This window comes from Adiantum capillus-veneris, chromosome 21, assembly GCF_014529385.1.
Source record: "Adiantum capillus-veneris isolate H3 chromosome 21, ASM1452938v2, whole genome shotgun sequence".
NCBI lineage: Eukaryota > Viridiplantae > Streptophyta > Polypodiopsida > Polypodiales > Pteridaceae > Adiantum > Adiantum capillus-veneris.
In genome coordinates, this window is record NC_140951.1 from 92056484 (window position 1) to 92128572 (window position 72089).

General features: G+C 42.9%; 1 protein-coding gene across 9 annotated transcripts; it reads right to left on the reverse strand.

Annotated features, from left to right (window-relative positions):
• Window positions 1-17494: 17494 nt before the first annotated feature.
• On the reverse strand, window positions 17495-47553 carry LOC147431351 (phosphatidylinositol 4-phosphate 5-kinase 9-like). 9 transcript variants are annotated; one of them, XM_086493951.1, is made up of 10 exons: window positions 45376-47551; window positions 45130-45297; window positions 44633-44798; window positions 44430-44540; window positions 44068-44255; window positions 18634-18773; window positions 18396-18555; window positions 18002-18229; window positions 17864-17917; window positions 17495-17754 (listed from the first exon to the last, which is right to left on the reverse strand). In XM_086493951.1, exons 1-10 carry the CDS (start codon window positions 46620-46622, stop codon window positions 17724-17726), a joined length of 2493 nt encoding a protein of 830 aa, XP_086350077.1. In that variant the 5' UTR covers window positions 46623-47551; the 3' UTR covers window positions 17495-17723. The 9 variants fall into 9 exon arrangements, 6 of the variants coding, with proteins under 6 accessions (XP_086350077.1, XP_086350073.1, XP_086350074.1 ...); XR_015185682.1 differs by having other exon boundaries at window positions 17864-18229; window positions 18396-18773; XM_086493947.1 differs by having other exon boundaries at window positions 17495-18229; window positions 18396-18773; window positions 45376-46832; window positions 47177-47551.
• Window positions 47554-72089: the final 24536 nt, after the last annotated feature.

Here is a 72089-nt window from a genome sequence, read left to right on the forward strand (position 1 = left end):
GGCCCCCCTTTCAGATCCCTATTGTGGCCAGTCTGCTAGCTTAACCAATATTCTAGCTTTTTCTCCCCTAGCACTTTCCCATATTAAATGATCAGTTTAACATGAGAAAATTATTTAAGAGAATTAGATATTGACTATTATGACACAGTGGATAGAGTGAGCCTTTTGTCCAAATAGCTAAGTGTTTTGCTCCCTCTGCTCTGAGTCTCTCTATCATGATCGGTTTCACTTTGATGTAAGTTTTGCCTCACTTACACAGTGTCGTATAATGGGGATCCATGTCAATGTGTAGATGATAGAGGGGTCTTTAAGGAGGATATTTTGTGGGGGTGGAAGAAGAAGCCATGTATGCAACAATGCAAGAAAGGGAGGATTTCTTTGAGTTCAGTGCACAAACAGTGAGAGAGTAGGAGAGACCACCTTTGGAAGAATACGTCTTCTTTCCTTTAATCGTACATTCCACGTACAGGAAACTCCCTCCAATTCTACGACATTCATTAAATGCAACTGAATATGATTTATTCTTCAATCATCACGACCATTATGACGATGTGGAAAGAATCTATTTGTAAGTACACATTTTGAATGGTTATTCCAAGTTTACAACTGCTTTTACCACACCTATTTCTAGAGAGAGAGTCAAAATTCTATTTTTCTTAGAAGGCCCTCCAAATGACCTCCAAAATTTCCTAATGGGTGGTAGAAAGAAAGAAATTTTTATAGGGTATGTCTTGCAATAACTGCATTCCAAGAGACATATTGTCGTGTTGCCCTTTTAATGAAGAAATATTAGCAAACCTACCAGTCAATTTTTATAACTTGGTAACATGTTTGATGAAGAATATAAGAATGAAGCGTTAATGCCGAACAAGTTTTTTTTTTTTTGGAAATGCTCACACTGTGGCAGTCTGTATTGATACGAATCAAAAAATTACATTACAAGATCATGCACGGCAAGTGCCATGACACCCATACAAAATGTTCACATAGTTCTAGAGGCTTTACAAGGGGCCCATACCTAGATACAAAGATCCACAAAGTGACAAAGCATCAAAAAGAACCAAAATGTTCACATAGTTCTAGGGGATTTATAAGGAGCCCATACATGGATACAAAGATCCCACACAATGACAAAGCATCAAAAAGAAGCAATTACAACAAGGTAAGCAGAGAATTTACCATCCCATCACCTATCGAAGAGACTCCAACGATTGTGGACCGCCGCACAGAGAGGGAGTCGGATCCAAACCGCCATTAGGAAATCATCTGATCGAAGTACTCCATCACCTATCGGAGGGACTCCGTTCATTGCGAATCACCACCACACACCCAGAGGGAGTCAAATCCAAGCGGCCAACACCCGATCCAAGAGCCAAGCTTTTATGGAGAGCCATGCACCATCATGTGAACCTCAAGACGCCGCAACAAAGACAAGGCATAGTGTTGCAGCAGCGCCCATCCAAACATCATAGCACAATAGGAATCTTTACAAAGGCATTGTTGGTGGAAAATGAGGGTTTTAGGTGAGGCGAGCTTGGGGCCTCTAGTTGTGGTTTTTCCATTCCTACAAGGGGTGCAGAGCAGGGAAACTCAAGGCACTGCCTATGGCAAGGGGCAAGGCTAGGCAAATCGGGGCATCTAGAGGCAGTGGTGAGGTTTTCTCTTCTCAAAACCATCCTTCTTTCCTCTTTTTTGGACCCCTCCTCCCTTTTCACCACCCTTTTTACATACCTTTCCCGCTTCTTCCCCTTTTGGTGTTGCAAAAAGAAGATTCAAATATTGGCTTCCTCTTACTAACCCCTCTGTTTTTTAGGTGTTAGTTTTAGAAAAAAAAACTATTTATGCTTTAGAAAATAAGGTCACTAACCTTGCATGTCACAATTTCTTTAATCTTCCTCTCTCTCACTATGAAAAGAAACTTCTAGGTTTATGCCTTAAATAGATTCCTCCCCCGTCCCCTCTCCTTCCTCTTACACTCTTTTTCTTGCTTAGAAAGAAGTTACCAACTAAAACTTTTTTTAAAGATAACTGTTACTTCATCTCCCTTCTCCAACGCCTCTTGGTACCTCCTCCTCCCTCCTTAAATCTTAAGAATGCTTTCTTCCCTCTCTTTTCTCACCTAACCACCTTTAAGAAGCTTCTTCTTCTACACCTTTTGCATTGCCTTCCTCTTTTAAGAGGGCCCTCCTTTCTATTAAAAATGATCCCTCCATAGTCATCCAGCCAGCCGACAAAAAATTAGGTCTCGTTATCTTATCTAAGTCATGATATTTAGAGGAAACTTCTAGACATCTCTTATATTCCTCTACATTACACTTTCGTCTCCTCGGCTCCTCTCCTTTGCTTCCTCTCTTCCATTCTCACCAAATGCTCTCTTCTTCCTTCTAAGGAGAGGATTTTCTCCTTTCTCCTTTGTTTCCTCACTTCCATTCTTACCAAATGCTCTCTTCTTCCTTCCAAGGAGAGGGATTTCATCCTAACTCCACTTACATTGGAACCCAAACTCCACTCTTCCATTCTCACCAAATGCTCTCTTCTTCCTTCCAAGGAGAGGGATTTCATCCTAACTCCACTTACCCAAACCGCGTCCCTTTTTTCTTCTCCCTAAAATCCACAAACCCTCTTTGATTGGGTGCCCCATTTTCTCTTACAAAGAGTATGTTTTGGAGTGTGCCTCTCAATGCCTACATATCCAACTTCTCTCTATCCTTCTCACAAAGAGACAACACCTTGAAGACTCTTTTTCTCTCATGAAATATATATTCTTTCTTGTCCTTCCTTCTAATATTCTTCTCTTCACCTTTGATGTTGATTTCGTATACCCTAGCATTCCTATTCAACAAGGTTCGCTCACCCTCTCTATTTCTATCCGACACCTTTTTTCCTCCCCCCTCTCTGGCACCTTCGGTCCTTAACCATCACTACATCACCTTCCAAGGTAAATGTTGGTGCCAAATCAAGGGTATTATCACTCCCATCCCTCACTTCTCTACTTCAAAAGGTTCATTGACAATGCCTTCGGCATTTGGCATGGCTCCTTGCCAAGCCTTGAAAAAATCCTTGAGCTTTATGGTTCTCCACTTCAAGACCATATCAAATTTCTTCTCCCATCTCCACCAGGAAGCTTCCATCCTTAACATTCATTTCTTCAAAGGACCCTCTTTTTGTCATTCACGGATTCTTGATTCTCGTTGTTTTCAAAAATGCTTCAACTAGTACAACTAGATTCTCTGGCAATCCTGGCACCCCACCCACCAAAAAGTCTCTTTTCTCATTTCAGAACTTAAAAGATATGTAATTAGAGAGAGCTCTCTCGAAGGCTTCCTTACCATTCACTCCCTTTTTTTCCATAGACTTAGAGTGAGGGTCTAGCCCCAAGCTCTCCTTCGCACTTGTTTTGCCCATGTCTCTTACAATGACAGAGAATCTCTCTTAAAAAAGAAACCCCGTTCTAAAACCTCCCCCATGGTGGTCAAAATCTATTTTTCACCCTTTATGCATAATCCTAATCTCTCTCACACCATGATTAAACCCCTCACTCTTCACGTTATAACCACACCCGATTTAAACCACCTCCCCAAACCCCTTGTTTCTTGGCTCAATGCGCCCAATGTTGGAAATATTTTAACCCCCAAATTTCACATCCCACCTTAAACTTTGACTTTAGCTTCCCCCCGTGCCCCTCTTTTGCACCCCCCCACCCCCCCCCCCCCCCTCTTTTGGGACCATCTCTAATTGCCCACTTCGTTACTATTTCTAGCTTTTATTCCCAGGTTTTGTTACACCCTCCTTGGTGCTAATTTTAGCTCTTAGTACCAATTTATGAGTCTTTACCACTTTTTTTACCTTGTCCCTTCCTCTTCTTTAAACCTCTCTTAACCTAGGTGTTACTCTTCCACTTCCACACTTGGTACCAAAAAAAAAACCCAGTGTTTATTTCCTATTAGATCCCCGTGGTAATAAAGTCCTCTTAACCTTCCCATTGTACCCCTCTTGAGTTGTTTTACTTCAAAACTCTTAAATTCCCTAGGTGCTCGGGGGGTTCACCATTCAGTACTCCCCTATATAACATGCGTTCACGGGTATTTAAAAAATCCCTCTTTTAATATGTTTGAATGAATAAAATAACCCCTTATTTTAGGAATTTTTTTCAAAATTGAATATAAAAAGGAATTATTTTAATGTCTCTCTGTTAAATTGTCTAAAATCTTTGAATTTTAAAACCCCTCCTTTCGAACTCACGTTATACATTAACATGATTACATAGTGCACCCCCCGAGCCTAGGTGTACCAAAAAATCCTCTTAATCTTCCCATTGTACCCCTCTTGAATGTATTGCCTACTAAGCTCCTATTTATAACCCTCCATCTTTCTGCAAAGATGAATACTACTGATGAACTTAATATAGAAAAATGTGTTTAGTGTTGCATCTTTCTTCTCCCCCCCCCTCCGTTCTTCCTTTACTCTTTGCTTCCTTCTCTAGGTAAGTATTGCTCGCTTTATTTCTTGCAAAGTGCATGTTTTTGACACCACTGATAACTCCAAAGTGGTTGAGAAAACTCGAACAACTCTCATTCACCTTCTTCTCTTGGTGTATCATACCAAAGTAAGCGACCCCTAAATTAAATGGTTTTGGGGTAGTTTAGATAGTGGTGATGTCAAGGGTATGCCATACACAAATATTTGAAGGTAGCATATGATGACATCAATAGTTTCTAGAGACAAAGAATAGCAAGCAAAATATGAGTACACTTCTAGTTTTTGTTAGGAAATATGACATAGCTAAGTAGATAATTGAGTAGATTAATGGAGAGAGATAATTTTTACACACACGAGAGATTATAGAGTAGAGAGAGAGAGAGTACATACGATATACGTGGTTCACCCAATGTGCGCTACATCCATGGAAAATCAGTCACTTAATGGCTTTATTACTTCAAACAAGAAGTAAGTTACAAAGGGATTATACCCTTAATTGAGCTCATGCCTTGCTTCACTCTCACCACCTCACACCCACCTTGTTGCATCAACTTCACACTGTGAAATTTGTGTAGAAATGGCCTCCTTTTATAGGCCAAAAGGGTTGCCCTCTTTCATGAGAGGATCCCATGTGTAGCCACCCTTGTGTAGATAAGTTCAAATCGGACCCTCCAGTCCACCCATGTGTGGCCACCCTTGAGAAGACTAATCCGCTTTTGAATTTGACCACTAGCCATTGAATTCGACCACCGGCCATTGACTTCCGACCACCGGCCACCGGCCATTGACTACCGACCACCAGCCAATCGACCGATCGTTTTTCGACCACTTTTCGGTCGCCGTCCGGCCATAATATTCCGACGAAAAGGAGTATTTTGGTTGGGCTCGAGATTGGCCATGAAAATTTTGGTTTCCAGCAAGTGATTTTTCTTCACGCACGATGGATTCTCCTCATAATGGGGCCTTACAAATATGCGTTTTTACTAGAAAATTACAAGGATTAAATCAGGCTCCATACTTAACAATCTCCCACTTGGAGACTGATCTCCAAACCAAACATGTGACTGCTCTCCTTCCTGGCTTCTTATCTTTGAATGTCGATTGAAGATGAGCAAAAGCTCAACTTCTCCTTGTTGACCACCTTTGTAAACATGTCTGTAAGATTTTCACTTGTATGCACCTTTCCTACCTTTAGTTGTCCCTCTTCCAAAAGAGTGCGTATGAAGTGATATCTCATCTAAATGTGCTTTTTCCTTGAATGAAAGTTTGAGTTCTTCGCAAGATGGATAGCGCTTCGGCTATCATTGTACAAGACACAATTGTTTTGTTTGAATCCAAGCTCTTCTAAGAATCTGTGAAGCCACAGAATTTCTTTGCTTGCCTCCGTCATTGCTACATACTCTGCTTCCATGGTAGAAAGTGAGACCACTTTTGCAGCTTTGAAGCCTAGCTTATTGTTGTGCCTCCAACCGTGAAGACATAGCCAGTAGTGCTCCTTCGAGTATCTTTGTCACCCGCCATATCTGCATCAGCATACCCTTCTAGAAAAATATCAGTTCCTCCAAAATACAAAGCATTTGTTGTTGTCCCTTTTAGATACCTAAGTATCCACTTCACAGCTTGCCAATGCTCTTTACCTGGGTTGTCCATGAACCTACTTACAACTCCTACTGCATGTGCAATGTTTGGCCTTGTCCAGACCATAGCATACATAAAAGAACCTACCGCTACAGCATATGAAACTTTAGACATATAGGCTATCTCCTCTTGTGTCTTTGGACACATATCCTTGGTTAGTTTAAAGTGACCAGCCAAAGGTGTAGAAACCGTTTTTGCATTTTTCATTGCAAACCTTTCTAGTACCTTCTTGACGTAATCCTCTTGAGATAGCTTTATTGTCTTCTTCGTCCTTTCCCTTGATATCTTCATACAAGTATCCTTTTTGCAGCACCTAAATCTTTCATTGAAAAAGATTTAGACAATTGTTCTTTTAGCTCTTTGATGTCCTGCATGTTAGCACTTGCAATCAGTATGTCAACAACATACAACATTAGGATGATGAACTTCCCATCTTTCAAATTCTTCGTTTATACGCAATGATCTGAGTTACATCTTCTGAATCCATGATCTAACATCAATCGATCAAACTTCAAGTACCATTGTCTTGATGTTTGCTTTAAACCATACAAGGTCTTCTTTAATCTGCAAACCATTTTCTCCTTATCTTTTACTTCATACCTCTTTGGTTGAAGCATGTAAATTTTCTCTTCTAAGTCACCGTGAGGGAATACCGTATTTACATCCATTTGCTCAAGATTTGGATCATGAGCACCAAAAAGGCTTAAGACAAGCATAATTGAGTTCATTTTTACAACAGGAGAAAATATTTCATTGAAGTCGATACCTTTCTTTTGAGGAAACCCTTTTACCACAAGCTTAGATTTGTACCTTTTCTTCCCACCTTCTTCTTCCTTCAGCTTGTACACACATTTGTTTTGAAAAGTGTCCGCTTACCTTTAAGCAGCTTAACCAACTCTCATGTTTGGTTGCGATGTAGTGAGTCCATCTCCACTTGCATGCTCTTCATCCATTCTTCTTTGGATTCGTGATGCATAGCTTCTTCGTATGATTCTGGCTCTCCAGAATCTGAGATCAAGAGATGCTTGAAGGAAGGAACGAACCTTTATGGAGGTCTACTTGCTCTTGTAGATCTTCGAGGAATAGGTTGAGGCTCCTCGTTTGGTTGACGTTGTTGCACATTGTCAACGTTTGCAGTCCTTGAGTCTTCACCGTCCTCAAGCTCCATGTACTTATCACCTGTTTCTTTTGTTTTTTTTCTTTCCAAGTAATTTTTGTACATATTTTTTCGTTAAAATTAGATCCCTACTCCTTAAGATTTTACCATCTTCAAGATTCCATAGCGATATCCAAAGTAACCTTCTCCATAGCCAATTAAGAAACACTTTTTGGATGTTGCATCTAACTTTGATCTTAAGCTTCTATCTATGTGCATGAAAGCCTCACACCCAAACACTTTGAGAAATGCATAATTCACCGATTTACCTGTCCATGCCTCTTCTGGAACTCCCCCATCCAATGCCGTTGAGGGTGACCGATTGATTAAGTACACAGACCTACTTACAGCTTCCGTCCAAAGCTAAAGCGGTAGGCCTGCATGTAGCCGCATGCTTCGTGCTCGCTCCATGATTGTTCTGTTCATCCTTTAGAAAATGCCATTTTATTGAGGTGTCCTTAGGGTTGTTCTTTGCCTCCGAATGTCATTGCTAGCCCAAAAGCTTTCAAAAGCTTGGCTACAATATTCGCCTCCATTGTCAGATCTGAGGTATTTAACCTTAGTACCTGTTTCATTCTCCACAAAGGCTTTCCACCTTTCAAATATAGAAAACACATCGGATTTATTCTTCATTACATAAACCCATGTTTTCCTAGTCGCATCGTCTATAAATGTTACATAGTACAATGAGCCACCAAGTGATGGTGTACTTGCAGGACCCCAAACGTCAAAATGAACCAACTCAAGTTTTTTTTTTTTCTTTCAATTCCAGATTTTTGAAATTTTACTCTCTTTTGTTTACCATAAACACAATCTTCACAAAACTCTAAGTCCACTACTTTCAAACCTAGTAGAAGCTTCTTTGTTTGAAGGATTTGCATTCCTTTGGCACTCATATGCCCAAGTCGATAGTGCCACACTGCACTGTTGACTTCTGCAGCTATTGCACAAGTTGAAAATTGCGTGCTAACAGTACACAAGTAAAGTGTACCGACTTTTTCTCCCTTGGCAACCACCAAAGATCCCTTTGATATCTTCCACCAGTTTGCTTCCGAATGCAGCGTTGTGACCTTCATCATCCAATTGTCCTCTAGAGATCAATTTTTTGCGAAGAGAAGAAACATGCCTAACATCTTTAGATTCCATTCATTTCCGTTAGCAGTTTTGACACAAATTGTACCTTTGCCGACAATTTCACAAGTTTCATCATCTCCCAAGTATACATACCCATAATTACCTTTGGTGTAATTTTGGAAATGTTGCTTGTGTGGTGTCGCATGGAATGAAGCTCCGGAATCTACTATCCAAGAATTAAACACATTGTCTAATGAGAGAATTAAAGCATCTTGCTCTACTTTACCTGCCACATTGGCCTCTGATGTTGGCTTGTTGTCTTGAGATTCCGACTCCTTCTTCTTTTGGGGCCAACAATCCTTCTTGACATGGCCCTTCTTGCCGGCAGTTCCAACATTCAAGAACTGACTTTGTGCACTTGCTCTGTTTTGAGCGATCATGACCCTTTTGGTTTTTGAACCTCTCCTTAGGCCTTACTCTTGTTTCCACTGACAGTGCAGCACTTGATGATTCTCTTGTGCTTCTCCTTTGCATTTCTTCGCTTAGGAGAACACCCACAACATCATCAAACTTAAGAGTATTTGTACCATAGATAGAATTACTTACAGCCATCACAAGGCTGTCGCAACTATCCAATAGAAATGATAGTATAAGGAGAGCTCACACTTCGTCATCGAAATTGATTTTCACCGATCAAAGCTGACTTATGTTTGTGTTAAAGTCATTTAGGTGTTCTGCAACTGAACCATTCTCTGTTATCTTTAGATTGAATAAGCGCTTCATGAGAAATACCTTATTGGATGCCGATGGTTTCTCGTAGAAGTCATCAAGTGACTTCATCAAAGTCCTCTGTGGTCTTCATCTCCGAAACATTGAAAGCCACCGTTCACGTCAAGCTTAACAGGATTTTTCCTAGTGTCTTTCAGTCAAGGACAATCCATACTTCATATGCCATCGTTGCAGGCTTCTTTGCAAGACCGCTTAGTGGCAAATAAAGGTCCTTCTGGTAGAGATAGTCTTCAGTCTGCATCTTCTAATGTTGGTAGTTTTTACCATTGAACTTCTCGATCTTGAGCTTCCCTTCCTTCGTCATTACTCCCACTCAATTCAAGGAATCCTTTCCTTGAGATAATTTAGCTACGAGCAAACCTTGCTCTGATACCAATTGTTAGGAAATATGACGTAGATAATTGAGTAGATTACTTAATGGAAAGAGATAATTTTTACACACAAGAGATTATACAGTAGAGAGAGAGAGAGAGAGAGAGAGAGTACACACAATATACATGGCTCACCCAATGTGGGCTACATCCATGGAAAAGCAGCCACTTAATGGCTTTAGTACTTCAAACAAGAAGTAGGTTACAACAGGATTATACCCTTAATTGAGCTCCCGCCTTGCTTCACTCTCACCACCTCACACCCACCTTGTTGCATCAACTTCACATTGTGAAATGTGTGTAGAAATGACCTCCTTTTATAGGCCAAAAGAGTTGCCCTCTCTCATGAGAGGCAGCCATGTGTAACCGCCCTTGTGTAGATAAGTCCAAATCGGACCTTCCAATCCGCCCATGTGTGGCCGCCCTTGAGAAGACAAATCCGCTTTTGAATTCAACCACCAGCCACCATTGAATTCGGCCACCGATCATTGACTTTTGACCACCGGCCACCAACCATTGACTACCGGTCGACTGATCGGTCGTTTTTCGACTACTTTCCAGCCGCTGGCCGACCATAATATTCCGACGAAAAAGAATATTCCAGTGGCCATGAAAATTTTGGTTTTCGGGGAGTGTTTTTGGTTTCCAGCGAGTGATTTTTCTTCATGCACGATGGCTTCTCCTCATAATGGGGACCTTACAAATGTGCGCTTTTACCACAAAAATTTACAAGGGTTAAATCAGGCTCCATACTTAATAGTTTTTGGCTTTCTAAAAGCAGCCTTGGAGGAGAAGAGAGTTAGATGGACATTTGAAATTTTATTATTTCCAATACTGATTGGACATGCCTTTTCATGCGAACAATTGAATTCTTCTTTTGTTTAATTTTTCAATGTGTCTTTTTATTTCTCAGTCTTAGATGCCTTTGTTTCTTTCTGCACAAGCCCGTTAGAGTAGTCGTGGTGGCCCAAGGGCTATAATCGATTCTTTTCTTTCTTGTATGATCTCGCAGTTACAAGAACATTCTCAAACACCTGACAATTTCGAACCTTCCATAATTGCTTGAAGAAGCAAAATCTAAGTATTTGAGTGTAGAAAGAAGAGCTTGGCTTTTCCCCTTCCTCCCTCCTAGGAAAATATCGTTCTTGAAGAAGAACTCTATTCCCCAGGTCCTTTGAACCCATTTGCATATTTTCCATGCAAGGCCGCTAATAGCTGAGCACCCTTTGAACAGGTGAGGGGGGTCTTCGCACGCCATTCTGCAGCCCGGACATCTATCAGAACCTATCCCTCTTGCATCAATCTTTACTCTTGTAGATAGAGCCCCCCATAAAACCTGATATTCATCGTCGCAAACGGCCATTGAGGTGTCCATATGTTGTTCGCTATCGCCTTCCATCTTATCTCCGGCCAATGTTTTTCCCAATGCTTGTTAATCTCATTTTTTTATTTCTAAATGCCAATATGAACCTTCACCTTGTTTTAGTAAAACTAGTGGATGATGCATATGTTATTATTAGTGTTGTTGTATCCATGTGATTTTTTTCCTAAAGGGATCACAATGTGATGTTTGTTTTGAATTATAACACCTATGTAGGTTTTCATATTGGCTTTCCAACTCATGTGACTACATTGTCAACAGATTCAAGTGTCTTTTGAGCAATTTTTGTTCGAGCATATCCTAGGAATGACATTAAAAAATTTGTAAGCCTAATCTTGCCCTTTTAGATGCTAGATATAACATTGATGGAATTAACATGAGGCGAATGGCTAAGGAAACCTTTTGTTGTGTTAATGAATTCAATATTTTTTGTAATCTAACTACTTGTTTAGAATGAAGATGTTGTCTGCTTTTAAAACAATGATAACTTTTAGCAATCAAAATCTCTATGAGACTCCATATCAAGGGGGTGGATAGATAGATTGTATATTGTCCTTGAAGGTCAAATGTGACCTAGCTAAAAATCCTCTTGGAACTACTTTGAATGTCGTGTTTTTTTGTACACCTAATTCTGATCCAAAAAAGCAAAAAAAAAAAATCAAGACATTTTTATAGGAACTAATTTTGATCAAAGTTCCTTGATCTAAAGAATAAGTATTCAGCATAATTTTTGACATTTCAAAACTTATATTTGCAAAGTTCGTGAAAGAGGCTAGTATGCTTTGCCAAAAGCAAGCGAGACTTCCGCTACCTCCAATAGTGGTGCCACAAGTAGGGGTAGAAAGAAAGAATCTTATTAGGCTATACCTGGCAATAAGTGCATTCCAAGAGACAAAATTTCAAAGTACAACAAGATCAATCGCGAAACTCGCCATTGTTTTTCAGGACAATGGCACCTCCCTCATGTTAACAAAGAAAGGGAGAAATGTTTACAAAATAATTGCATTCCAAGAGACATATTGTCATGTTGCCCTTCTAATGAAGAAATATTTAGCAAAACTAGAAGTCAATTTTTGTAACTTGGCAACATATTCAATGAAGAATATAAGAATGCAGCATCTATGGCGAACAAGGTTAAATTTTTTTTTGTTGGAAATGCTCACACTGTGGTGATCTGTATTGATATTGATCAAAAAATTACATTACAAACTCATGGGCGGCTCAGGCCATGAAACCCATATAGATCAGAGAAACAAAATCCTCCAACAAAGCATCAAAAAAGAAGCAGTTACAACAAGGTAAGCAGAGAATCTACCATCCCATCAAGGGGGGAGTCAAGTATTCCATCACCTATCAAAGGGACTTCGTCGATTGTAGACCCCATCAGGAGATCATCCGATTGAAGCACTCCATCACCTATCAAAGGGACTCCATCGATTGTCGAGCGTCGCGCATCCAGAGAAGGGAGTCCGATCCAAGGGCCAGGCTTTTACGGAGAGCCATGCACCATCATGCAAACCTCAAGACGCCGCAGTAAAGACAAGGCACAGTGTTGCAGCAGCGCCCATCCAAACATCACACCACAATAGGAATCTTCGCATGTATTCCCAAAACTCTAGTGAAGAATGTTTCCCTTTACAAAGGCATTGTTGGGTTTCAGGTGGAGAGCGAGGGTTTCAAGTGAGGCGGGCCTGCGTCTGGCTGTGGTTTTGCCCAGCCTGTAAGGGGCGCAGAGCAGGGAGGCTCGAAAGCACCGCCTGCGGCAGGTGGCAAGGCCAAGCAGATCGTGGCATCTAGAGGTGGTGGTGAGCTGCGAGCGCGAGTGGCGAGGGTACAGCAGCTATTGCCCCGCCATGCCCTCCCACACTCCCCATAATAGAGAGGCCGTCCTTCCCTCCTCTTCCCCAAGGCAGTTGGTGATTTATGGCCCTTCATGTTGGCACCGGAGGACAACTCTTGATGGGGTGGGTTAGAAGAGATCCTTATTTTACTTACTACTTTCCCATTATGTGTGCACCACAGTAAATAACGGGAAAATCAATATGCCTGCGGAGATTCTCTCTCTCTTTCAATTGGAATTTTCAACGCTACATGTGTCCCTGCTTTCTAAATGAAATTCACACTATTTTATTTCCCATTCCTATGGATTGGTGATTTTGAAACAAGCTCTTCGTGAGTGTCATCTCGCAAGCTCGAGTTATGCCCTCCTATCGCTTTCAGTGAAAATAGTCCAAAGCTTCCTTCGCGAGACATTTGTGAACATATCTACATATAAATGCATTTCACTAACCTCCATTAGGGAGAGCCCCCACTTTTGACTATGTAAATAGGGTAAAGAAGACTCTTGAAGGACACCCAAAATTGTATGGGCTAATTTAAGGAAATTCAAATCTTCTCAATTCAATTGAATCAAGATTATATCAAAAGATAGCTTTTATGAAACTCTTTTAAGTACAAAATGTGTAGTATGCAAACAATGAAAAAGATATGATGGTTTTATTCTAATCTATTCCTCGTTTTGGGACCCGTCCTTTTATCGGCTCCTCAATCCTATAGCTAAGTGCTTCTTCATCATGTGTGTGTTGAGCATATCCTACAAACAAAATATTCCAATAGACATCATTTTGAATAGGGAGCTCCTCAAGCACTATATTTTCTTCCAAGAGTCCCTTCTTAACCACATGATCATGCATTTGCTTGGTCATGTAAACTTCTCATACTGTTACATGCTTTATAGATGCAAGATAGGTGATTGTATCTAGCGAGAAACTATCACTTTGCCTCCTCTTTAAAGATCCCACATGCTTTCTCAGCTATAGGGTACATCCACCAATAATAAGCACATTACAATATATGGTATCTAGAATTATAAGATCATCAAGAACTTGGCATGCTTTTCCTAAAGGTGACCTCGGCCAAGGGTGGTGAGAAACCTTAGGATACCTTCAATTTGAAAGGTGGCCAACCCCTTTATTTGAAAAATTACCCCATTACTAACTTAGGGGTCATTCAAATTCTGGTAAGGCGAATGCAAAAAGAAATTGTTGTTTTTATTACTAACTTGGTGTATCACAAGCTCATTATGCTAACAAAGTCAAGCCTTTTTCAAATCAACAAAAAAGTTTTTTTCAAGGCCCAAAGAAGATTTAGGAAAGACCCTTATTGAGGACAAATCACAGACCTCATTTCTTGTTTTCTTTGTGGATGTCGTTAGGTGATGTGACTTTGGTCTATGTTGCATGCTTCTTGGTGTGTATCACTTCCAATCTACTTGGAGCTCAGTTGTCATGGAGTCATGTGCTAGTCACCTGCCTAGTCTTAAATGTACTAGAGGACGAGTGGAGTATATTTGGAGCCTATTTAAATCCCCATAGTCCTAGGGTCGATCACAAATTCTAAGAGCTAATTTGGGGGATCTTGGACTCATAAAGACTTATACTTCTCATTTGTACTATATTCTCTAGCCCTATTTAAAGGTGTTATCATATAGAGTTTCGTTTAGTTTAATAATCAATTTTTACTTTGTGGTTACTGTCTTTTGGTGCATGTGTTGATCAAGAGCGTATATAATCTCTATTATCTATTATGCATAAGTCATGAATGCCACTTTGGTCTTTTCACCTGGTATTTCTATAAACGAACTAAACCAAAGAGCTAAATCTTGTTTGTTTCCAAGTGGCCTTTTCTAAAACAAGCCTTAATGAAGGAGAAGCTAGGCTACATTTGGCATTATTTTTTAAAATCAATATAACATGGGGGAAATAAGTAGGAAGAAGTCTATAAATTCCTATATTTATTATTGTACATCGTTGTACATTATACCCGTAAGGGGCCATACTGTGGGAACAACTCGCCCAATTGGGAGCTAGGTAACACACATCGAACGTAGCTTGTGAGCACAAAAGAATATATATCTCACTCTCTCTCTTCTTCGTGAAAACATGCTGCCAAAAACAGACTCCATAAATGTCTCCTAGGCCGAAGTCAACCTATGAGACAGAACGGTGTACATGGTGTGTCCTCTAGGTATCCAAAACTAGTGTGGCATGATTACTTTGTAGGAACCGGTTCAATTTAGGTCACATTCATAAAATTGATCACCATCGAATATGCTCCAATGGAAAGGTAGTAATATACCTATATTTTGTATCGAAAACTAATCCCAAAGCATGTGTATACATATCAATCGTACAAACGTCACAAGAATAGAAGTTTTTAAGTTAGCAAATGTCAATAGTCATAATCATTTTACAAACATTAGTTCAAAATATCATGATCAATGCATTATGTGCTCACATGTTATACCCCCAAAGAAAATAAAACCATAAACACATATGGTGGGGAGGTGGCACCATCCTCACCCATTTATTATAAACCACAAGGAACGTGCCTTTCCCTCATATACTTTTATCCTCCTCTAGCTCTGAAGGGGTACAATATGCTTCTTTTCCAGTGTTGAAGGGTCAGTTTGCTTCTCCTCTAGTTTAAGAGGGTCACCTTTTTTTAAAGATTTGAAATGCATCAAGGAACTCATTACCTTCAAGTTTTCCAAAATCCATCAGCTCCTGCTCACTTCTTGACATGTGACAGAGGTCTAAACATTCGCATCAAAGAGAACATCTTCCTTTGCAAGGTCATGGAAAATGAGAACATCCTCACCAAATGCAAAAAGCAAAAGGCAATTTCCATTCTGGATTGAGATACCTTGTTTCAAATGCAAAAAGCAAGTTACATTCTGGATTGAAACACTTTGAAACAATGGGTGTCTAAATCCTTTTGCTTTCCATGGTGATAACATAAGGATCAGAATTTCTGGTCACGTCCTTCACTGATAGTTCCCTTGCCTTTACCACTCTCACAGACGAGTACTAGACTTTTCCACTAGATTGTAGGTGAATATATGCATGTATGTTAGGGCAGGATTTCTATCCTTAAAAGGGTAGTCTGTTGGAGCAACCCAAGCAATTGTACTCTTCTACTTGGGGTGGAGACTCGTCTCCCAATATATTTCAAACTGAAGAAATTTGATGCATTTACCACTACAACCTTGGATGCTGATTGGGTGCTAATATGCTTGCCCTACCTTATGCAAACATTCTCAAGGGCATTCAGTATATAGTGACTTACACACGGGCAGATGTATGCTTTGTAGCTTTTCTTTCATCCTGCCCATGTCTGTGGACACGGCATCCCAAAATGCAATTCAATAGATGACATCTGATTGGAAGCTCATTATCAAAACCTTGTGCTACTTGCAAGTGCATCACATATATTGACGAGTGTCCTTCGCAAGTAACGTGCTATTACAAGAATCAAAACGTATCCTATTGCGCTACCCAAAAAAAAATAGTTGAGCTTTCAAAAGCACACCACAATTGGCATACATGCAGACCACAATATAATGTTGTTTCGAACAACCCTTAGGTAATCATCTATTTGGATACAAGTCCTTGCTTTGTATTCACTAAAAATGCCAAAGTTTCCCCACCCTTCCTCTTTCAAGTAAATACTGCAATCAATGCAATTTAACTGCCATCTTGTCATAGATTTGCTTTTTCTACTGTTGGTCACTCCAGTACAGTAGAGGTATGCCGCCACAAACTGTCATCATGGATATGCATCAAGAGTATGTAAAGCATGATTAGTGAATACACCAGATTTGGTATACATGCCAACTAAACCATTGCCAAGTACATTCCAAGACATGCATTTTGTCACACATTCTCTCATAGTATCACAACAGCAAAAGCGAATCCATAGGGAGAGATGGGAGATGTGCTCCTGTTGCATCCATCCAAACAGTTCAAAACTTCCTTGGCCAGCCCTATTTGTGCACATCCGTTCCTAAAATTGGAAGGAAAACCTCTCTGCATTTGAAAAAAAATAGCTTGGAGCTTTTGGACCCTACCCATGTTGTGCAGGATAATGCTGTGCATATCCTGCAATCAACGCACTCCAAGTGACGATGACTCGGAGAGGAACCTCGTCAAAAACAGTACAACACATTCAGCATACATATTGACCCCCTTTGGAGAAAGTATGCACTGTCCATGCCTTTACTTCAATGGTCAGCCTTTACTTCCAATAATAAGCTTACCGTAAAGATCAGAGCTTCCTGTGACATCCTCAGATACCAAGTAGCATCTCTTCCGTCAGATTGTAGGTTCTCCTGTTAGTTGCTTCAAACACTGTCGCACTCCTCTGTACAGGTTGCCTCATTTTTCCTCCTACGTTCAGTAGCAAGGGAAACTGCGAGAAAGGAAGCGTCTCTCCTTGTCCCCTGTTTTAACCTCAGCCCTCATCCCAACTCCTACTAGCTATCGCTCCATATCCACAGCTTCTTTTCTTCCTTTCCCGCATGGACACCGGATGCCTTGCTTCCTGGTGTGCACCTTTTTTGTCGAATTGACTGCAGCACTGCTATGTATAACAGCTCTATGTATCTTTATTCTGCTATGCTTTCTCTTCTCTCCAAACTCTCGACGCTAATAAACGCTTCTCTCTCTACTGGGACGTAGACAACTCACAAGTCAGCATTGTAAAAATCACCCTTAGAATGCTGAAAATAAATCTGCTACAAAATAAAATAGACCGACATAGAGAGCGAGATTCCAAACTCATAAGGAGATCAATTTAATCCTCACAGAGAAAATTATGAGAAAAATAATTTACAGAGGAATTGATTCTGTCAACCCATTGCTCATTTTACAACATATTCTTCCGCTGTTCCTCGTTTGAAGTTGTGGCATTCATCCTTGAAGGGAGGATCGACGTTTTGGCTAGCTTTTATGCCAAACTCCATACTCTCAGGTCATAGACAGCAGAGCCGCCAAGTTCAGGAGTTGAGCCCACGCACCGATGACTGACTGCATATTTTCAAAGCTTCAAGCTGAAGAGCTCCTCATGAGGGCCAAACCATTCCTTGAGGAAAAAATGGGTGATTTCATTTACATAGGAGTAAATTATTGTACAAACCTGCTCAGAAACTGCACCAAGGTAAGTGCTTTGTTGCAACTGTTATGTTGTGCTCTGCCGAATTCGCAACCAGGAACTCCTCAGTCACAACTCTCTGGAAAAACTTGGCTTATGAAATCCTGAAACCGCCGTGCATACATGCTCGGATCTACTGCAGAAATTGCAAGGGCATCAAAATGGAGCGACTTGTAAGCATGCTCCAGCTTTTTCCCCATGTCATACTCCTGCAAGATGTCAATTATCCCCATGTAGAGCACCACATCATAGGATTCTTCAAGCTGATTCTCCTTCACATAAGACTCTCTGCCCACATGCGGCCTACGATCTGCCCTTGCCGGCATGTTGACGCCCAGCTGAATCCGCAACCTGCACATTATCATATATGGCACTGAATCCGCACTCAAATTCACCTTCAAGGGAAAGTGCAAGTCATATACTCATGGTCATCATCAGCTTCAGGATGCATAATAGCCTTATCATGCTTTAAGATGAAAAATCTTAAAAGCTTTGCAAGAAGCAACCAGTGAAAAACCTCGCGGTTCCGGGTAGTAACAAATCAACTTCCTCGTTGCCAGATGCAGCTGTCTTCAGTGGACTTCCTCTTATATGTGGACCCGATGAAGAAGAGTTCTTGTTTGGCTCATGAGCAACAACAAACAAACCTTTTGAAGCAGCTCCAGAAACTTGCTCTCCTGCAAGGTTTATCGACTCAAACCCAAAAACAAGAGCAAGAAAGATACAAGAGTAATCCAAAAGTGGTTTGTCCTTACTACTCGCAAGAACAGGTAGCTGACAAGGGCTTGAAGAGAAAACGGCTGGAAACTGAGGGGCTCTGAAATGGATGCCCAATAAAAGACTATAATCCATAATCCTTTCATTCTCCAAGAACTTACAGTCATTGTCAATCTGCCTGCAATACTTACTCTCTCTCTCTCTCTCTCTCTCTCTCTCTCTCTCTCTCTCTCTCTCTCTCTCTCTCTCTCTCTCTCTCTCTCTCTCTCTGACTCTGACTTTGTATCAGATCCACCACATTGTAACTTTCTGGTCTCATAGGTCACTTTGGCCTTTTGAAGAAGTTAATATAACATTTCATTTCATTTCTCTCTCTCTCTCTCTCTCTCTCTCTCTCTCTCTCTCTCTCTCTCTCTCTCTCTCTCATACACCGAATGTGGGAACTTCCCACAGACAGATATTCCTGCCTTGCACTTGAGTCCTCTCGACAGTTAGCCATGCAGGGAGATACAGCATGCTGGCATGGGGAGATGACATCATGGTTTCAGGCGCATGGGTTCAGCATGGACAGATTGCCTCCCTTCTAGTACTCACTGGATGCACCCTCTCTGACTCTTACTGAAGGAGTATGAGCGGAAGTGAGACGCGAGAGAGGGTGCGAGAAGAAGAGCACGACGATATGGTGAACTTGCTCTACTGTAATGTGTAGAGCATAGTGAGTTCTTATTAGGTTTTTACAAAAGAACATGTGTACATACCTGGCGGCCCGCCCACTTACCTGGGCGACCACATTGGGCTTTATACCCCAACAACCTCCCACTTAAAGTCCAATGTGGTACTTTAAGTGTGAGAGAAGCTACTATACAAGCTAATATACAAGAGATGTAGAGAAGTAATGTACTACCCTACACCTAACTGCTTGCGAAAATGCGCAAAGCTCTCTGAGGGAAGTCCTTTTGTAAGTAGATCAGCAGGATTTTCTGTGGTGTGAACTTTGACAAGCTAAAGTTGCTTATCCTCGAGCATTTCCCTGATGAAATGATACTTCACATCCACATGCTTTGTCTTTGAGTGATAAACTGGATTGCGAGCCAATTGTATAGCACTTTGACTATCACAATATAACACAGGCATCTCTTCTTTGATTCCCAAATCTGTTACTAGTCGATTAAGCCAAATTGATTCTTTGCATGCCTCTGATGCTGCAACATATTCAGCCTCTGTAGTAGACTGAGTAACACAATCTTGTAATCTAGAACGCCATGATACTGCTCCACCAGCCAATGTAAAGACATACCATGACGTAGACCTTCGGTTGTCTAAGTCACCTGCATAATCTGAGTCTGTAAAACCCTTTACACTTAGCTCCTGACTCCCACAGCATATACGCATACTCTTTGTAGCTTTCAGGTATCTCAATATTCCTTTCACTGCCTCCCAATGTTTCTTTCCTAGAATTGACATGTATCGACTTACTACTCCCACTGCAAATGCAATGTCTGGGCGAGTAGCAATCATTGCATACATCAAACTACCCACTACAGACGCATATGGAATCTTATCCATTTCAGCCTATTCTTCCTCAGACACAGGACAATCTTGTTTGCTAAGTTTCACATATGGTGGCAATGGAACACTCAGTGCCTTTCCCTTCTCCATATTGAAACGTTGCAAAACCTTGTCAATATACTCTGTTTGAGATAACCAAATCAACTTCTTTGATCTGTCTCTCTTAATGCGCATACCAAGTATATGACTTGCCTCACCCATGTCTTTCATGTCAAACGATTTTGCCATCTTTGACTTCAAAGCTGAAATTTCTTCCAAGTGCTTGCCAGCAATCAACATGTCATCCACATACAAAATAAGGATCAGCCAACTACCATCCTTAGCTTTCTTTGTATATAGACAGTGATCGAACTCACTACGTTTGTAGCCTTGAGAAAGCATAAACTTGTGGAATTTATGGTACCATGCCCTCGGTGATTGTTTTAAGCCATAAAGCCTCTTTAACAACTGACATACCCAATCTTCCTTGCCATTCTCAACAAACCCTTCTGGCTGCTGCATGTAAATTTCCACATCTAAATCACCATGCAAGAACGCTGTCTTGACATCCATTTGGTGCAACACCAAATCTAATATGGCAACCAATGCAAGAAAGCATCTCAATGTAGTCCTCTTGACCACCGGAGAGAAGACTTCATCAAAGTCAATGCCTTGTTCTTGCTTAAAGCCCTTGGCAACAAGCCTTGCTTTGTACTTTGGCTGACTATCATGAGCGGTGATCTTATACCTGTAAACCCATTTACAGGGTAGAGCCTTTTTGCCCCGTGGTAATTTAACTAGCTTCCATGTCTGGTTTTTATGCAGAGCTGTAATCTCTGACTGCATGGCCAATTGCCAATTCCCGGAGTCCTTCATTTGCACTGCTTCCTTGTAACATGAAGGCTCATTGCAATCAGTCAACATGACATAGTTCATAGATGGAACAAACCTATCAGGAGGTCGCGTAACACGTCCAGATCTACGCACAATAGGTGGCTCAGGCTCAGCCACAACCTGTGGTTCCACTCTATCCTGTCCTTGCTCCTCTTGAGCCCTGACATTTTGTCTTGCACGTGCAGGTCCATCTTCTTGGAAGACAACTCTTCTAATCTCCTCAACCCTCTCTGGTTTAGAATAATATTTGGATTCATTAAAGTGAACATCATTGCTGCGGACAACCTTTCTGGATTCAGGATCCCAAAGTCTGTACCCCATCTCACCAGAATTACCATAGCCTAAAAAGATGCACTTTCTACTTTTTGGCTCAAGTTTGTTCCTAAATTCCTTTGGAACGTGAGTATACGCCTCAAAGCCAAAGACTCTGAGATGCTTGTATGAGGGCATTTTGCCTGACCATACCATCTCAGGCACTGAATCCTTCTGCAAAACCTTGCTAGGAGATCTATTTACAAGATGAACAGCTATTGATACAGCTTCAGCCCAAAACCCATTTGGCAGCTGTGCATTAGACAACATACTTCTGACCTTCTCTTGTATGGTCCTATTCATCCTCTCAGCAACACCATTTTGAGGAGGATTGTAAGGAGCAGTAAGTTCACGTTTTATACCTTTTGACTCACAAAAGTCCTGAAAGGCCTTTGAAACATACTCTCCACCATTGTCAATGCGTAAGCATTTAAGCTTCTTGCCACTCTGATTCCCCACAAGTGTCACAAATGTTTTGAAAACACTAAACGCTTCATCCTTGTGCTTGAGAAAGTAAACCCATACTTTCCTCGAGTAATCATCTATAAATGTCATAAAGTAAGAAGCTCCCCCTAGAGATAGGTTAGGCATAGGTCCACACAAATCACTATGAGCAAGTGCCAACTGTGTATCTCTTCTACTACTTCTATGCTTATGTGGCTACTGTGTTTGCTTACCATACAGACAATGTTCACAGAATTCAAAATCATTAAATGAAAAGCCAGGCAAATAACCAGAACGAGACAAGATTTCCATTCCCTTCTTGGACATATGTCCTAACCGGCTATGCCACAAAGAAACGTTCAGCTGCTCGGTTACATTGATTACATATTTAGAGACATTTGATACATAAATCATGTAAAGTCCTCCAGACTTTACTCCATGTGCTACTGTCATAGAACCCTTGGATATCTTCCACATGTTCTGTCCAAAAGTGGTGACGTAGCTTGCATCATTAAGTAAACCTGTGCTGATCAAGCTCTTTGTAATTGCGGGAACATGTCTCACATTCTTCAGCGTGAAAGAAGAGCCATTTTTAAACTTTAATTGAACATCTCCAACACCTAAGATCTCACATGTCTGCCCATTGCCTAGCCAAACATGATCTTTAGTGGTCACATAAGAAGTAAACCACTCCTTGTTTGGAGACACATGAAGTGATGCCCCTCAGTCTATAATCCAGTCACTCAGTGCATTTCCATCAGATGCTGTAAGAAGAGCTGAGTCCATTGTATTCTTCAAGAAGTAGATGTCTCCTGACACTAAACTGTCATCCTCTGCAACAGTGTTTGTCACATTTATTTCTTGAATCTTCACTGAGGACTTGTTCTTCTCACCATGGTCTTCAGCTTTCTCTTTGCCTTTTTCTGCTTTCCATTCTCTGCAGTCTCTTTTCATGTGACCCTTCTTGCCACAATGGTAGCATTCTATGTCACTCTTGCCTTTAGCATTGCAGGACTTGCTACGAGACTGATTCATGTTTCCACCTTTGTACTTTTCTTTGGTCCTTCCCCTAACAACTAAGGCTGTTCCTTTGCCTTTGTCCATTGTCTTTCTATTGGTTTCTTCGGTAAGCAGACTTCCTTCTACACCTGCTATGTTCAAACCATCTGGAGCTGCAGAATTACTCAAAGCTGTGCGAAAAGTGTCCCAACTTTCCGGCAATGTGATCAACAGGAACATAGCTCTAACAGGTTCATCAAACTTGACACCTTGAGCTGACAACTGACTATAGATTGTGTTGAATTCATTCAGATGATTGAACATAGGTGTCCCTTCTTTCATCTTCAAGTCAACAAGCTTCTTAAGCCAGTATACCTGTGAAGCTGCACTCTGCTTCTCATAAAGATCACTCAGCTTTAACCATGCTTGATAAGCCGACATCTCGTCTGCTACATTGAAGTAAACGCTTTCTGCTAAAGTCAGCATAATGGTAGAAAGTGCCAATTCATCCATTTCGCTCCATTCATCTTCGTCCATATCTTCTGGTTTTATCCCCTTGAGCTTTATAGGTTTTATCTGCTTCTTTTGTATCAACACGTGCCAAATCTGCTTCTTCCACAATGGGAAATTGGTTCCATCCAGCTTCTTGATATTGTAAAGAGAAGTGTCTTGTGATCCAGCCATAGCTACGCTTCACAGTAGTTTACTTTCCTGGGAAAAATTCGGCAGAGTTTCCCCTGTAAAATGACCTCTTAACCAATATCAACCTATCAAATGAACCAAGAAAGCTTCAGATTCTGCAAAAATTTTGGTAGAGTCTCCTTTGTAAAATGGCTCTCGTGTACTAAAAACAGACCAAAAAAACAGCTCAAAAAACACTGTCTCTCTGACACTGTAAGCTGCGGGTAAACCTGTCCTGCACTTGTACTGTCTCTCACTGTCCTGTCACTGTCCTGTAAGCATAGACTGTGACAATGCCTCAACGGCAGTAAAGCAAAGATGCAATCCCAACTGTCTAACTCACAGTCAATACATCCTAGCTGCCTATCTAAGGATGCTCGAGGGATCGCTCCAAGACCTGTATCACCGAAAGGATCTCAACATTCGAGAATCCCCCAGCTCAATAAAACCTTACTCGACCCTCAACAAAGGCTGCAATAAATCTGACAGTACATAGACTTCCCACAAAGTCATACATCCACAAATTTCCCACTGTATGCTGTAACCGCTGCGGCGGTTGTTTGCTGCGTGACTCACAGCCAGCAAACCCTCAACAAACATACATCATCTCTGACAATACATCCCATGTGGAGGTACCTGCAATGTCAGGATGAAATCTGGAATATCAAGCAGCAAACACAAGCTACCTGATGAACTAGTGGATGTCGCCTACAGTCTGTGTGTAGATGCGCCCATGTCGTATGTGACACGCCTCCAAGAACTGTGAGCCGTCCTTCGATGTGTAGACAGCCACAAATCAACACTCTGGGAGTGTCGATATCCTCAACACCTGCAGTCGTAGGCCGAAAACCCCAAATTGCAGAGTCGGATCTGCACCCGTCGAGACCACGTAGTCGAAAATGGCCTGCGCAGACCTTTGTCGAAGCCGAACGGTGGCCGAGATGACCTCAGAATGAAATTCTGACAACACCGAGGCCTTCGGGCTCACCCACGAGATTTGAGGCCGTGTCTACGCCTGTCGAATTTCACTCCAATCTAAGATGGTGACTCTAGCCTCCTGCAGTGCTGCCCCGAGCCTCGATCTGAGCTCTGATACCAGTTGAAAGAGTACGAGCAGAAGTGCGACGCGAGAGAGTGCGAGAAGAAGAGCACGACGATATGGTGAACTCGCTCTACTGTAATGTGTAGAGCATAGTGAGTTCTTATTAGGTTTTTACAAAAGAACATGTGTACATACCTGGCGGCCCACCCACTTACCTGGGTGACCACATTGGGCTTTATACCCCAACACTTACACAGTCCGAGATCACCAGGCTCATCCGCCAGGACTTGACTCAGCTAGACACTAGGAGGACATGGATACAGCCAGCACAAGAGCTGGGCACGAAGATGGCTTTCTACAGAGAGCATCTCCTCCAGCTTACGGTTGATGGTTTTGTGACGAGGCCCAGATACATGGACACCCACTTGTCTCATGGGATACGATGTGCTATCGGCCAGATACGCACATCTTCACACCAGCTGTGAATCGAGACTGGGAGATACAGCGGAGTACCAACAGAGGCCAGGACATGCCCCTTGTGTGACATCGAGCCTGAGACAGAGTTGCACTACACATGCCATTGCCCCGTCTACTACGAGATACGAGGCCACTACCATTGCTTGTTTAGAGAGGGCTTTGGACCATTCTCCAGAGTCATGCAATACGAGGATCAAAGATGCTTGGGTTTGTTTTTGCTCGAGCTACGCAGACACAGAGAGAGCCTGATGAGAGGAGGGGCTAGCCAGTCTCAGAGACAGATCACAGATTTCTTTAGAGCTGCCACTAGACACCCGGAGGAGTTACTACCACAGCAGAGCTCGTCGCCTCACACCAGAGGCACATTGATCGACCGAGCGACTGAGCTGGGGAGATCCAGACGCCCACGACTGCGGAGGACTACACAACATCGGCGGAGGCTGCATCAGAGGATTCAGATCACTTTGGCTCGACATGCACGACGCCCGGTCAAACTACTGACCATGGAGGAGATTGATGAGATCCGCCAGCGACCGATGCTGGATCTCTTGTGATCTAGCTATCCCAGCTAGCTGCTTAGTTCACACCTAGTAGTTTAGGATTCCATAGTATTTTATTGTGACATTTGTCATTTCATTTTTGTCATCTTGTTACTCTGACTTTGTATCAAATCCTCTCATAGGTCACTTTGGCCTTTTGAAGACGTTAATATAACATTTCATTTCTCTCTCTCTCTCTCTCTCTCTCTCTCTCTCTCTCTCTCTCTCTCTCTCTCTCTCTCTCTCTCTCTCTCTCTCTCTCTCTCTCTCTCTCTCTCTCTCTCTCTCTCTCTCTCTCACACACACACACACACATCATGGTTCCAGACGCATGGCTTCACCATGGACACGCTGCCCCCTTTCCAGTACTCTCTTCAAGCACCCTCAATGTCTCTTACAGGAGTGGAGATTACTAGACTCATTCGTCAGGACCTGATCCAGTTGGATACTAGGTGGCAGGAGGACATGGATAGAGCCGCCACAGGAGTTGGGCATGAAGATGACTTTCTATAGAGAGCGTCTTCTCCACTTCACAAGAGATGGGTTTGTGATTGGACCAAAGCTACATGGACACACATAAGTCTCATGGTTTGCGGTGTGCCATTGGTCAGATACGTACATCCTCACATCAACTGGAAATTGAGACTGGTAGATTCAGAGGGATACCAGCAGACAACAGGATATGCCGCTTATGCCAGCTAGAGCCAGAGACAGAGCTACATTACATATGTCATTGCATAGTGTACTATGAGATTCAGGGCGTTTCCACTGCTTATTCAAAGAGGGTTTCGGTCCTTTCTCTAGGGTCATGAGTTATGAGGATCAGAGATGTCTTGGGCTATATCAACTTGAGTTACACATATATAGAGACTCTTTACCGGGAAGAGCTAGAGAGAGACAGTCCGAGAGACAGATTACATATTTCTTTTCACTAGATATACGACAACCAGAGGAGCAGCCATCACTACAAATCTCGGCCCACACTCATTCGACCACTACCGGCACTCTCATCGACCGAGAACTAGAGCTACGGAGATCCAGACGGCCACGATTGAGGAGGGGCTACATAGCATCGACGGATACTACAGTAAAGGATTCGAGCCATACTCTCTCGACATCCAGAGTGCAGATGAGGATGGATTCTAGTAGTAGTAGTAGTATTTTTGTTCTAGCTCTTTTGTACCCAAACATGGTATCAGATTCAATATTTTGTAACAAATTGGTCTCATAGGTCATTTTGGCCTTTTGAAGACGTTAATATAACATTTCATTTCTTTTCTCTCTGTGTGCGCTGCCCCACCCCCCTCGCGCTCCCTCCTACCCACCCTGCAGCCCTGCCCGCCCCGCAAGATAAACACACTTGAAAGTTGTGTGACTGCCCAAGAGGCGGAGACTGCACTACTCAAGGAGGAGCTTGCACAGGTGCAATCACGAAACACGCTTGAAGAGGGAGAGCTTCAACCCTCAATAATTGAAGAACTCCACACAATTAAAGAGCAAGTGTGGGTCATCACAGAGGGGGAGGAACAACAAAGAAATGACGACTTCTTGGGTGGATGTTATCACAAAGACCCAACAGAAAGTGGATGAGGCCGAGAAATGGATCGGGTTGACAAGAAAGGGAAAGGCAAAGAAACAACGTCCACATTTACCATTATTAACTTGACACTAGAAGAGGAGCAAAGAAGACGTGTGCGTGCCTAACATGTGAGAATTTGTGGCCTTAAAGACAAAGGTAATGAGGAGGAGGAAGTAAAAGAACTTACGACTATGATGGGGGTTAATGAGCCGATGCATACGAGAGCTTCGAGAGTGGGCAATAAGAAAAATGGCAGCAATATGTCACAAAACGGGAGCATACACGAGCACTTAGAAATCTGAAAAATAAAATACTTTGCAAATGTGAGAGAAGGGAGAAGATCGACACAGTATTGGGGACCAGAAGATGGGCTGCCCCCCCCCCCCCCCCCCCCCCCCCATCAACAGTATTCTTTATTCAGGGAGAGTTCATATACAAGCACAAGAATCCGAGGAAACCCCTCCGTTCGGTAATCTTAGACCCGAAGGTCGTTCTTTTCCCGTGAAGGACTTAGGCACGAGGCCGTACTTTCCCGTAAGGGACTTAGGCGCGAAGCCGTACTTCCCGAGAGGGACTTAGACGCAAAGGTCGTACTTCCCATGAGGGACTTCCCGTGAGGGAGGATTCCTACAAAACAACCACACAAAGCAATAGCTCGCAATGCGTATCAACAAATTATACCTATAGCTCCTTGCTCGGAAAAGCGACCTCCGTACTCAGTCGTCACACGAACACTTGCTGAATTTCCTTTGCAATGACTGCTCCAAATTCTCAGCGCTAACTCCTCCTGCTGCTCCTGGCGTGTGTAAAACTAGAACGCTAACTGCCCTTTTATAGGCCCTTGCACTCGGCGGGAATAGGAGCCGAAAAGCAAAAGCCTGGCGCCCCTAGCGAGAGGAGAGAGAGAGATCGCTGAATTCAGCCTTGCGTAGGCTTTTTTTGTAGAGTTTTAACGTAGGCTTTTTAGAGCATTGCTTTTTTTATTATAAGAGGGCTGGTCACTTAAAAGTGATCGGCCACTTTATAAAATAAAGTGTGAACTTGTTTAAACTTTAAAAACTCACTCAGTTAGTGAAAACAATGCTACACGGACACATTCCAGGCGTCCCCGGGTGCAGAACACGAGCACAGATGCAATGCAGACACAGACTCCTCGCAGGAAAGCATCTGCCCTCCCGCGAAAGTTCCTGCTTTTCGTAAAAAGCTTCTTTGAACCCATCTTTATTCTTGTGCTTGCGTTCTTACGCGTATTTTCTTACTCAGTTCAGATTTCCTCCTCAACCTACGGAATGCCCCCTTTCTGATGCACCCGTCACCCATCATGTGACGCATCAGGGGCACTCGTAACCTGGCCCTTTCCACCGAACTTACGGAAACTCCTTCGCGATGTTTACCGTCACCCACATCAAATGACACATCAGAGTTGTCCGTTCTTGATGGCGCTTCCTGTAGCTACAATCTTTTAACAGTTCTTAGTGTACACAATAAAATATCCTAGAGAAAGAAATTAATCATTAAAAATTAGAAAATGGTCCAATTAGCAACATCCCTCTGGCTTCTAAACAGTTGACCTCAACTGTAGTGCTTGAACATATACCTCCAGTATCTCGGGATAAGCTGCTAATTCCTCCTACGTCATCCACTGAGCATCTAGATTCGAATAGTTCTTAAACTTAACCAAATACTTCCGTGTTATTTTTCCGGACTTGAGGGGCCCAAGGTTGTTCTCGTCCGTCGTACGGCTCGTCCCGTCCCGTCCGGTGTCGTCCCGTTCGAACGTCCTATCCGTTCCATCCGGACTTTTTTTTTTTTTTTTTTTAAGTCCGGATGACTGCGCTTAAAAAACGTTGACTGCGCTTTTGACTGCAAGGAATTTACGTGACTTTTTGGCATAGAATCCCCCCTCTCACCTCCCACATGCCTTGAGCATTGCTTTGGATTCCATTAGCTCCTCTCTCTCCCTCTCCCTCTCACATTGCTTTGGATTCCATTAGCTCCTCTCTCTCCCTCTCCCTCTCTCTCATTGCTTTGGTCCTTTACCTTGGATTCCATTAGGGCCTAGGCTCCTCTCTCTCTCTCTCTCTCTCTCTCTCTCTCTCTCTCTCTCTCTCTCTCTCTCTCTCTCTCTTATCTAACTCTCTCTTGTGTTCAAGCCTCAAGGGCAAGTGTGTACATTCTAAATCTATATAAGGATGCCCTCTTTCTCTTCTTCTCCATTATGTTCCAACTCAAGGCTCAAGCTCATGAGTCATTCTCAAGCTCCATTCCTCCATGAAGCATTCCTCCATAGCTCTCAAGCTCTCCATTCCTCCCTCATAGCTCTCCATGAAGCATTCCTCCATTACCATAGCTCTCAAGCTCTCCATTCCTCCCAAGCTCTAGCCTCTCCATTCCTCCCTCAAGCTCTCCATTCCTCCCAAGCTCTAGCCTCTCCATTCCTCCCTCAAGCTCTCCATTCCTCCATGAAGCATTCCTCCATAGCTCTCGAGCTCTCCATTCCTCCCTCATAGCTCTCCATTGGCATTCAACTTTCAAGCTCTAAATCTCTCAACTTTCAAGTGTTCTATCATGCCTACCCCTCTTCATGAAGCTTTTGAAAAGCATTGCCGTTCCTATGAGAGAGTGAGGGACAAACGACACGTTTGTAGGTGGACATGCAAGTATTGTCCCAAGTATTGTCCCAAGATCATAACTTGTCAAATAGGTCAATGTTGATGATTGCAAGCTCTCAATTGATACTCTCAAAAGTGTAAACAAAGAGAGTGATATGACGGAGGAGCAAATTTTCCGTGAGCTCTACTTGGAGCTAGAGGAGATTGACCGACGGGTTTCTCGCACACGATCACGCAAGAGGGTCATTGTGCATGGAGTCCCTTCGGCTACAAGAGGTAGAGGTGCAAGAGCTTCCCATGCTCGTGGCCGTGAGATGGAGGCTACTACTCCTACAACCTATGTGCGGCGAGGTCGGGAAGCGGCTCCATTGCGGCGGCCTCTGTTTTGGAGGATGTGCCTATTCGTAGATCCAACACTATGGACCCTAGAGAGCCGGAGTATGACGAGGAGGGAAATCTCCTTAGTGAGGGGGATTATGACACACCACAATCCGATTCATGTGAGGATGAAGATGACATCGATGAGCATAGCTCACAAGAGGAAGATGATGATGATGATGAGAGCGGAGAAAGCTCTTAGACTTTAGTGTCTCTCATATCTTTTTTGACCCTACTTCCACTTTTTGCACGATTGAGGCTTAAAAGGCTTACTTTTTTGTATCATCTCGATTATCAAATCTCAACTTAGCTTTTTGATTTATGACATATGTAATGCGAATCGCAATTCATACCCATTGTGTCTCATTGTCTTGATTCTCAACTCTTGAGTGTTGGCACTTGGCACTTGCAAGTTGCATTCTTGTCCAATGTGATAATCAATTGTCTATTTGTCCTAAGTGTAAAATCTAGGATTAAGAATTGCGTGTTTTTATTTTTGAACGTACGTAACCATGTCGTACGACATAAAATTTTCTAGTTCGATGAGTACCGTACGTCTTCGTACGTGGACAAAACGTACGTGACCGTACGAGACCACCCTGGAGGGGCCGCTCCTGATGACTTACTATCTGTTCCAGTTGTGGAGTATTTCTTCTGTTTCCTCAACCTCAGGAGGTTCCTCAGCACTAGGCTGACTCGGAGGCAGTCCCACATACGGCCGGAGTAAACTGACATGGAAAGCATTATGGATCCTCCAATTAGGCGGTAGCTCTAATCGGAAGGTGACATCATTCACTTGCTCAGTGATCTTAAACGGCCCATAATAACGGGTAGAAAGTTTTACCACCTTCCCCTTATGAGACGCTTGTTTCTTAAGTCTTGCCTTCTCAAACTTGAGTAAGACTGACTGTCCGACTGTTAAGTCTAGATTCCTCCTGTGCTTGTCTACAGCTTTCTTATGCTTTTCTTGAGAGCGTAGAATAGCTCTCCTAACTTGCCCGTAGGACGTGTCCAAATCCCAGACAAATTCATCAGCTGCAAAGATCTTATCCTTAGTTAAAAGGATCGGTGGAAGCAAAGGCTTACCATAGAGAATCTCAAAAGGTGCTTTCCCCGTCAATGAGTGTATGGTATTGTTATACGTATACTCGACAAGGGGCAAATATTTCTCCCAGTCAGATTGCCGGTCTGACACACGCTTTTAACATATCCAATACTGTGGAATTGGCTATCTCATTTTGCCCGTCCGTTTGAGGATGGTAGGCAGATGAAAAATTCTTATCCATCAAGGCACGCCAAAAACTTCCGGTCATGCGAGGATCTCGATCACTCACAATAGACTTAGGCATTCCATGATGCTTAAAGATCTGTGCTAGAAAAACCCTAGCCATATGATTTGCTTTGATCGTTTTCTTGACTGGTATAAAGTGTGCTTGCTTGCTAAACCTGTCCACAATGGTCCAGATCGCGTCATTTCCAGTCTGAGTTCTAGGGAGGTCCATGATGAAGTCCATGGCAATACTTTCCCAAGGTTCATTAGGCACAGGCAATGGTTGTAGCAACCCAGGCGTCTTGTGCCAATCATACTTCACTTTTTGGCAAACCAAGCATTCCCTGACATACTTATCAATGTCTGCTTTAAGGCTAGGCCAAAAGAAATATCTTTCCATTGCTAAGGTCGTAGGGAGAATACCCCGATGACCCGCATAAGGCAAAGCGTGTGCTTCATCCATGATCTTCTTTCTTAATGGTTCCGCCACACATATGGTCTGATGGTGGTAGAGATAACCGTCCCAAATGGAATAGGGAAACTCATTCTCTCCACGATGTAGCTTTCCCCAAACGGTGGAGAAGTCTGGATCATTCGGATACAAATCCGGTAGTGCTTCTAATTCTTGGTGATACACCGAAGTGATAGCGTTCACCCTTGGCCGCCTAGACAATGCATCTGCGACCACATTCTTACTCCCAGCCGTGTGAAGGATCTGGAAGTGAAACATAGACAAAAAGTTTGTCCATCTCATCTGCTTCTCAGATAGTTTCCTTTGAGTAAGAAAATACCGCAAACTCTGGTGATCAGTCTTGATCACAAAATCCGCTCCTAGAAGATAGTGCTTCCAGTTGGATAAGGCGTGAATCATAGCCGTGAGGTCCTTTTTGTAGATTGATGCATGCAACTCTGCATCCTTAAGCCGTCTGCTTTCGTAGGCCACTGCATGGCCTTCTTGGTTTAACACTGCTTCCGATGCAATCGCCTGAAGCATCGTAGTGAACCTCAAATGGTTTCCTTAACTCAGGCACTATCAAAATAGGTCCATGGCTTAGCAAGTACTTGAGCCGATCAAAAGCTCCTTGTTGTCTCGATCCCCATCTGAAAGGAATCTTCTTCTTTGTCAAATCATGAAGTGAACCTGCTACATGGGCAAATTCTCGGACAAACCTTCAATAATACGAACATAATCCCAGGAAGCTACGTACATAATGTACCGTAGTGGGAATAGGCCAATCTTCTACCACTCGGATCTTGGCAGGATCCATACTCACTTGATTGTGAGAGACTATATGGCCGAGATAGTGTATCTCTGAGAGAAAAAACTCGCTCTTCTTTGCATTCACATGCAACTCATGCTTTCGCAATTCTTGAAACACTAGGTCCGAGTGCTTCCGATGTTCCTCTTCTGACTTAGAGAAGATGAGTATGTCGTCAAAGAATACTCCCGTAAAAGCTCGATACGGGCTGAAAATGCGGTCCATCATGCGATTGAATGTCGCAAGAGCATTGGTCAAGCCGAAAGGCATTACCAAAAATTCATATAGTCCAAAGGTTGTGCGGAAAGCGGTCTTATGGACATCCTCATGGGCGATCCGTATCTGATGATACCCACTCTTTAAGTCTATGCGACTAAAGACACTTGCACCCTGCAACTTATCAAGTATATCATCAATCCAAGGGATCGGAAAGCGATTCTTGACCGTGATCTTGTTTAAAGACCTATAGTCTATGCACATTCGAAACGTGCCATCTTTCTTCTGCACCAATAGAACTGGAGAGCAGTAGGGTGAAGCACTTGGCCGTACTAACCCTTTCTCTAGAAGCTCGTTGACTTGCTTCAGAATTTCCTCTTGCTGAGCAAGACTCACCCGATAAGGGGGTTGATTGGGAGGCGAGCTACCCGGTATGAGATCTATACGGTGATCTTCCGGGCGTACCGGAGGTAGTTCATCAGGGAGTGTTTCTGTGAAACAATCTTTGTACTTTTCAATAAATTGAAAACGCTTAATTTCCAGACTAGAGAGTGAATCCCCACTAGTTTTATCCTTCTCACGTGCAAAAATCAAGTAAGCAGAAACACACTTCTTCATTTCTTTCTTAATGGAGATATGACTTACAATTGGGAACTGCCGATCTCCTACATCAGCATGAATCTTTATTTTCTTACCCCCATGATAAAAAGTGAGCGTCTTTTCCACATAATCGGGGACAGGTGTCATGGGGAAGTGCCATGGCATACCCAAGATGATATCACATCCCTCGATGGGTGCCATCAAAAATGATTCGCGGTCCTTGTACTCGCCAATCCGAAGATTGAGCTGTCCTTGCACGGGAGTCGCATTGGTTGTCAACCCCTCGAATGCCGATCCGGATGTAACCGGTGTGCCAAGCTGAGCCGGTGTGAGGCACAAACGTTCTGCAGTATCCAGGGAGATAGAAGTTATCCGTGGATCCTGGATCATAAAGAATCAGTACTCGCTGGTTGTTCAAAGACCCCCAGCCCTTCAGAAGCTGACGCTTCCCTTTCTCCGTTTCTGTGTTTCCTTGAACATCTGGAATAGAGTTCGAGCTTGGTGGAGCGGGTTCCTTCCTTTCTTTATCTTGCCTCGTAGAGGCTTGTTCTTGCCGTTGCTGCTTTAGAGGGCAGTCCGGCTTCATATGTCCTTTCTCTCCACAGTAGAAGCATCTTCCTTCCTCTCTGAAGGTTTGGAGTTGAGTAGGAGAGAGATACTTAGTTCGCTTGCCATTGCCCTCTGGCTTCTTAGAATGATCATGGTCCCTAGATGGAGGACGTTTTCTTCCTTGGCCCCCTTGGTCATCGTAGACCCCTCTTTGTCTTGCACGGTAAGTGCTATGCTCCATTTTTCTGGGCGTCCCAGTTGAGTGCAAATCCTTAGCAATGATTGCTGACTCCATCATCCTCTGAAGAGTGTCATGCGGATACACTTTGATACTCTTTCGAAGCTGCGGTTGGAGACCCGCTTCGAACTTTCGTTTCTTTTCCTCGTCAGCAATCTTCATGAAGGGAGTGACCTTCAGAAGAACCGACCAATACTTGTCCACATAGGTCGTGACTCTCTCATGTTCCTTCTGGGCGAGCCAGTCCCATTCCTTTCGTATGTCCTGCTCGAAGTCGGGTGAAAGAAACTATTCATAAAATTCAGATTTGAATCTCTCCCAAGTTCTGGCCAGAGAACCTTCCAGAATCTTGGCTAACCACCAATTACTGGCCGTTTCCTTGAGGTGCATCCCCACATGGCGCAATTTGGATCTTTTTGTGAAGCGCCCATTGGTAAAGGCGACTTCAAACTGTCTGATGAAGGACAGTGCTTTGGATATATCTCTCCGTCCGTTGTAGGTTTCGAACTTGATGTCCTTGTCGCCTGATTTGAAGACTCTCATGCGGTGTTGAGACTTGCGACCATGCTTCTTGAATCGAGGCTTATCTTTAGGTTGATGTAGGGTAGTAGTAGTAGCGGCTTCCTTCTTCTGGCGAGAAGATTGAGAAGTAGAAGTATAATCAGGGGAGTAAGATGGAGATGAAATAGAGATGTCCTTGCTCTCGTCTAGCAAAGAGAGCGCTTTTTCCTGGCCTTTCCTTGGAGTAGGCCGTTCATTCCGATCCGAAGATCCTTTGTGCACCTCGGCACGTTCTTCTTCTCTTTCTTCCTGTGGTCTCACGCCAACAGTGTGGTCTGGATGCCCGGCTGCATCGGTTCCATTCGTTCTCTTCATTCCGCCCAAGAGCTTTTGGACATCTGGCAATAGTAAGATTTGTTGCAAATCCGCAAGCTAAGCTCGCACTTGTTGAAGCTCCTCTTCAACGCTTCTCCCTTGGCTCGACATGGTTCTTCCCGTTCTTCCCGGAATCATCCTTCTTTGCAGAGAAAGAGAGGAGTCCGAGCTCTGATACCACTATCACAAAACGGGAGCGTACACGAGCACTTAGAAATCTGAAAAATAAAATACTTTGCAAATGTGAGAGAAGGGAGAAGATCGACACAGTATTGGGGACCAGAAGATGGGCTGGTCCCCCCCGTCAAGAGTATTCTTTATTCAGGGAGAGTTCATATACAAGCACAAGAATCCGAGGAAACCCCTCCGTTCGGTAATCTTAGACCCGAAGGTCGTTCTTTTCCCATGAAGGACTTAGGCACGAGGCCGTACTTTCCCGTAAGGGACTTAGGCGCGAAGCCGTACTTCCCGAGAGTGACTTAGATGCAAAGGTCATACTTCCCGTGAGGGAGGATTCCTGCAAAACAACCACACAAAGCAATAGCTCGCAATGCGTATCAACAAATTATACCTGTAGCTCCTTGCTCGGAAAAGCGACCTCCGTACTCAGTCGTCACACGAACACTTGCTGAATTTCCTTCACAATGACTGCTCCAAATTCTTAGCGCTAACTCCTCCTGCTGCTCCTGGCGTGTGTAAAACTGGAACGCTAATTGCCCTTTTATAGGCCCTTGCACCCGGCGGAAATAGGAGCCGAAAAGCAAAAGCATGGCGCCCCTAGCGAGAGGAGAGAGAGATCGCTGAATTCAGCCAGCCTTGCGTAGGCTTTTTTTGTAGAGTTTTAACGTAGGCTTTTTAGAGCATTGCTTTTTTTATTATAAGAGGGCTGGTCACTTAAACTTAAAAGTGACCGGCCACTTATAAAATAAAGTGTGAACTTGTTTAAACTTTAAAAACTCACTCAGTTAGTGAAAACAATGCTACACGGACACATTCCAGGCGTCCCTGGGTGCAGAACACGGGCACAGATGCAATGCAGACACAGACTCCTCGCGGGAATGCATCTGCCCTCCCGTGAAAGTTCCTGCTTTTCATAAAAAGCTTCTTTGAACCCATCTTTATTCTTGTGCTTGCGTTCTTACGCGTATTTTCTTACTCAATTCAGATTTCCTCCTCAGCCTACGGAATGCCCCCTTTTTGATGCACCCGTCACCCATCATGTGACGAATCAGGGGCACTCGTAACCCGGCCCTTTCCACCGAACTTACGGAAACTCCTTCGTGATGTTTACCGTCACCCATCAAATGACACATCAGAGTTGTCCGTTCTTGATGGCGCTTCCTGTAGCTACAATCTTTTAACAGTTCTTAGTGTACACAATAAAATATCCTAGAGAAAGAAATTAATCATTAAAAATTAGAAAATAGTCCAATTAGCAACAAATATCTCGGAAAAAAAAAATGGCAACAATAGGGAAACCTCGAAAGAAAGGGCACTTATCCTTCGTTTCCCCTCCATGGAAGCGATGAAGGACGTTCTGAAGAAGAGATCGACACTTAAGAAGATGGGCATCTTCCTCGGAGGTGACCTCACCCTCTCGCAGATTGCCCTCATGCCTAAGGTAATGCCGGATATTAGAGCTGGGTGAGGGTAGCCACTCTGTTCTTAGTACAGTAACCTCGAAGCCCTTTAGGTAGCCCACAACAGTACTTCTTTATCTATTCTGTCAATGGCACAAATCTGTAGAAGGTCACTAAGAGTAACGCTTTACAAAAACTCCGATTGTACTCCAACAAGCTCTTACAAGTAGCCGAAGTAAGCTGGTGCCAATCTCTCATGACGTCGGCTTCAAATTCATTTGACAGCCAAGCAGCTGCAAACATTTGCTTGAAGTAGACCCATGTGGCAAGTGCCTGTCCTTGCATTAACAATGTCGTCCACCATATAAGTGCATTGTCTTTCAAGAAAGTGGAAGCTTTCCTGACCTTAGAAGCCTCTGTAAAATTCCCTCCTGCATAAGCTGTATCAAACTACTGGAGGAAAGTAAGAGCCTTTGCCTTATCCTCAAAGCCGTTGAAAGTGCTAAACTTTACAGTTGCACCACCTTCTTTGTAAGCTTTCGGCTTTTCCAGTGCCCCCAAATTGTCATAAGGAATTGTCTGCAACATGGACACTGTAACAAACTGCTGACGTGTCAAAGCCCTAAAGAATGGAGTCAACTTGCAGATGTCGGCCGAGGGGCCTAAACCCTAAGAAGAACAAGTAACAGAAGAAGAAGTCCTACCAACTTATGGGGACCCCGTTCGATGGGGCCCCAAGTGACAAAGGATTAAAATAAAGCAGGACCTTCTCACACACACAGAAACTGATGACATGGCAGAATTTTGAAAATTGCGCTAACATGATGACGTGGCAAGCTGTACAGATTTCCGCGTTTTGCGTTGGTTGATGATGTGGCAGGCTGTACTGATTTCCGTGATTTATGCTGGTAGCTTTTTGGCTTTGCTTTTGGACCAGAAGCTTTTGAGTTTTAAAGGCTTTTTACTATAATTGCTTTTCAGGCCAATACTCTCTGAGGTGGAATTTCGCCACTCCGTGTCGTGTGTGGTCTCTCTGTCTTTCAGTTTAGTTGTTATTTGAAGTGCTTAAAGTTGTTCAGTCTGTTCTTTTCTATTGACACGTGGTGCCCGCCTTGTGACAAGCACTATAGTAGAGATCATCGGTGCGTCTTGGCCATTGACATTTTGCGTCATAGGTGCCATATCTGGTTGCTGTCCAGAAAAACCAGCCATGCCAATATGACCCTGTGGCACCCCAAACTGACCCTAGTTGCTCTGAAAACCTTGCTACATGCCGATGCTACCATACATGGGGTTTGGCATCGTGCCTTGCATACCCCCAAACATTGTTCCTGGCATGTACGGTTGGCTTCCATGCGCATAACCAGCCATACTCTGGAACACAGATCCACCCCCGAAATACCCAGGTTGTACCGTGGGTGGTAGAAAAAATGGATGCATTGGGTGTCTGGATGCACTAACATTACATACCCAGGTAATCTCATCCAATTAGAAATGTTCAGTAATTGGCAAATCACAATGCAACACAAATGCTCACATATGCATGTTACAAGACATAGAAACATAAAGTCGCCGATGAACACTCCTCCCGCATAACCTAACAAGGTCTGGGCCGGGAGATATTCAACGACTCCCTCATCACTCCTCCCGCATAACCTAAAAAGGTCCGAGCCGGAAGACATAGAGGCCTTTTACAACCAAACACCCCCCAGCCCGCAGCCTGCGTCGTTTGGAGGTGCTGAGAATAACCACTGCTCAGACTTCTTAATACTCCTCCCGCATAACCATCCAGGTTCGGGCCGGGAGTCACAACAACAATTATTTTACAAGCATGCAACCAAACGCTCCCCAGGCATCGGCCTGCATCGTTCGGAGGTTTTCAAACATACAACGAAACGCTCCCCAGGCATCGGCCTGCGTCATTCCGAGGTTCAAACAATACCAAAACAATATTTCTCACTTCTCCACCCGGGAGTAAAATCACAAATCATTGAAACCAGTATTAAAACCAGAGTCAATTCAAACCGGCACCAAGACAGGTTCAAAACAGATACCATCCATTTCAAACAAATTCCAAACAGGATCACCAAACAAGTTCTCAAACAGATTTCAAACTTAAAAAGCAATCTCGACATCAGTCGAGCTCGAAAAGTCAACTGACTTTCCGTCCTGAAACCTGCATCAAAAATTAGGGTTAGGTTCCTTCCATAAGGTCGTAGACAACCACAGCATGGTCCATCAGCTCTTGGACAGACAGTGTTCGTCTGCCAGCAATGGTAGTCCCAAGACATAACAATCGCACAAATCTCCAAGGTTATCACTTCAAGAAGAGACATCTACTGAGAGATGTCAGAAATTTCAAGATATAATATGCTAGGGTTTCCATGGCAAGCATTTCAAGATACTCCACTCTGCCAGAAGTTGCACTTCGAAGGAAGATGCGAGAAACCATATAACTTCAGGCAAAATAATTTTCTTGAAAGCTTGTCAAGTCCTTGGAGTATGCCGCTTGGTAGCTGTAGACATCAACATCTGCATGGCACTACTTCTGAGAAAAACAGTGACTTGAAACAAATATGGATCCTTCTCTTGCAAGTGATCTTAATTGGCTTATGCCCCATAAGACATGAGCGGTGAAGACGGGAGCGCGCCCGATGCGCGATGAAGTAAGAGCGGGAGGGGCTAATAAGTCCGGGTTGGAGGGCGAAGATACCTCAAATAAAAATCCAATAGCTCTGTCTGCTCTTTTGTAGGACCGGTATGCTTTCAGAAAAGCACACGCCTGATGCTCTAATACCACTGTCACAAGACGGGCACCACGTGCCAATAGAAAAGAACAGACTGAACAGACTTTTAGCACTTCAATAACAACTGAATTGAGAGAGAGAGAGAGAGAGAGAGAGAGACGACATGCGACACAGAGTGGCGGAATTCCACCCCAGCGAGTATTGGCTCCAAACCTTGGCGCCCCTTTCAGTATTTCTTTATATTGCATCAACACAGTACAAGCCGGAACTCCAAACTCTGCACCTTCTCCAAGAAGCATGCCAGAGAATGCGCCCTGACCTCATATTTAAAGGCCCTTGGCCTAAAAGCAATTACAGTGAGAAGCCATCAAACTCAAAAGCATCTGGTCCAAAAGCAAAGCCAAAAAGCTGCCAGCGTAAATCACGAAAATCCGTACAACTTGCCACATCATCATGCCAGCGCAATTTTCTAGGCCCTTGACCTAAAAAGCAATTACAGTGAAAAGCCTCCAAACTCAAAAGCAAAGCCAAAAGCTACCGGCGTAAATCACGGAAATCCATACAGCTGCCACGTCATCACCCAACGCAAACACGGAAATCCGTACAACCTGCCACGTCATCATGCCAACGCAATTTTTGGAAATCTGCCACGTCATCAGTTTTTGCGTGTGAGCAAGTCTTGCTTTATATTAATCCTTTATGCCACTTGGGGCCCCATCAAACGGGGTCCCTATAAGTTCGGAGGACTTCTTCTGTTACTTATTCTTCTTAGGGTTTAGGCCCCTCGGTCGACATCTGTAAGTTGGCTCCATTCTTTAGGCTTTGACACGTCAGCAGTTTGTGACACTCTCATTTCTAATGTGAAAGCGAAGCTTGAAAAGAAACGTGAGAAGGAGACTCTCTCAACCTTTCTTCTCCAAAGCACGACACACATTTTTTGAATGGTAGAGATGTGATTGTTCGCAAGGAAGATGGTTTTCATGATGATTTTTCTAGTAAAGCTAACCTCATTGCAAATACGATCAATCACGCAGAACCGATCTTGGCTCTCGAGCCGAAGTCCAAGGAACCCATTCAGGAAGTATTGTGGGTTTGCATGATTAGTCAACACGCATTGTTCGAGTTTTTCATTCGTGACAATTTATTGTACTTTCGTCACCCTCTTTATGTGTTCCCTTAATACACGCATACCGTATTGTACGATGCACATGACTCACTCACGGATGAGCACCGATGTATGCGAATCCCTCTAGAAAAGAAAAAAATTTGCATTTAAGGAATTCACATTGTTTCCCAATTGTCCGTTTTGTCAATCGCCTTAACATGTCTATTCCTTGGCATGACACAATCTCAGAAAGAGCACGAGCAAGGTTGTCCATCAAACATCGGCATTTCCATTGTGATTTGCCACAGTTAGGTTTAGCTCGAAAGGTCAAGATTCGATCTCACTTTTTGCGTGTGTTTGGTGAACGGTTTGGCACTCGGTCACATTGTTCATTTGCATTGCATGCACAGCCACTTAGGAAGAATAGTATTTTTCCAGTTACTCTACATGGAATGGGTATGCTTATGATTTTGTATTGGAAACGGTTTCAGGAATTTTCCTCCTCAAAGATTCTTAAAGAAGGTGGACCCACGTCCATAGACACGGTTGGAGCATTGAAGCCGCAACAAATCATTTTGTCGCTTTCGGCACGGCCCAAAGAAGCAAGGATTGCACACCTTCATGAAGTTCAAGTATCACACGACCCACGCATCAGAGTGGGCCGGCGAAGCGTTCTTTGCAGGATTCCAGGAGTTGTTGGCGCACTCCCTCGACGCCATAGAGCTCGGTACCAGTACCTCATTTTGAAAAGGAGGGGATGTCAGTACCTCACTTTGAAAAGGAGGGGATGTCACGTGCACATCTAACCCTATGTGCATGTGGACAAGCTATCTCAGGTCCAGGATCAGGTCAGCTTAGGAAGTGTTCCAGCACCCTTGTGAGGCTGTGCACAAGCTGTGCATGTCCACGCACTTAGAGTAGTTGCATATCCTCTGATTGCACATAGCAGGATCATTAGCATGAATTTGGTATCCATCATTAGCATTTTCCAGAGCATAGAACCCTTTTTGCCAAAGTACACATTTTCACTTATTTGTTAATAAGTAACTTTTGTTGGAAAAGTAAGTAGGGCAAATTGCTAAGGAATTATAAAAGAAACCCAATGGTCACTTAGTAGAAGCGGAAGAGACAGCAAGAGCTCAAGCTTGCAGTGTTCTCTCCTCAGCAAGACGGCAGAAGACTTAGCGTTTTCAGCCAGCAAGACAACCAGCGTTTTTGGATTTTGCCAGATCCTCTAGCGTTTCACTTGCACATCAGCCCAGCGTTTTGCAGTAGCAGATCAAGCCTCGGCGCCATCTTAGCCAAGACCATCAGTGTTTTCAGTTCTCAACACTTAGACTGCAACAGATCTAGCCCTAGCCTCGCGAATCTCACCTACCCGCAGCAGATCCTCGCCGTACCGTCGAGTCAGCCAGCGTTTACAGTTTCACCCCGCTGTTTTCAGATTTCAGCATCTGCATTTTCGGCGCATCGTCGTAGAGTCATCGTCATCGCCATCCTCACAGACACAGTGTCAGTGTTCAACAGAAAGTCACCATTTGCAGATTTCATCATTTCAGCCCTAGCGTTTTCAGTTTTCAGCCCGTCCTCATCCTCGTCATCATTGTCGTCGACATCGACGGCAAGTCCATTGCATCTAGACCATTGTACCAAATGTGTGCAATCTATAGCATAGACCTCTCTTGCCATAGAGAGGGGGCCCCTTGGAGGAGGGTTTGAGAACCGTCTGGTGTCGTATTCTTCTCTCTCTCTTTCTCTCAGTCTCAGCACTTTCATTCACAGTAGCATTCACTTTGCTTGTAATCATTGCACTCTCTCTCTCTCTAAAGGACGGAAGGCTCTCCCTTCCGTAAGTAAAAGGAACCCTTGAGCACAGTTCGGAGCACTCATCTTGAGCAATATAAACATTCACTTCCGCCGCACCTTACAACTTGCTTCCCATGAAATAGACATGGTCTTAGCATTAGAACTGTGGATTATGTACTGGCTCATATACAGTATACTATACCACTTATCTCAAGATCCATGACCTTGCAATTTCTCCTAGACATATCGGTGGCGCACCTGATCATGCTTACGTATCTTTCTCAATAGATTTTCAGTACACTATTGATCAGGCTCAACACACAGACCCTTGATAGCCAAGAAACTATTTCTGTGGAGAGATTGATCATGTATACATGGGGGAAATCTACAGGTTACTCAGTCCAGATGATCCTCGGATACCATTGCCAGAGATTAAACAGCACCTTACTGAGGTTCTTCCCATACAGCTACAACCTCGGATACCATTGCCAGAGATTACACAGCACCTTACTGAGGTTCTCCCCATACAGCTACAACCTCAGCCTTCCCACACTCAGAGCCTACACAGAGAGCCCGTTCTGGGAACATGCCTCAAAATAACTGGTAGGATGATGAGTGCCGTAAACGAGAGCCTCTCAATGTCTCATACTCCAAAAAAAGAGAGCTTTCTTAGTTCAACTTGAGAGAGATTTATTCCAGCTTTTCTTGAGGACTCAATAGAGGCATGGAGACTTTTTAGAGAGCATTCTCCTGTCACACCCATCACATCTCGCGACACATAGGAAAAATATGCAGCCACTTGGTACACTCTGCCAGGCCAGCCTCCCTATACCAGATGCACCTGAGCCTTGTCCAAAGACTTCTACATTTTTCACAGCAAGTAGGGTTTGTACAGCCATTCACAGACTTCGCAAGGGAAGAGCACAGGACCATGATGGGCTGGTGGCTGAGCACCTTTTACACTCAAGAGGTTTGATGAAAGAGCTTTTGGCTTGTATGTTTAACGGAGCTATGTGTGAGGGATTTCCAAAGAGTTGCAGCACACGCAACCATTGTGCCCATATTCAAATCAAGAGATCCGATCTTGTCAACTAACTATCGCACAATCATGATTGGCCATGCATTGGCCAAGCTGTATGCATCCATATTGGGGCACGAGCTAGGCCGTTGGGCAGAGCGAAAGGGTCTTTGAGTGCAAAGGCAGGCAGGTTTCAGGAAAGGCTTTTCCACTCTTGATCACATCCTCACACTCAGGGCAATTATAGAGGAGGGTAGAGACTAGGAGTACTTAAGAAACGGATATATTGTTGCTTTGTGGAAACACACACGACCAACCCACCTTGGAGCATTTTAAAAACCATCTACAGACAAACCATAGGTTGCTTATGTCGGTTAAGCCAAAAGCTTCAAATCCCTTCTACATGCAAAAGCGGGGATGTCAAATCCAGCAACGTGTTGCTTGTGAACTGCTTCAACACCAATTAATCATCTAATGGACGCAATAGATATGAAGCAACATATTGCCATAAGATAAAAAAAGTGGCAATCAGCTAATTAGGTTGCTCGCATAGGAATCTCTTTCCCACAAAACTTTCACTCTGATCTAGTTCTTTAAAATCTAGATGCACTGAGTTTTGATTCTGCAAAATAGAGAAGTTTGTACAGAGAAGAGGAGGTAAGTCAATGCAGACAGTTTTACTACTTTACTTGAAGACACCAACCTTAGCAAGGCCAGCCGCCAAGATGGCTCTAGTCGAAAAACAAAATCCAAATCCAGGTCCTTCAAAGTTGTATTTTCATCCATTTCCAATTTGTCGGCAGATCGACCTTGAGATGACCCCTTCAAATCAAATCTCCGATGAATACACAACTCTGTACAGAACATGTTGCCCATCACTATAAAACGCACCTACCACAAAGTAAAAAGAGCTTGGGCAGGTCAACGCGGAGAAAAGAAGATAGTTTTGACGTGCTGAATTGCTAGTAGCCTACTAATGAAGTGATTTTAGCCATTTTGTGAAATGAAAGAAGTGCACTAGAATCAAATCATTGTAACAGCTCACGAACCATGGACAAAGTATACCTTTTGACCACCAGCAGGCTTGATCCGATGGAGGCCAAAAAACTTGGCTACAAGCGTATTCTCAAACATCCGGACATGGTCATAGTAGTTCTGAAGCATTCCAAGCAAAGCCTAACAGCCAAATGAAAAAGCAAAATTTCCCAAGAAACAAATTAGGAAATCACAAAGCAAAAACAACCTTATCTCTTTATGAGAATTTATACCTTGACCTCAGCTTTGCGCATGGTTTTGATCATAAATCGGTCATCATTGGACACATAGAACACACTTCCACTTTTCCCTGGGGATGAAAGCTCCCTGAGAGCACTATCCCCACATACAGAAAGCATGTAGTCAGCTGAATCTATTTTGAATAGTTCTCGCAAGTGCCTGCTTGGCATAAACAGTTAACAGCTTGAACATGGATAGGCTTTGGTACGACGTTAAGAAGATGAACAAGGCATAGATATAAATGGCACATTATTTCTACTAGCACATAGAAATGTTTGATTTCTTACTGACACATGCCATGTATATAACAATAGACCAATCCGGCCCTTCAAACAACACAGTAATAGAAAACAAAAAAAAAAAAAACAGAAAGAGAAGCATTAAGGGCGGAATGGCAATAATCACAGATTCTTCAGTAACTCATATTAGCATACAAATCTCTTTGAAAATGCACATCCACAATGCTTTGAAGCTCAGAAAAGGTAAGCACCTGAAGACCATTGGACAGTAGTCCTTCCACTTAAAATCCAGAGACTCGTGGGGAGGAGTAAGTTGAGAACCCTCCCTTGGAAAACTCATCCAAATTCTTGCTCTTGAACCAAAATCAGCAGAAGTGATTTCACGAATTGGTTCAGGTGTGATTTTACCTACTGTGTATCTAACATATCCATGAAGGGCATCTGAGTCAAGAGTTTGATTTGTTTAGACCTTAATTGGAGAGAGAAAGAATTCACACCTGATTCCCAGCTGCAAGTTAATCATTAATCCATAGCTTTGATGACCTTTCAGAATGGTTTCGCCAGGCTTAACAGGCTCCCTTGATTGACGCCTTTGCCACCTCCTTAAAGGCTTTGCTGCTCGTAACATAGCATTCTCTTTTACCAGCTCGTTAATCAGTACACCCTGCACATAGTCTCTCTCCACAACTGAAGATATGTAAGTAGCTTGTTCCACAAGATGGTATCGTGCTGCGACACTATTTTCCAGATCATATTCAGCCTCCACTTCCTTAGTATGGTTGACTTCCCACCCAATGTCAAAAGATGGAGAGCTTCCTAACCCAATACTAGAATCTGTTAAAGTTTCACTGCACGTAAGCTTGTCAACAGAAGATCCATGACTAGACACCATGCGCATCCTTTGTGTGCATTGTTCGCTGTCAGATGCACATGAGCTTTGCCTTCTGGGAGAATTACAAAAGGAAGTATCTTCATATCCTGAGCCTGATTGTCCATCTATTACAGACAAATGACTATGTGAAAAACTTCTTCTGGGGGGATAGAATGTACCCTTTCCATGCTTCAATCCCTTGGCCCAAGTGCCCTCAAAGCTGCTACCATCAGCCCAAGTGTACATACCATGACCGTGTTCCAATCCCTCCAACCACTGACCATCATATTTGTCACCGCAGGCCCATGTCAATAAGCCTCTTCCAGACATTGCACCAAGTTTCCAGTCACCAACATATTCATTCCCATTCTTCCACACATATCGTCCATACCCATCTGGTAATCCCTGGTCCCATGAGCCTTCATAGACATCTCCATTAGCATAGCTCTTTGTTCCAAAACCTTTTTTTTCATCCATGTACCAACCACCCTTGTAGGTGCTGCTGTTAACCGCTGTATATGTTCCCATTCCATGGATATAGCCAGCCATAAAATCACCTTCATAAGTGGCCCCTGAGGGCCAAGAAATCTTACCTCTCCCAGTCTTCTTGCCTTTGGCCCATTCACCTTCATACATGCATCCATCTGACCATAAATACTTTCCAAAACCATCTGCAAAATTCCCCAGCAATGATCCGACATAGATGTCTCCATTAGAAAGCAGTTTCTCCTCAACCACATCACCAGAGGTGAGATCGATATTGGCAAGAAAATCAATTGTATGCTTATCTAAGGGGCCCCCACCTCTGTCCTCCACTTGCTTAAAGAAATGAAAAGGTTCATGATAGATGGCTTGATTGCCAAAGTCAGACATGCATGGGACTTCACACTGCAATGTGCTCTCGAAAACTTTGTCCGTGTCAAGCTCGTGAACTTGACCTCTGAGATAGTTAAATCTTCATTGAATCATTCTCCTTTTGCTGCCAGGAAACTTAATAGAGACGCATTGCTGACCACTACTTAGAAAAATGAAACTATGGAGTTTCCAGAGTGGCACAGTAACAGAGATTCCCCTTGGCAAAGCCTGTGCAAAGATCAAATGTGCAGACAACTAACTTAAGTTTGATTGGTGCTAAACTCAGCATTGCAATATGTATAATTATTATGGACGATATCTAGAGCAAAGCCATTGCCACAGTAAGAGACATGTGGCATCTAGCCTAGATGGTTGAGAGAGATGGCATCAATTAAAAATCATCAAAGTAAGAAACAGCCAGAATGTAGCATGGCTATCTGCCGCAGACTTGAACTATGCAGGTTGATTGCTCCCACATGTGCAAGAGCCAATCTTGGTACGCCTGCTTGTTTCAGATGGACAGTAGAGCCAGATCTATGAGACCATAACCGATAGGCAGAAAAGAATTCTACCTTGAAGAAACGAGAGAGCGCCAGTTCCAATGCGAAAATATGTGTTTTCATCCGTGTGATAATTCCAAGTTTGTACTTCAAAGTGAGAGGCTGAATGTGGATATCGGAAAGAAGATTCCAGTTTTCCGCTTGCTCGAATCTACAGAAAACTGCTCAGAGAAGATTGTGGGTTTCAAAGAATTCTGCGCGGAATACACTTGAAGGCCAAAGACAAAAGAAAACAAGTTTCCTGTGCGTTGGGGGCTTCTGCAAGAAAAGCTTGGAGGTGATGATGTCGAGGAACGAGACGATCTTCCTCATGAACCAGAGTAACTAGAAAATGGAGGCGGGTAAAGCATTAAGAACGTCTGCTTATGCTCGATTCAAAAATTACGAAGGTTAACGTTGTTTGCATGATGGATATGAAAGTACCTACTTTTTTATCATTTCGGAATCATGAGTGTGTGTGTGTGTGTGTGAGAGAGAGAGAGAGAGAGGGGGGGGAAGAAGAAGAAGAGAAGAAGTTTCTACCGACGGAAACTTCCCAATTGCTCACATCTATACTATCTACTAGTACGGCCGGCCGTCTTCGGTGGCCTCTCTCTCCCCCCCCCTCTCTCCCGCATGCAAAGGGGCTTGTTTTTGTTTTGGACTTTAGCCTTCAGGTCGCAGATTGCCACACGTGTAAAGGGCTCCCCCTTCTGCCATATTATGTTAGTAGATACTATAGTATAATGGCAAGGTGCGAGAACTACCAGGTCTCAACATATCCAGCTCTTGGAGAGAGAGAGAGAGAGAGAGGGAGAGAAGAAGAAGAAGAGAGTTTTAACGTCGTAGGAAACTATCTCAAGAGACCTTAAAGATCTAGCCGACGAGGAGAGTTGAACTCAAGACCTGTTACTCGAGGAAAATGGCATAACCAATCTACCACACTTGGGTGAGAGAGAGAGAGAGAGAGAGAGAGAATCTTCCAAGTTCCATATTTCGCAAGTGGAAATGAAAAGCTCCAAGTTTGAATGCGAGGCCTCACCTTCCACAGCCATCCGCGTCCGCTATTGTCATGGGCATTAACCCATATTCCAAAATTAGAACGGAGCCAGCGAGGCAAATGACGCAGACCTCCCCAAACTGGAAAAGAGTAGGTGCTCTCTCTCTCTCTCTCTCTCTCTCTCTCTCTCTCTCTATCTACATACATATATACACACACATACGCGTGCGCGCACATGCATGGAAAGCCTTCCAACGGTGAATGTAGAGAGCTCATTATGAGGTAAGTACCGGGTAGATCATGTGAAACACTTGAGAAAGAGTAAAGAGGATACCTCTCGCCCAAAGTAGGAGTGAATGACTCTGGTGAACTAGCCATATCTGTACACATAGATTTTGGTTAGTTTACAAATAACGTAAGGGTTGTGTCACTGTGCAAGATGTGTCATTGTGAGTTTTGGTTTATAGACCAAATTTTGTAGGTTTCAATCTTTTTGTTTGGTGGCACTTGCTCCTTACTTTTTTTTACCCCCCCTTTTTTTTTGGTTTTGGTTTGTTTTAGTATAAGGCTATATATGTACATTCCCTAATATTTGGAAGTTAAGGGGTCGGGGAGGAAGCTTAAGAGGGAAGCAAGCGAATTATGGATGTCAGTAAATACTCCCCCCTTCCTTGGGTAGATCATATTTTTTGGAAAGTCGTCGTCACCTTTTGAAACCACTTGTTACAAGTTGTAATGGGTGAAGACTTTGACCAATAGTTTTCTGCCACCCTAGGTGCTTCATCAAGTTGCAAGGGTGGTAAGGTACTTTTCCATGATCTTACTTGAAAAAGTTGCTTTAGGTGATGAATTTACAAGGGAAGGTGCTAATTCTTTTTTTTTTTGTAGATATTTGCAGTGGTAGGTGGAGGTTGTGTAGAAGCTTGTAATTTTGTGGTTGAACTACGTGAATAGCTAGAAGCTTCATTTGACTTTCCTATTTCTTAGCTAGGTGGAACAAATCATTCTTGCTTCGTTACCCAAACTAGCTTCTGGAAGAGGTGTGTAGTATTCCGTGGTCTTTCCCTTCCTGCAGTCTTTAATCGGCTTTGGAGTTACAGAATTTGACTCACATGGATCTGTAGGTGACAGGGAAGAACACAATGTACATTTAGGTACACAGATTTGATCATTTCTGTCATAGTAGCCTTGGGCTTCCAATATCGTTTAGGAATCCAACACAACGTACCCTTGCATTTCTTTGGACGAGCGAAACGTCTCTTGCGAGGCTTTTGTTTTGCACAAGATTGAAGATCGAAACTAGTGGTCATTAATGAAGCTTTAGGGACCCGTTTGTATGTTCCCCTTGTCAAATCACGTTGACTCATGGGTGCCACATTCTCTACTTTAGGCATGGAAGTTGAAGCTCTAGAGGTTTGTGCTATAGGTACGGATGCTTTAACCTCTCAAATCTGCAATGTTTTGTTTTGTGTTCCTTTGGGAAGTGATAACTCAGGGACTGCTACTTGAGTGGCAGGGCTGAGAGTTGGTTTTTGTGTTGTAATACTCCTAGTTCCCAATCAATAGTACACTTGGTTGCAGACATCCACTTATGTCCTAGGTTTATGTTGCCCTCCATAGCAGCCACAGGCATGACCAAAAAACTTTGAGCCACGACCCCATTGTCATAATTGACAGTAGTGTGCAAGATCCGGAAGACAATAGTTTTCTTCTTATTGATACCCTTGACTTGGATGGGACTCTCGGACAAAGATGGCTTTCCTGAGTGACACCGCACTCCATAGGATAGCAGATTATGTTGAGCTCATTTGTATAGCACTTTCCCATAGGAACTATTTAACTCGATGAGGTATTGTAAAGGTAGGTCAGATTCTACTGAATTGTCCTCTGATTCAACTTGAAATGCATGTGTACCTCCAAGTTTAGCCTCATGTTGGCGCCTAATACATTGTTGTCGCTCCTGAGCCTCGACTTGAGCTTGTATCTTTTTTTATTCTATTTGTTGCCTTCTTTTGATGGATGGCACATAGCTCCTCTTGGCTTAAAGGATCGTAGTATCTTTTAAATTTACTTCCGTTGAGGAATCCAATTGTCTCAACTCCATCTAGAGTTTTCACACGAATTGTATCTTGTGAGGTAATTTTGCAAACTCTATATGGTCCTTTTCCCGCATATTTCAACTTTTTCTTCTTGTTATGCACTCCATACATAGTGATTTTATCCCCTAATATCCTTGTTATTGAAATGACGGTCAAACCATTTCTTTCTCCACAAGTGCATTTTGCACAGCCAACTGCCTCTCTTCATCTAACCTCTCAAGGATATATAAACATTCAACTAAAGGGTTACCATCCCAACCTTTTTGTGAAGCTACTCAAAGACTAAGAATCACAAACTCCCATGGCATAACTGCTTCTTGGCCAAATACTATCTTGAATGGTGTACAATTAATTACCACTTTATAAGCAGTACGATAAGCCCATAGAGCTAACGTCAGCTTCAAATCCCAATCTGTGCGACGAGTCTTCACTGTTTTAGTTAAAATAGAGATTAGAGACTTGTTAATCCTCTCGGCTTGGCCATTGGCTTGTGGATAATAGGGTGTAGACTTATGGTGGGAGATCATGAAGCTTGTCGTAAGTTCCCTTATGTAATGGCAATGGCCTATGAACTTTGAAAGTAGCGGAATTAGGAAATTAGGTGAAACACTTTTGGAGATTACTTTGTGAGCATAGCGGGTGAACTTAATTGATGATAGCAACATAAACATGGTACTTAGTTAGCTTGGCATGAACAATACTTTTGCAAGAGAGAGAGTTTAGAGAACATGAAAATAGTTGAGGACCGGACTCATATGGAGCCGGTCCCCCTTCCAATAGGCATTTGTATTATAGTTTCTCCCATCAAGAGAGACTTGGTACAATACAATCTTTGTGTTCCTTGTGACCTAGGTGATGCATTGAAGATGGAAAGCTTCATGCATCACAAGCATAACATAAACTTTGTAGAAAGCATTAACTATCCCAAGTCTCGGTCCCAAGGCCTCAAACACCTTATAAGGTGGAGAGAGCTAGCGGGGAATGAGGATAGCCAAGAGGAAGAAGAAACATTTCATAGGAGAACGAAATAATTCCTCACTTATCATCACTCTTCTTGCTAGCATACATAATAGCATAGTAATGAAGATGGAGAAGATGGCAAGCTTAAGCGTTGAAGCATGGCTCTTGGTTGGATTTGCATTCCATAGCCAAGAGTGTTGGTGTAGACTCTCACTTGTCACAAGCTTGGAGAAGGAGGTGGAGTTCCTTAACTTTCACCAAGTGAGAATGGTTCCACAAACTGAGTGTGTCTGTGGTGTATATCCCCCTAGCACCCTCCTTGCTTGCTTGGGACGAGTTGCAACTTTTCCACATGCTACAAGCTCATTGGACCCATCTCCCCCTAGCCAATCACATGCAGCATGCACTTAAGTACATGGGTAGTCTTTTGACAAGTGTCCTCCTTACCCCTTAGAGATAGGGAGAGCTTGAAGATATCTAGATATTTGTTGGATGGAACTAGAAGCTCATTGGACCCCTCTTTAGACCAACCAATAGCATTCAAGCACACCGTGTGGTTAAGCTTAGTGAGAGTCTGACATGTGTCCCATGTGCCTTTTTAGAAAAGGGGTGCCCTTTGGGTGAGTGGAAGGTTAGGTCAAATATTCCCCTAGCTTTGGGACTTTCATGCATAGGAAGCTTCTCAAGCAACTTCCTCATTAAGTTTGTAGGGTCTCTTTTTGACTCAAGCACCTTACCCCCCATGCATACGAAGCTTCTCAAGCAACTTCCTCATTAAGTTTGTAGGGTCTCTTTTTTACTCAAGCACCTTACCCCCCATGCATAGGAAGCTTCTCAAGCAACTTCCTCATTAAGTATGACAAGTACCTCAAGTACCTTAGTCATCAAGCATGACAAGCACCTTAGGTGAAGTTCCCACCTCAAGCTCAGTCCTAGCTTGCCTAAGGTCAAATGTAAGTTTAGGTCGGGTTCCTACCTCAAGCTCAGCCCTAGCTTGCCTACCTAAGGTCAAAGGACTTTTAACACTAACCATTGGAGGTCTTTAATGAATCTAACCCTAAGGTCTTTTAAGCTTCATTAGTTAACCTTGCTCTTTGACAGACCATCTCTCATTTGGACCCCTTTACCATTGGCCCCGTGTTGAGATAGATCCGTAAGCACATGTCTATATTCTAACCCTTGTTCTCGTTTATTATCCCACATTAAATGATCAGTTTAATATGAGAAAATCATTTGGGTTGGTTAGATATTAGATTTAATGACACCTTATTACTTCATTAATAAAATGGATACCATTGTCACTCACAATTTCAAAGGGACAACTAAATCGCGTAATAATGTTCTCAAAGAGAAACTTACATATTGTCCTTGTATCAGCCTTGCGTGTCTCCTTAGCTTTTGTCCACTTTGTCACATGGTCAATGGAAACAATAATGTATCGAGATTGAGTGCTATGGGCTACCGGACTAATTAGGCCTACAAAGTCTAAGCCCCATTTTTCAAATGGTTGAGTCACTTTAATAGGATGCAAGGGCATTTTATCCTTCCCTTGCGTGGTTTTGTAATGTTGGCATTCACCACACCCCTTTGAAAAAGTGATGCATCTTTGAATAAGGTAGACCACCAATAGCATGAATGCAACACCTTTCTAGCAGTTAATTCCCTAAAAAGTGTCCTCCAACTATACCCATTTGTGCTTCTTGCAGTATGTACAAATACTAATCCTCACGAGCACAAGATGTAAGAATATCCTCCTTCCCTAGCTTGTAGAGAGTTCCTGCAATTAAAGAATAAAGTTCACATTCCTTTAGTAGCTTCCAAGATATATCCTTACAAAGCTCCTTGGGTGAAAAACCATTAACTAAAAAGTTTACAATCTTCTCACTCCATTCAGGCATGGGCTCGACTAGGAATAGGGAAGTATCGGGCAATTCATCACATCAATTCCAGTAGGGGCTTCACCATTGGGTATGTGAGACAAATGACCAGCCATGACATGTCTTTTATCGGGTCTCACCATAGCCATGAAATCGAACTCAAGAAGAATTTATAACATCGTGTAACTCTTCTGGTGGAACATGGTTTGTTTACTAAATACAAAAACCCTTGATGATCCACAAAAAAACAAACTCGTTAGTAAGAAGATAATAGAAAAATTTATTTACTGCATAAATCATAGCTAAACCTTCTCGCTCTGTAGTGGTGTAGTTCCTTTCAACATCATACAATTGGCGACTTGCAAAGCTAATAGGGTAGTCCAATTTATGTTCTCCTGCTTGAGCTAGAACACACCTAGTAGCAAAATTTGATGCATCAATATGCATATGGAAGATAACATCCCAGTTAGGTGCTCTTGAAATTGGGAAATTAGCTGGAATTTCTTCAATGGTTCATAGGCCTTGTCACACTCTTCGGTCCATTTGAATTCAATGAGAATCTTGTATAAGGGACGAGCTATCTTTGCAAAAAATACAATAAACCGTCAATAATAACCGACATGACCCATGAATCTCTGAACTCCCTTATAGTTGGTGGGTGGTGGCAATTCTAGAACTACCTTAATTTTGCCTTCATCCGTGGAGATACCATTTTTTGACACTAAAATAACTCCATGATTGACCCAAAATTGGTATTTGAAAGGGTTCAATGAGGTGCAATACAATCTGCACCTTTCAAACACTTTTCGTAAACATGATAGATGTTCTTTCCAAGAAGAATAAACACAAAGGTCCTTTAGTGCAATCGTGATTTGATTGTAACAAGAGTACCTATCCATCTAAAAATCTATAAGCTTTGCCTGCAACTCTTTCAAGCACATGTTCCAAATATGACAAGGGATAATGGTCTCTCCTAGTGGCTGCATTAACCTTCTTGAGATCCACACACGCTCTAATTTTCCCGTTCTTCTTTGGCATAGTAACTATTGGAGACACTCATTCCAAGTGCTCAATAAGGTCTATGAATCCGCATTTGATAAGATTTTTGAGTTCTTCATGAACAAGCTTTGCATAATTAGGATTCACTGGGTAGGGTCTTTGTTGGACCAGTTTAGCAGTGCTAATCAGTGGAATTGTATATTGCACTACGAAAGGTGGAACGCTCTTCATGTCATGATATGTCCAAGAAATTATGTCCTTGAATTCCTTGAGGAGCTCCTTAAGTACATATTCCTTGGTCTTTGTTAGGTCTTGGGCAATGAAAACAAGTTTGGACTCCTCTCCTGGGTCTGCTAACTCTATTTCCTTAACTATCATTGGACCATCATAGATTCCATTACTTCCATCGGTAGGTGTTGTTTGTGCCTTCATGTACCCAACCTTACGCTCCTCCGTGGTGTAGGATTTGAAATGCTTGGGTGTAGGATGCAAGTCTATGGGATCTTGTTGTGCCATGGACTGTGATATCACTTCTACTTCCCTTTGTTGTTGATCTAACTCTTGGTTTTGGCGTCTCCTCACAGTGCGACTTAACTTTGGCTTCTCTGCAATCTCTATTAGTGCAATGTCAAAGGGTTGTGGACTACACCACATGACACTCTGAAGGTATTCGCCCCAATTATCTACCAACTTTTGATAATCATCACATGCTCCCACATAACTGAGCTAATCCGCAGTGGACTTTTTTTCATTGATCTGAGCATTCACATTTGCTCGATATTGTCGCCTCTTAAATATTTACTCCTCTTGTCTAATTTATGATTATGAGTTGTCTCTAATTCAGAGTCACTAGATGAATTGCTACTCAAGCCTTCTCCTCTCCCATATAGATTGTCAATTAGGGTACTGTTGGGCTTTGAATGGCTTGTGTCCACATTTGTGTCAATATTCAATTCAGGTTCTTCATCAAGCCCAGAGTCCATTTCAATTGATGATTCAGACTCTGGATCGTGTGGGTTATATCCTTCTGAGATGCTACTGGTTTCAATGTCCATCAAGCCTTCATCTTGTAGGTCATCAAGAGCTACAAGCATTTCTCTTATCATATTTAAAGGTATGAGTTGTGGCACTTTGTTCCCCTCAAGTGTTACCTAGGTCGTCCCCCTATTTCCCCAAGTGTCTATGGTTGCCGGTAGATGGACCCAAACCAACATCCAGGTAGAACATCCATATAAGGGGAATCTTCTCCAATACCAGTGTCCTTTTTACATGAATAACAATATTGCAATGGGGTTGAGTGAATTGTGGTGTCAGATTGATGGTCAATTATAAATTTGTCTCCTAGAGGATGTGCTCGACCGGTTACAAGATCAACTCGAATGACAGAGTCTTGGAACTATAAGTAGACATGGATTTTAGACCAGTCATGCACCTTTTTTGCTTCCCTCATGAAAGGACATCCTAAGATCATCTTAGATGACATAGTATTTTTGGAAAAATCCATAACAATGAAGGTATGCCTTACCTTTTGTCCAAAAATCTTGATCTTGAGATCTTCTAACATTAGAATAGGTATGACAATACTCCCATTGACCATCTTTACCACTATGTTTGTGGTCCCAAGGTGAGGTCTTCCCATAGATTCCCAACAATATTTAGTTACAATGCTAACCCTGGTGCCACCATCAAGGATGCCTTCATAGTTAATCCTTTAGGAGTGATTCGTAGGGTCGCATTGGTTTCATCACCTATAAAGTATTGTCCCAACTTGTTAACAGGTATTTCGACAACAAAGTTCTTATCTAGGTTGGGTTGTGGATCTAAGTGTTCCTTCTCTAATAGAACTTCATTAGCCCTATCCATTTGTGTAAATTGTGGCAACCCAACTTTCCGTTCTCCATTGAGGAAAGTTTGAAGAGCTAGGAATAACTCGAGGTCTCTCTACAATTTAGACATGATGGTGGTCCTAACTTTTGAAGCCATGAAATCCATCAATTTGGTAATATTTAACAACACTTTTTGGGCGTCAATTCCTTCACGTGGGGAAGATGAAATCTTCATTTCTTCAATAGGGTTAAGTAATCTCCCCTTGAATATTTTCTTCAACAAGAAAGGAGTATGCCCACTTTTCGATGTCTTAAATTCATTTTCTTCATGGATGACACTAGGAATGGCTAGCGGTATGTGGTCCTTCTGAGGTTGACTTTGTGTCAGAAACACTGTGTCTATAATTTGGATTTGGTGCTGGCTCTAGCTCCCTTTGAGTCTCTTCTACCAAACTCTTTAATTGCTTGACTTGCTCGATCTCCTCTATAAGGTTTGGGTAAGTTCCAATCCTCTTCCTGGGTTCCTTGGGTTTTGGTCCTTGTGGCTCATGATGATCCCCCTTGGTTTTTTCTTTCCTAGTGGCCGTTTTAGATTCCATGGTTGATTCTAAATTGGAATCTTCTTCAATGTTGTTCATATACATGTGGTCATCACTAGTCCCTATATTGGTCGTTAAACTAGGGTTTGACTTCACTGCTTTTTGGGATTTCTTCCTTTGTGTTTTCTTCTTCTTCTTCTTGGATTGGGCGATTGATGCCGCATCTCTTTCTTCAACAACATAATTTCAATTTTAGAGCATCGCTCGTGGGAGTACATTTACCGATATCACATGTGTACTTCGTGATGACGCTTCAATAATTTCAATTAAGTTCAATGGCATGATCTTTAGTGTACTTAGATTATTAAGACATTGGGAAATCAAATAATCTATGCCACATCGATTACACATGAGTATCAACATTGTAGATGTGCTCCCTTGATTGGTTTACACTAGTGTGACATTCTTTTGTAGTCTAATAGGACACTTAGCTACATGATATGGACCCCACACTCGTAGCATTGAAGAGGTGGTCTCTTGGCAGTGAGATTGATATTTTGGTCTCTTTTTGCAATAGCAGCTACTTGATAAACAAGCTTGACTTGTCCCCAGTAGTCCTCCATGTAGTATTGTAGACAATCTTCAAGTGCATCGATTCCGTAGGCAATACTAGGGTCTATATCATCCTCGCAATCCACGCAAGCACTAGATGAATCGCAACCCACTTGGTTCACAGGAGAAACTTTTGGATGTAAGGGTTGCGACCCTAACACTAGGGGTGGTAATGGTGTCATTTGAACGACATTTTGGGCCCTAGGGACCATGTGGTGTGATTGTTGTTTAAGAGGGGGGGCAGGCATCAATGCAGGCACCCGAGGTGTGTCCGTCCATGCCAAAGATGATATGTTTTCCATCGCATATTTAAACACTATGCAATCCTTGGCTTGATGACCATACATCCCACATGCATTGCAATTCCCATTAAATTTTACTCGGAACGTAGGGCATTCGCTGTTATACGTGGACCAAAGCAAATTGAGCACCATCGTTGCTCCCTTCTCGGATACATATGAGTGTTTTGTGGAGCACGATTGTCCTTAAGAGTTTCTTGAATAGCCTTGGTGAGGTCAACCAAGGTCATCTCAGCTAGCTTTTTCTCTTTGACAATGGTTTTTATGGTCATCGACGCATGCCCAATCTCTTCCAAGCTAGTAGACTTTGTCTCAACAAAAACTCTTTCTCCTACAATCATTAAATTGTCTTCCAATTGGAATGCACTGTTGGTGACTGCTTCCCAAGTAGTGATACCTCTAATGACTAGGCCATTATAGATATCCTCATGTCATAGCCCCCTAACGAATCTATCGAATGATTGGTTATTATTAAAACGCTCATTTGGATTACAATGAGAGTTTAAATTCTTTAAGCGACTAATAATGTCTCTCACCGACTCATCTTCCTCCTGTTCGGCTTTTGGAGCTGAGAGGCTACACCCCAAAGCACTTCCTCTCATATGTACTCTTTCAAGAACAATCTTCTAAGAGTAGGATAGTGTGTGGGCTCTTCATTCCTTAGGGTTCTATACCAATCCCTTGCCTTCCCACTTAGAGTCAAGCATAAATCTTTGCACTTATGTAGTTCATTGTGCTCTTCCAAGGAATCACGTGCATGTTCAAATACGTCGATTTGATTTTTTGATTTTTTTGTGTGAGCTTGGTTACTTGTACTGCCTTGCTTCTAGGTTCTCTATCGTGTGTGCTATGTATATTTTTAGCAATAGATCAATCGATAGCCTGAGCAAATGTTGCCAAAGTAACCCAAGTGAGCAAGTATAGAGGGCAGGGGTGCTCCCGAGACTGCATGTGTATTAGAATTTGGCATACCGGCGATCCTTGGGTCCTAGACTTGGTACGGTGTTGCTCCATGTGGTGGCATGAAGTTCATATGTGTGGCCCTAGGCATAGCAGATGGGGCATGTGACATGTTAATGCTAGCTGGTATGGCCCCAATGGAATAAGGGCTTCGATAGGGTGGTCATGGAGCATAAGATGTTGAAACCATTGGGGTTGTAGGAGCTACATGAGCATGAGGGGCAACAGGTACGTATGATTGATACACACTTGTAGATAATGTTGCAGGCATTGTGCTACTAGGTAGCGATGCTTTACTAACAAATGAGGTCCAAGGTGAATTTTTTACGATGCTCATCACTGCAGTAGGCATAGTAGCCGTAGTGTTGTCAAGAGAAAGATGAGCTAAATTTGAAAAGGTAAAATTATTGCTTGTGGGATTAAACTGTACTAAGACTCTTGGTGAAACAACATATGAAGGATTCGTCGGACTTACTGAGGGGGTCTCCATTTGTGATAAGGTCAGTTGTTTGGCCTTCATCGTACCCAAGAATCTCATGAGATCCGTTGAAGCCATGTTAATCCCTTTGTTTTGCCTCTCCAACTCGATAACCCTATGGATGATATCACAAACTCTTTGTTGTTGCTCCTCTAAGCTAGTACCACCCAATGTGGATTGTAGAATATCTAACCAACCCACATGGTATGTGTGACCCATGTATAGGTTGGTTAAAGTATTTGTTTGTAGCTCATACTCCCAATTTTCATTTAGAAATGCCCCATCCAAGATTAAGGTACTAGGGATGTCCTTCGAAGTAGATGCAATGTGGCTCCCTATGGTGTGACCCTTAATGACTGCTAATTCGAGAGTACTCGATTTCTCAACTGGCATGAATGTGGTCATAGGGGCCTTTGCCTTTAGTTCTCTGTGTTGTTTTGCCTTACGTAAGCTTTCAAGTTTCAATTTCCATTTCCCTAGCTGCAAGGATATAGCGCTCAACCTCTCGCACTTCGGTGAGAGTCCTACCATTAGGTAACATAAAATTTCAGAGGGAAATAGCTCTGAAGGGCCAGGGAGTGCAGTGGATGAAACATTTACATGGGCACTCTCAAGGAGCGTGGGGTCTACATTAAACATGAAAGGTGAATTTACTTCCCCACCCCCTTCATTTACTTTGCTAGCCGTGGAATAGGTCATGTGATAGCTTGAAGCAAGTGTATTGTTTAGAGGAACATGGCGTGCTTAACATCACACAATTCAGTTATCGAAAGACCTTGTAGCCCCCAAAATAGTGGATTTCTACTTCGGCGTGTAGACAAAAGAGGGAAAGTCTAAAGGAAGCTACTAGAGGGAAAAGGAGAAGCCCTTATGCCACATTCCCCATTCCACCTTTCAAGGAGTAGGGTATATATACTATCGAATGACAAAGACCAAGACCAAGATCGTGCTCTAGCTCAAGAACAAGGACGGGGATAATTGGGGGGTTTTCTTTTCAACTTTTTTTTCTCAACAAAAAAATTTTCTCGTCAAAATTTTGAGTCGGTTGTGTGGCGTTTTTGTTTTTTTTTTTTCAAAAATTGAATTAAAATCTAAAATTACTAAAAATATAGAAATTATAATAAGAAATGCAAAAATGTAGAATTTTATACAAACATTAATGTAGAGAATGCAAAAATTACAACAAAAAATATAGAAAATACCGAGATTAGTGTAGGAACTAGTGAAAATGCAAAAAACACAAAAATTGCACTAACAAAACACCTTTTTTTCAGCCAAAATAATAAATCTATACTGTTGTCATAACAAATTTGCACAAAACAACAGTTGAACGAATAGATCTAGCCTGTTGCACACAGATTTGTGCAAAAAAATAGAAAGACTACAAAAAAAAGCTGCACAGTTGCTGCAACTAGAGCTTGATGCATAGAACCTCCCCGACAATGTCACCAAAAGTGTCGAATCACAGGGGCCTTGTTGTGCGTCATGTGTGAGCCACTGAGGCTGTAAACACACAACCTAGATGTAGGTAAGCTCATGGATATAGACATGTGTGTCACTCTCCTCTGTGTAGCTATCGATGCACGAAACTCACACCACTGTGAAGAGGGATCTCGCTGTCGCTGCTCAATCGCCTCGATGTTGCCATATCATTGCTTGTGCTCGCTTGCACCCACACACACACACACACACACACACACACACACACACACACACACACACACACACACACACACACACACACACACACACACACACTCGCACTCACACACAATAGGAGACAGTACACGAGAGAAAGAGAGCAAGAGCAAAACCATACATTTAAGAATGAGTAAAAGTTAGGGTTACGAACCACTTATGTGAATCCCCATCCACATATGGGCACCCACACGTAAGCCGATAGTCAAACATGCTCTCTCTCTCTCTCTCTCTCTCTCTCTCTCTCTCTCTCTCTCTATATATATATATATATATATATATATATATATATATATACACACACACTAAATTTGGTGTGCGCCTATCATTGGCGATCACCCAATGACTACACATGTGGAACCAACAAGCCCGGCTCATAACTCAATACAAATAATAATAAGAAGAATGACTCTCAAAGTTAACATTCGTTCTACAAGATCGATCTATTCCTAGGAGGTGTCATGAAAGTGAGCCTTGGAAGATATGTTCTTGTTGCCTAAGTATTTTCGTATGCAATAGGACATAATTGACATGTCCTACCATTTATTTGATGAGCACATCCACAAATAGCTCAACCTCTTGACCTGCACATGCCACTTTTTTGACATTCAAAAGGATTATGTAAGAGGATACAAGAAGACTATGTCCTATGCAATAGGACATAATCCTCATGTCCTACCATTTAGTTGATGAACACATCCACAAATAGCTCAACCTCTTGACTTGCTCATGTCACTCTTTTGCCATTCTTCCTTGCAAGGGCATGTAGATGCTCAATCAATTGAAATGCGCTTTGGCAAATAGGCATGCTATTGATGAGAATAAACATAATCATCAGCATCCATTGAAAATTTCTTACTCCTTCATTATCCTTAGGCTTCATTAGATATTGGGAGTAATTGATAGTTTCTTGGTCCTTCATTATCCTCAAGCTTCTCATTGCCTGATGGATGTCTTGCTTGTGGTTAGCTCTTGGCTATAGATTTTGGAAACATTCACCAATCCATGGGACATGAAGTGAGACTCTCAGCTAGAAATTTTGTTGAAAATTCCTAGTCCACGGATAGGTTACAAATAATTATACAGCATAGAAAGAGATTATCATGGATGCAAAACCTATTTAGAAATAATGCTAATTGAGTCTATTGGAGATAGATGGCCTTGCATTCTTCAACCATCCATTGAAGACACCATTCTAACCAAGAAGGTACTTCAAACTTCAACCATGAAGCTCCTCATTTATTCTAACACAACATACCCTAATCTTTCTTTGAAACCATGGTTCTCTTGAATATTTCATCCAAACATTTCCTCATACAATCTGCAAATAAATGCATATTCTTTTTGCAAAGAGTAGATGCTTCTGATTGTTGTGAGAGAGTTGTATTGGCTTTTTACAATGACGCTAGGTTTCTCGTACAAACGACATACAAAAGTGGAGCACAAGCCATCACACTCACTTATAGATAACACCATGAACGGTATTTCAATGTCAAGATGCAACCCCAAGCTAGCCTGCTTCTGCACCCAAATTGTCTGCTTCTACTATTATGGACAAGTTTAAAAGATTAGGAACCATTGCATCTTTCAAAAAGACCTCTCAATAGCTAGTTGCACAAAGATTGGACAAGAAAGCAGAGAAGGGGCCGAGAAGTGATCATATCCATTGGAAAACACAAGAGCTCTGAAGTCTGGAATGAAACTATCAAATTTATCTCGGGTTCATTGTCCTCTAACCCTCCAATGTAACTATCTTCGTAACTCTCTTGTTTATGTAATCAACAGCCTCTCTGTGGTAACGTTGTCCCCTCAAGATGCAAGTTGTGCTTGAGGATCTTTGTACATTTTTTGCAAAGATAATATAACATCTCCACTCACATTTTGACTATGTCCTTTTTCTTAATAAAAGTTGACAGAGGCAGACTAATTCTTGGTGACGTTCATGGTGACACTATTTTGAAGAAATGAGGTTTTGGGGGGGGGGGCTAGCTGTGTGGCACCAAGCCTTCACAGGCTTCTAGACAACACCACGAATGGTATTTCAATGTCGAGATGCAACCCAAACTTGGCTCGCTTCTGCACCCAAATTGTCCGCTTCTACTACTATAGAAAACTTTAGAAGACCATGAACTATCGCATCTTTGACAAAGACCTATCGATGGCTAGCTCCATAGAGATTGTACAAGAAATCCAAAAAGTGATCATATCCATTGGAAAACACAAGAGCTCGAAAGTCTAGAATCAAGCTATCAAAGCCATCGTGGGTTTGTTTCCTCTAACCCTCTAATGTAACTATCTTAGTAACTCACTTGTCGTGTCCCCTCAAGACGCAAGTTGTGCTTAAGGCTCTTTGTAAATGTTTTGCAAAAAGAAAATAACACTCCATTCACAATTGTGAGTATGGATTTTTTAAAGAGTTGACATGGGGATTAATTCTTCATGAACACTATTTTGAAGAAAGGAGGGGGCAGGGGGGATGTTGTGTGACACCAAGCCTTTGTAACTCAGCGTACAAGCGAGCACGACACATTATCTCCACTACAACTGCTCTCATTTTTGGCATGCTCGGTGGGAACTCAACTAAAGTTTCACTCCGTCAAAAGTCAAGTCGAGGAACTACCTGGTCTAAGCTCTTTGTATTAGTCTATTGGTTTTGACTGGTCTAGGCCTGCTTCAACTTGGTCTCATCCAATTTTCCCTCGACCTACTTATTCTCAACCTGCTTAGACCTGCTTGCTTAGTCCTCGATCTACTTGTCTAGACCTGCTTTGCCTAGTCTCTCGTCCTCGTCTGGACGTCTCTCGTCCAGGTCTAGCCAGGTGGTCTAGTCACTTGCCCTGGTCTAGTGGAGTCTGGACCAGTGTTCAATAAGTTAAAGGTCTTCGTGCCCAAAGCTTGGGTGGGCTTTTGGTTACTGCATGGCACATACACAAGGCAATCAAAAGAGCGACAAAGCCCACTACTGTCCTTTGAGGTACTACCACAAGAAGTGTCAACCCTTCGTGCCAACTAGAAGTCCAACAGCCCCATTACCCCTACCTTCCCACACAACTACCTCCATTCCCTCAACTAGTTTTACACCTCCCTAGTTACCCTCCCCAGTAAATTTATCGCCCACTGTGTTACAACAAGCTCTTGAGCAATAGGCTCCTGCACAAACGGCCATGAAGGAGCTCACAAGCGTTCTAGCTAAGGTGAACATCAAGTTTTTGACTTCCAAAGGTCTCTCCACAGAGGATGTCGATGACCATTCACGTAGTTTTGTTTACCTTTGTAGGGGTCATGGCCTCAACCGATAAGACACCTACCTAGTACTCTTCCCATCCACATTGGATGGATTAGTAGATAAATGATACAGTTAGTTTGTAAAAAACCACTTTACAACTTGGGCCACATTAAGACAATAGTTTTGTGAAGCTTTCAGACCGACGGACTTCCAAAAGAGGGTTTTGGATGAGTTGGCCAACTTGATGCTCCAACCCAAAGAGACTTTTGCAGAATTCATGACCAGAACAAAGTCTCTGGTCGCCAAGCTTCCTTAGCAACCAAGTGAATTTATGGTCAAGAATTGGGTAGAGAAGGCTCTTCCTAAGACTTCTCAACAAAAACTCAGAGAGAGTCTTCGACTTGAAGCCACTCTGGAGGAGTTTGTTGTTGCTACTTCTACGAGGATAGAGGGGTCTAGGAAGATGTTCACTAACTCTCCTTAGGTAGAGACTGCCTCTGTACTCTTGGAAAGTCCATCTGACCCCTTGAATTCTTTATGTAGGGAACTAGAAGCCTTAAAGTTACAGCGAGCTCTTCAAGAGGAGAGGTCCTTCTCTCTTAGACAAGAGAAGCCTCCACATCACGAGGATTTGAAACAAATCAAGCGCGAGCTAAAAGAGCTCAGGTATTAGCAGGAGACTAGGCTATGCTCTGGTGTAGCTCCTCAAAATGCTCCTCACTATCAACCACCTCTCTGCATACCTGGCTATAGGTCCTCTGTGCTCTAGGGACTGTTGCAGCTCTACCTGCCTCTATTTGTAAGATGATACTCTGAGCTGACCAATCACCACTCCTAAGTTGTGTGGCATGCGATGGAGCTCATGCCACTCTGCAGGGCACCCTCCACATGAATGCCCCCATTGGGCTTATTTCCACTTCTGTGAAAAGTTTGGACATGAAGACAAGGATTTCTACTACCTAAAGGGATTGCGACAAATACAGCAAAGTCTTGGTCCTACTCTCCAACAAGGGTTAGCACTTGCATCTAGCATGGTTTCCCCTATGGCCATTCAAACTACATGCGGTCCTTGTTGAATACCCCTCCTCTGCAAGGTATGTGAAGCACTTTTCCATCTCAAAGTTTTTATCATACAAATGCTCTCTTAGCCCCTTAGAGCTTCTATACTGCACCCTCAACCTCCATGCAACAGGAGTAGAGACCACCTCGTCCCCCATTTCGTCCATCCAATTGGCCCATTTTATGCTACAGATGCGAAGAATATGGGCATTACCAAAGCAAATGTCCTTTACTTGAAGGGTCTCCTCCTTGCCGTCATTGCCTTGAGGCTAAGGACCACTATAGTAAGGATAATCGGATAATCCCAAGGCAAGGGCATCCATGCCTTCATGCCCAAGTCCAAACCAACCAGACTTCACATTTTTGAATCTCAACCTGATAGCAGTATGCACCATCCGTCAGCCATCTCCTGCTACTCATGTGGTTACCCCTAAGAATAGGCCAGAGCAAGTGGAGGAGCCTGTTGGCGCCCTCACTTGGGCACAAAGAGAAGCTCCTGGTCTGAGCCTTCCAAAAGGTCCACCTCATCCATCTCTAGAACGTAGTCTGCCTGGCCCAACTGGCGATCAATTCACAGGTGCTAAGAGCCGACCAACCTCCATGCTATCTAATATTGATGGGTCTTTCTTCGAAGTAGTGACTGACTTGAAACAGATCAAAGTCCCGAAGAAAGCCCAGCTAGAAGGAGCCAAGCCTACAACAAAAGCCTGCAAATCTAAGAAGTGACACGCTTACAATCATTCAATCTCTGTACCCGAGTGTAGGGGCTTGTGGCGGGCACCTCCCCGTACATCCCTCAGAGTCCTACATGATTTCCTATCCCGCCGCTCTTCTCATTGATTATAGAAGTCCTTGTCTTACGTTACTATTCTTGGGCGCCAATTCTCCGGTGCCATAGTTGATGATGGCTCTAGCATTAATCTGATGCCAGAGTTCACTATGTTGGCTTTATGCTTGTAGCCTACCTGCCCTGCTCCCTCCACAGTTACATTGGCCAACCAAAGGACAATCTACTTAGTGTCCATAGTGGACAAGGTGCGTTTGGAGGAACAAGACTTCACCTCTAGCTTGGACGTGGCAAATCGAAAAAAGTGAGCAAGCGTGTGTTGGAGATGCTAGCAACTAAGCTCAGGAGGACGCAACCTGCTCTGATACCAATTGCTGGAATTAGGGTTGTAGGGAAACACACACAGCTTGGAGAAGATGAAGAAAAGCTCAAGGCCCACAAGAGAGAGTGTATTACTTAGTGTGCAATGGAAAAATAGATAGCCCTAGAGTGATGGGCGTATATACAATGCACAGGGGGTAAAACCTCCTAGTGAGGAAAAAAATGCCCCGACGATCCTAAGTGTGTTCACACACATCACTACCCCATGTATATGGTGGCATCTCTCTCTCTCTCTCTCTCTCTCTCTCTCTCTCTCTCTCTCTCTCTCTCTCTCTCTCTCTCTCTCTCTCTCTCTCTCTCTCTCTCTCGTTACCATATACATGTGGTAGTGATGTGTGTGAACACATTAGGACCGCCGGGGCATTTTTTCCCTCTTTAGGAGGTTTTTTCCCCTGTGCATTGTATATACGCCCATCACTCTAGGGCTATCTATCTTTCCATTGCACACTAAGTAACACACTCTCTATTGTGTGCCTTGAGCTTCCTTCATCTTCTCCAAGATGTGTGTGTTTCTCTGCAACCCTAATTCCAACAATTGGTATCAGAGTAGGTTGCGTCCTCCCGGGCTTAGTCGCCAGCTGCTCCAGTACACGCCTGCTCACTTTCTCCGATTTCAGTGAGCTTTGGCGAGCGTTCAACGGTCGAAAAATACTTCGGGAGAGCTCGTAGACCCCGGTCTACTCAGATTTTTGATTTGGGTTCATTTCGGCCTCCGTTTCCACTACAGGAAGTACTGCACAGGCTATTTTGTCATTTTGTGTAGAATTTTTGTCAGTGCCATTTTTTGCATAACAGATGCCTTATAATCTTCTATGGTTTGTGCTATATAGAACGTGTTGTTCCCGCTTCATTTCTCCTATTTTCAGGCAGTTTTCACATCAGGTGCAACATTTACCATGGCTGACAACAACAACACAGATGTGTTCAAGATGTTTGCTGCTGAGGACAGGTTGGATGGGGACAACTACCCTATGTGGGCTTATATGATGCAACATGTTCTTGTGTCGAAGGGCGTCTGGAACATTGTGCACGGCATTGATGTACGTCCTCGTTTAGAGGATGTAGGCCATGTTGAGGATGTTGCAGGTCTTGCTGCAATGATTGCTGCTGTTAGAGTTGTTTTGCCTACGGCTGAACAAGCTCGTTGAGATGTTAAGGCTGCGCAGGCTCATGCATTGATTGCATTGTCTGTGAAGCGCACCATTGTTCCTCACATCCGTTCAACAAAGTCTGCAAAACAGGCTTGGGATATTCTAGCAGGTCTTTATGCAAGCCGCAATGAGGCTAAAATTGCTTTGCTGCGTAAAGAGCTGGAGTCGAAGATTATGCATGAGGAAGATGATATGGACACTTTCCTGGCTAGTGTCAAGGATATCAATGAGCAACTTATTTCTGCAGGTGAAGTCATTTCAGACAGTTCCCTTGTGCAGACTGTTATTGATGCCTTACCAGATTCTTACCAGACTTTTCCTAGTACTTGGAGACTTATGACCCAAGGAAATCCAGAAGTTGTCAAGTTTGATGCATTATGCACATTGCTATTGCAAGAGTCACTTTCGAGGAAAAACAGAACTAGACAGCGTGCAGTTGAACAGGCTTTTATTGCTTCTCAAAGAAAGGGTGGTAATAGCAATGCAGTCACTTCTTATGGTTCTGCTTTGAGTGGCAAAACTTCTGTTCCTAATGCTTCTGCTGGTAGCAATTCGTCGGGCAATTCTGGTGACAAGGGCAAAAAGAAGATGCGTTGCCATTATTGTAAAGCTAATGATCACTTGATCAAGTCGTGTCCTAAGTTGAAGGCCAAAGAGGCTAAGAAGAAAGAGGGTGGTTCCACTGCAAATGGTGGTTCCACTACAAATGCAGCCATTGTTGAGTCTTCTGTGAAAGGAGACTATAATGTTGATGTTGATGCAGAATGGGCTTTTAGCGCAGAGTGCACTTACAATCCTGATGTCCATGATGCATGCTTGTCAGTTGCTGCAGATTCACATGTGTGGTATTTCGACAGTGGTGCTACAAAGCACATTACCTCACATCATGAATTGTTTACCTCTCTCAAGTCTGTCCCTCGTGGGAATTCTGTCACTTGTGCCAACAATGCCTCTTATCCGGTTCAGGGAGTTGGAAAGATTGTGCTTACTGCTGCAAATGGCAGTTCCTTCACACTTGTTGATGCACTTTATGTACTTGGGATCAAGAAGAATCTCTTGTCTGTATCCGCACTTGCTAGACTTGGACTTGTAGTCAAATTTGTGGATGACAGATGTACAGTTCATGATCTCAATTTTGGTGATGAAATTGTTGCATCAGGCATTTTGTGCCGTGGGCTGTATAAGCTCACTTTGTATGACAAGTATGGACAAAATTTTGCAAATGCTGTTGCAGATTCAAGGGCTATTTCAGATGCAAAACTTTGGCATGCACGTTTTGGTCATCTGAATTTTGCCAGTTTGTTGCATTTGCAGAAATCTGATATGGTTGCTTCTTTGCCGCCTCTTGAAGCACTTGTCAAACATGTTTGTGAAGGCTGTATTTTGGGTAAGATGCAGCGTTCTAAGTTTCCAAAGGATGGTTCAGTTCGGGCCACATGGAGGTTGCAGCTTGTGCATAGTGATGTTTGTGGACCCATGTAAACTCTGTCCTTGGGCAATTACCTCTACTTCGTGACTTTCATTGATGATTACTCCAGACATGCATGGGTATTTCCGCTTAAAGCGAAGTCCGAAGTTTTTATGTGCTTCAAACAATTTCTGGCTATGGCTGAAAATGTCTCGAAATCTACTATGGGCACCCTTCGTTCCGATCGAGGGGGGGAGTATATGTCTCATGAATTTAATGCATTTCTGGCTAGTCGTGGTATAAAACACCAATGTACATTGCCTTATACACCTCAGCAAAATGGTGTTGCTGAGAGGGAAAACAGGTCACTGACAGAAATGCCACGATGTATGGTCAAAAGTCAAGCTTTGCCGCATTCTTTTTGGCTTGAGGCCATCATGTGTGCCACCTATGTACTTATCAGGTGTCCTACGAAAGCATTGTAGTCTATTACTCCATATGAAGCATGGCATGATAGAAAGCCTTCTATTGAGCACATGCGTGTTTTTGGCTGTTTGGCATATGCTTTGGTGCCACAAGTGCAGCGCAGAAAATTGGATGATAAGGCTGTCAACTGTATTTTTGTTGGTAATAGTGCTGAAAGCAAAGGTTACAGGTTGTATCATCCGCAAACAAAACGTATTCTGGTTTCTCGGGATGTAGTGTTTGTGGAAGATTCTGTTCAGCCCTTGCTGTCGTGTACTAGAGACAGTAATGTAAGCTCACAGGACATTTATGACACTTTGTTGCCTCTTTTCAGTGGTGGAAATACGAATGTAAGTTCCAATGAGGCAAATGTACAGCGTGTGGGGGTTTCTGAAAATGTTCTAGATCAGCCTATTATTGATGCAGATGTACATGATGTACTTGATGAGGAAAGTGCTGAAATTGAGTAGGCTAGAGGTATGCCAAAATGGCTGGTGCACACTTTGCGTGACAATAAATTGGATGCACCTTTGTCTAGTCGTACTTGTTCAGGCTCTCGCAATGCATCTTATGCATCAGATTGTTATGCTTTGGCTGTGTCTAGCTTACATGATGTTGAGGAGCCTCTGTCTTTTGATGAAGCACAGAATTCAAAAAATTGGATGGCTGCCATGCAATCAGAATTTGATGCACTCATAGAAAATGACACATGGACTTTATGTGATTTGCCTCCTGGCAAAAAGGCCATTGGTACGAAGTGGGTTTACAAGTTGAAACGCAAGCCGGATGGTGAGATTGATCGCCATAAGGCTCAACTTGTTGCAAAGGGTTATGCACAACAAAAAGGCATAGATTATGAAGAGACTTTTGCTCCCATTTGTCGTATGACTACTGTGCATTTTCTATGTGCATTGGCAGCTCATTTTGGTTGGGATGTACATCAATCAGACATTGTTACTGCTTTCTTGAATGGTGACATATTTGAGGAAGTTTATGTAACGCAGCCTCGCCGTTTTGTCATAAAAGGACAAGAGGCCAAAGTGTGCAAATGTAAGAAGGCTTTGTATGGGTTGAAGCAATCTCCTCGTGCTTGGTATGAGAAAGCTGACACTCATTTGGTCAAACGAGGCTTTCGTACAATCCAACAGAAAGCACATTGTATGTAAAGCGTGAGGGTGATGTACTTATCATTGTGGTTCTTTATGTTGATGATTTGCTAATCACTGGACCAGATGAAAGATTTGGGGCTGTTGCATCATTACTTGGGTATACAGTTTAAGCAGTGTGATGGTGGTATTGCCTTGTGTCAGAAAAGTCACATAGAGACATTGCTATGTAAGTTTGGACTTGAGGATTGCAAACCTATTGCCACTCCCATGGAAACAGGTTTAAGGTTGAGTCTACCAGATGCTGGCGATCCTGCTGATGTCACTCTTTATCGAACTACTGTTGGCTGCCTCATTTATGTATGCAACACAAGGCCGGATATTCAGTTTGCAGTCTCGGAGGTCAGCAGATTTAGCCCAGGGTCTAAGCATTGGCAGGCTGTCAAGAGGATTTTCCACTACCTTAGTGGCATTTTACATCTTGGCTTGTTTTATCCCAAGGGGGGATCATTGCCGCCAGACTTACAAGCTTTTTCGGACTCAGATTGGGTTGGTTGTTTTGACACTCGAGTGTCCACAAGTGGTACTTATTTCATGCTTGGCAGTTCATGTATGTCATGGTTGAGCAAGAAGCAACCTACTATGGCCACTTCGAGTTGTGAGGCTGAGTACAGGGCAGTCTTCACAGCTACGGTTGAGTGTGTATGGCTCAGACGCCTTATGGCTGATTTGGGTGTTGGACAGGACACTGCCAACACTATCTACACTGACAGTCAAAGCGCATTGGCAGTTGCGAGGAACCCAGTTTTTCATGCTCGCACAAAGCACATTGAGGTGCATTACCACTATGTCAGGGAGAGGCTGTCAGCAGGAGAGATCAGCTTGGCTTATGTGCCAACACAGGACAACCTTGCAGATCTTTTCACAAAGGCATTGTCTCGTGAGAAGCTTGAAGCTTTCCGCAAAGCTTTGGGCTTACTCCCCTTTGTGGACTGATCATGTCCTCAGGGCATGGCACTTCCCTTTACTCATGTGCCAGCTCTCGTTCACCGCAACACTCCAGGGGGGATATGTTACCATATACATGTGGTAGTGATGTGTGTGAACACATTAGGATCGTCGAGGCATTTTTTCCCTCTTTAGGAGGTTTTTTCCCCCGTGCATTGTATATACGCCCATCACTCTAGGGCTATCTATCTTTCCATTGCACACTAAGTAACACACTCTCTATTGTGTGCCTTGAGCTTCCTTCGTCTTCTCCAAGCTGTGTGTGTTTCTCAGCAACCCTAATTCCAACATCTGTGTGTGTGTGTGTGTGTGTGTGTGTGTGTGTGTGTGTGTGTGTGTGCTTGTTGTAATAGTTTTGGAGTTAATAATTAGTTCACACGGTTCATTGGGGACCCATGTGTGGGGTGTAGCCTTTGTCCCCATTTGTTGTTGATCTTCTCCTCTCTTCCCTTTCCTCTCCTATGCGAGTATAGCATTTTGTTCTAGGAGGTGCACATATATGCGCTCTCACACTCTCATCTCTCTCACCCGTACTCTTTCTCTTGCATCATAGGATCACGGTTGAAGGTATTTATGTTTTGTTTTGTGCTTGTAGCATGGTATTTTCATGTATTTTACAGGCTTACTATGCATCTGCTTGTTGTTGTCATCGTGCTAGACATGTTTTGTTTGACATAAATGTTGAACAATACATCTCTTGAAATGCATTGGTTGTAGGATATACCTATGGGAGTATGTCGACAAGCTTGATAAAAAAGGTTTAGCCAAAAACATGTGCATTGGCTATTAAATTGAGAAGGGAACATAAAAGAATCTGAGTCTTTTATTAATTACGAGACAACATTGTTAAATAAACACGCTAAAAATTTCATAATAGTGTGGGAATGGCATGTTCACATATTATAAAAATTGGGGAAGACTCTCCAAGATCCCCCATGCAAGGAAACTTGAATGTTTCCTTATTCTTTTTTTGCAAACATAAAACGGGATCAATATATAAAAAATTCA

Bases quoted from the DNA above. Each gene is read 5' to 3' on its own strand.
- LOC147431351 (XM_086493947.1), bottom strand. From the start codon at position 46,622: ATGTCTGACTTTGGCAATCAAGCCATCTATCATGAACCTTTTCATTTC. The intron at 44,541-44,632 runs GTATAAATTCTC...TTTGGCTGTTAG, and splicing joins TGCGCAAAGCTGAGGTCAAG to GCTTTGCTTGGAATGCTTCA. The intron at 18,230-18,395 runs GTTTTTCACTGG...GATAATGTGCAG, and splicing joins TTACTACCCGGAACCGCGAG to GTTGCGGATTCAGCTGGGCG.